Below are 60,153 nucleotides of genomic sequence, written 5' to 3' on the forward strand. Positions count from 1 at the left end.
GGGAATAGCCTGGCACAGCATTTTTCCACTATTACTGCGTGTGTGCAAGACGAGGATTATGTCCTTATTATTTTCTGATGCTCATTTCTAATGTTCTTTGACTAACCCATAACGCTGTTGCCAAGAAAAATAAAAAAGCACGAGTTTTGGAAACCTGTCTGTGCTTATATGATTTCTGTTGCAGCTGGAGTTAGTGAGCTCTCCCATGACCCAGACTCAACACGCTACAACGGCTTGTATCTAAACAGTAGCCTACCAAGTAAATCATTGTTCACTGTCTTCCTCCTTCCTTTCACAACTATTTCTCTCGGGAGTTTATCTTTTGTCATCGTCGTGCGTTTAAAAGAAAACTTTTTTTCTCCTGATGCCGTGCAGCTCAGAACACAGGTGAGGTGCGTTTTTTCGTTTCCGTTCGGAAAAATTTCATTGGTCTAATGTTATGGGGTTCAGGAAAAATTCATAAATAATAATAGTCCGAAAAATACGGTACAAATACTTTACTTTAGTAGATTTTTATGGTATTGGTACCTTTTTACTCATTAAATTTTTTACACAAACATCTGTACTTTATACTTCTTACATTTTTAAAACAGGCTCGTTACTTTGGTTTTAATCATTGATTTGGTGAAATATGGTCAATATTTTTATTAAATTCATTTTTCAATCCACTGGTGTATAATGTCCTGCCTTTCACTCACCACAGACTTAGACTAGTTTAGAAAGCTAAGAATGAGCAGGCAGAAAGCAACAAGAAGTCTGGGGTTAACGTGGATGAGACAGAGGGAGTCAGTGATGTAAACATCATGACTGAGAACAGAGACATTCCTGATCATCATCATCTTTTCTCTGCTTGTGTTCTTTATGTGGATGTTCAGCCTGGACACATTCATTAGGTAACAACATTTTTAATTAGTTTTGTATTTTATATTTATATATATATAAAAATTTAAATTTATAAGTTTATTTATAAATGTGTATATATATCTTATATTATCAATTCAGCGCACATTTCTGCTTGACCATTTTAAATAAAAAAATAAATATAAATAAATAAATAAATAAATATAAAAGAGGCAAAATTAAAACCTTCAGCACATTCATTTATTCACGGCATCCTTTCTTTACTTAGATATAAAAAAATAAATTAACTCCACAGAAAAGTCTCAAGTCTCAAATCAAACGCTAAACCCACCATGATTCACACGATTAACCCTCTGGGTGGCGTTATACTCATAATGGAAAAACAAACTTACATTACTGTCTGTTTTGATCGTACAGATAAGAACAATACATCATTTGAATCTGTAAAATGTCTACTTTTAATATGTATCCACTTATAATAACAACAAAAACGCTGTGCTTTTGTAAACTCAGACAGGGGGCGCTCTCTGCCAGGTCATCTCACTTCACAAATCTAACTAAAACAGCCTGAATGTTGAATATTTGTGTGAATATTTGCCTCGCAGACATAATAAATATATGTATAGAAAGTTCAAAATGTATTTTACATAAACCACATTCACATCAATTACAAACATTGTCTGATTATGTAATCGGTATGATGATAAATCAGTATTACTTATACCATAAATCCCATAAAACCATACCATAATTCGGTATGATTATGATAAAAGCTTCTTGATTAGACTTGAAGAGGTGCAGTTTCTCCGGTATCACCTCATTAACTGTCCGTGTGGAAACATAACAAAAAGTTCCGTTTGGTGTCCTGATGATTTTTGTCATTTAAACCACCATTAATACTTTAAAACATTTACAAGAATTTGTTGTCTTCATGCTCTATGTTGAATTTGGTTTCACTAATAATAAACATACATTTGCATAAAGCATCCATATTTCTCCATGTCCATGTTGATTAGAGTATTAAAAACATGAAGTATTAATATATGGTACATTTAGAACAGATAAAAATGTGCGATTAAGTTTAATTGATTACAGCCCTAATATTAATATGATGTGAGGTCCAGTTACCAGAGTGACACTAAAACAGGTAGAAGTAATAACTACTTTTTACTTAAGTACAGAGGAGTGGTAACTCAGTGGTGAAGGTACTGGGTTACTGATCGGAAGGTCGGGGGTTCAAGCCCCGGTATCGCCAAGCTGCCACTCTTGGGCCCTTGAGCAAGGCCCTTAACCCTTTTTGCTCCAGGGGCGCTGTATCATGGCCGACCCTGCACTCTGACCCCAGCTTCCAATCAAGCTAGGATATGCGAAGAACAAATTTCACTGTGCTGTAATGTTTATGTGAGAAATAAAGGCTATTCTTCTACATGTCAGAGCCCAAACTTCTCTTTCACTTTACACTTTTCACAAAAGTATAAATTGGTACTTCAACTTTTAGCCGAATATTTTAAAACATGAGTATATGTATTTCTACTTAAGAAAAGGGTGTGTGTACTTTTGCCACCTCTACCCTGGTAAACACAGAAGAATAAAAAAACTGAGAAACAGGCGAGAGACGAGGAGAAGATTCAGACCACAACAGAAAGTTTCCAAAGTTTGGGATCATTTCAAACCAAAATATTATAGAAAACACCATGCAGTGCAGTTACCTTTTATTTTTAAGGTAATTTTAAATAGATTTTAGTATTTTTATTTAAGATTTTATTTAATCGTATATTTGTATTGCCATTTTAAAGTAATATGGAAATTAAATGCATTAAATGGGTTTAGTTTTCACAGATATTCTCCAATGCAATTTATCGCAGTTTATCTTTATTTTATTTTAAATTTGGCACAGAACTATTTTGTTTCGTCGAATGGTCCTGATTTCAGTTCACCATAAGAAACAAGTAGCATAACAAGAAACCATAGGCTTCTGCTTATTCATCGAGTTGAAGACATGCGTCACCAGATATAGCTGATGAAAATAAAGAATGCAGTGACGTGCATCTTTAACTCGGTCCCTTTTTCGACGTCATAGAACACTTAAAAAACAAACAAGCAGAGAAACTACGGATAGGCTACGCTACCCTACTGTACCACAGTACTCGCTATAAATGTCACATTTCTACAAATTTGCACAAAATTCATCTCGCTATATTCTTGCAAATGTTTTGTGTGTGAGTTTAAAGAGTGTGGGAGGAGGATTTATGGCTTAAACAAGAAATATTAAAATGAAAAAAAAAAAAGCATTTTTGGGCGGTGTCCATTTATCGGCAGAAATTCTGTTTTGGCACGTAACAAAGATAAACATGGGACAACTGTAACGTGAGTTCTTAAAACTATATACACTAATTTAGATACTGATAATCAGAAGAATCATGCTAAAATCACAGAGAAAGCTACACCTCACCAGGTTAAACTGATCTAGTCTATAGAGGCATTTCATTGGGTTTGGTTGGGGTTCTGTCAAGATCAGAAACCTGCACTTTCTTCCCGATTTAACGTTCACACAGACATGGCGCGATCACTTTCCACAGCGGCTTCCCAACAGGATGTGATGTCGTACTCTGACAAACAGGGAGCAGCCGGTGTATGAGCGGAAGAAACCCCAGATTAACGCGATGTGTTACTGGATTTTAACGCCTTCCTGCCCTGCTCCAGTTGTGCAGTACGGTGCTCTGCTGCAGTAAGGGGAATGAAGTGGAAATGCGCAGAGGCGATCACACCCATCAAATGGCACAAAAGGAGCAGGGCCAATGGGACAATACATCATAGTGATCACCTGATATGTGGCTCAAAATTACTGTCATGTCTCAGAGAGTGGAAATACAGGGCAGTGCCCATCTGATCCTGAAAATCCCAACAGGATACCAATCAAGCAGTGCACCATCACTGGATGAGATCTACTATATAGGATTGCATTATCACATCTCATTTCACACTGGGGCTTAGTACATTATAAATACTCACTTAAATGGGTGTAAGAAATGGAGCTTTAAAGCAGAAAGGAAGGCTGAAGGCCCAAACCCACCTTGTATACTTGTCCATATGTGCCATTTCCCACCACCTCGACCAGCTCAAAAATCCCAGCGGGGTCCTGAAAAACACACAAGGCACCTATCCTTAAAAGCACACACAAATCATACACAAGTGTACACAATGCTGAGCATAAACAACAATAAGAAATGATGATGAACAGAAATTTTGGTATTTATAAGCGGCAAAATGCTTTTTTTCGCAAACAAAGGAGTGTTCGGTCCTGGGCGAGCCACATCAATATAACACACACACACACACACACACACACACACACACACACACACACACACACACAGATTTTAGAACCAACACAAAGATACAACAAATGCCAGTTGCATTGCTTTTATATTTCACAAGGCAGTGTTTCCGGTGGAAGCGGCGACCAGGCGGCGAGGAGAGGGAGCTAAAGCTAAGCGCTACATACCCGCAGAGAGGCGAGGTCTATATCCACCAGACTTTTAGCTGGAGAATCGTTCGCCATCTTCTCGCTTGGTTTAGCCGAGCTGCGATATCAGCTTACACTCCGACTGTGCTTTCACACCGAGGCTGCATCCGAGACGCCGTGGATCATCGTTTGTTAATGAAAAATGACCCTTTTGTTCGTTTTTATCTTTTTCGGACTCAGCGAGGATCCTCACTGCTTCTCTTTGCCCGGTTTGTGTAGGCGGAGCGGAGATGAGAGCTTTAGTCCATAACGGAATAACGGAGAACGCCGCGCATTGGAAAGCAGAGGAACGACCAGGTCCGAACGAATCGGTTCTTTACGTCATCCAATCAGTTAAGGCATTCTGATGAACCGATTCACCCTATTAAATATTATTATTATTATTATTATTATTATTATTATTATTTATTATGTTTTTGTGTTCTACGTATTAGTAGTAGTAGTAATAATGTTATTATTATTATTATTGTTGTTGTTGTTGTTGTCGTTATTATTATTATTATTATTATTATTATTATTAGCCCAGCTATTAGGATGCCACAAGCTAGTGCACTCTTATCATCAAATATGCAAATCACAAACCTGAATTTCATACCAGATCGGTTAAGGCCCGAGTTACCAACGACCACCTCAGCTATCGTTAGCCAACGGGGTATCGTAAGTGTAGGTGAGTGGACATTGAGGTGGGCACTTAAATGTTGGTACTATGACTGGTAAAGGGAGAGAGGTAGCTGATATGATGGAGAGGAGAAAGGTAGGTATGTTGTGTGTTCAGGAGACCAAGTAAAAGGGAGTAAAGTCTAATCAAGAAGCTTTTATCATAATCATACCGAATTATGGTATGGTTTTATGGGATTTATGGTATAAGTAATACTGTTTTATCATCATACCGATTACATAATCAGATAATGTTTGTAATTGATGTGAATGTGGTTTATGTAAAATACATTTTGAACTTTCTATACATATATTTATTATGTCTGCGAGGCAAATATTCACACAAATATTCAACATTCAGGCTGTTTTAGTTAGATTTGTGAAGTGAGATGACCTGGCAGAGAGCGCCCCCTGTCTGAGTTTACAAAAGCACAGCGTTTTTGTTGTTATTATAAGTGGATACATATTAAAAGTAGACATTTTACAGATTCAAATGATGTATTGTTCTTATCTGTACGATCAAAACAGACAGTAATGTAAGTTTGTTTTTCCATTATGAGTATAACGCCACCCAGAGGGTTAATCGTGTGAATCATGGTGGGTTTAGCGTTTGATTTGAGACTTGATGCTTTTCTGTGGAGTTAATTTATTTTTTATATCTAAGTAAAGAAAGGATGCCGTGAATAAATTATTGTGCTAAAGGTTTTAATTTTGCCTCTTTTATATTTATTTATTTATTTATATTAATTTTTTTATTAAAATGGTCAAACAGAAATGTGCGCTGAATTGATAAATATATCGTAAAACATGTGCCAAATCAAAACGTGCGGAGGATCCGCTGTGGCGACCCCTAACGGGAGAAACCGAAAGAAAGTTTAGTTTACATTTGTTAGACCCTATTTGGGTAAAACAGATGTATATTACTCCATCATGTGGCCTTGTTTCGGGAAGTGACTGGGTTTCCCACAATACCAGCACACCAGCCTAGGCCTTACATCTGTGGCGAAAAGACACAGGAAGGAAAACATAGGACATGTCCCACCTTATGAAGATTGTGGACCCTTAAAGAAGTTAATGCTGACCCCGCAAACATCCCAAACCATCTAGAGACGTTCCAGTGCCAATTGGAGTTTTGACATTGGACCTCTTTGAGTGTTTAAAGGCTCTGGCATGGAGAAGCTGGTGTTGGATCTGTGATGATCGCAAATGGTAAACTATTTTATGAGTTGCTCAGTAGCTCCTAGTTTTATAACCACAAATGACTATAAAAGATTGTAGAAAGATCATTACTCATAATCTTTCATTCCAGTGCTCATGTTAGTTCTCACTCTTCAGTGTTCTGTATTGTTTAAAGATTTATAATCACACTCTTGATGTCTCCCAAATGAGGATGGGTTCCCTTTTTGAGTCTGGTTTCTCTCAAGGTTTCTTCTTCATAACATGTTTTCCTTGCCATGGTCGCAATGGCTGCTCATCGGGGATAAATACACATCATTCAGCTTAACTGTTAAATTCTGTCAAGCTGCTTTGAGACAATGTTGTGAAAAGGGCTATAGAAATAAACTTTACTTGACTTGACTTGACTTCCCCTGTTTGGGAGGACAGTGTCGATGAAAATAAAGAGGGAGAAACAGGGAACTGTGCCCCATTTAAAAGGACTAGGGTTAGGAAAATGTTAAGGGAGAGGTGAAGAGGAACAGAAATTAGGGTGGAGAAACTATACTGTTATTTAATTTTCTGCCATTTGGACTGACTTTCACTTTTCCATGGCATTAGTACTTTTTTATGGAGTCAGTTTGTGATTAACTGAACCACATACTCGAAGAACTCTGTAGTTTTTCTCCCTTTTTTTTCTACATGGATTATTTTTAAATTTGCATGCAAACACTTTTTTCTAAGAGGTGTGATGATTCAGGTAGAACACCACTGAAGGCCTAGGTGTGAAATGCAAAGTCTGCAACTGGCACTGATTCTGATTTTATCTGACTCCACCGAATATGATCAGGCTATTGAATCTTAGAATTACCATTCCACTGCACTACACAACAGGGCAGAAATTAGAGCATAAATTGTGTCCAATTATATCACACATTTTTTCAAATAGCATGAAATTAGGGCTTCATGAGCTATAGCTTATCTCTTAGAAGTAAAAAAATATATACAGTGAGGAAAATAAGTATTTGAACACCCTGCTATTTTGCAAGTTCTCCCACTTAGAAATCATAGAAGGGTCTGAAATTGTCATCGTAGGTGCATGTCCACTGTGAGACATAATCTAAAAAAATCCAGAAATCACAATGTATGATTTTTAACTATTTATTTGTATGATACAGCTGCAAATAAGTATTTGAACACCTGAGAAAGTCAATGTTAATATTTGGTACAGTAGCCTTTGTTTGCAATTACAGAGGTCAAACGTTTCCTGTAGTTTTTCACCAGGTTTGCACACACTGCAGGGATTTTGGCCCACTCCTCCACACAGATCTTCTCTAGATCAGTCAGGTTTCTGGCCTGTTGCTGAGAAACACGGAGTTTGAGCTCCCTCCAAAGACTCTCTATTGGGTTTAGGTCTGAAGACTGGCTAGGCCACGCCAGAACCTTGATATGCTTCTTACAGAGCCACTCCTTGGTTATCCTGGCTGTGTGCTTCGGGTCATTGTCACGTTGGAAGACCCAGCCTCGACCCATCTTCAATGCTCTAACTGAGGGAAGGAGGTTGTTCCCCAAAATCTTGCAATACATGGCCCCGGTCATCCTCTCCTTAATACAGTGCAGTCGCCCTGTCCCATGTGCAGAAAAACACCCCCAAAGCATGATGCTACCACCCCCATGCTTCACAGTAGGGATGGTGTTCTTGGGATGGTACTCATCATTGTTCTTCCTTTAAACACGTTTAGTGGAATTATGACCCAAAAGTTCTATTTTGGTCTCATCTGACCACATGACTTTCTCCCATGACTCCTCTGGATCATCCAAATGGTCATTGGCAAACTTAAGACGTGCCTGGACATGTGCTGGTTTAAGCAGGGGAACCTTCCGTGCCATGCATGATTTCAAACCATGACGTCTTAGTGTATTACCAACAGTAACCTTGGAAACGGTGGTCCCAGCTCTTTTCAGGTCATTGACCAGCTCCTCCCATGTAGTTCTGGGCTGATTTCTCACCTTCCTTAGGATCATTGAGACCCCACGAGGTGAGATCTTGCATGGAGCCCCAGTCCGAGGGAGATTGACAGTCATGCTTAGTTTCTTCCATTTTCTAATGATTGCTCCAACAGTGGACCTTTTTTCACCAAGCTGCTTGGCAATTTCCCCGTAGCCCTTTCCAGCATTGTGGAGGTGTACAATTTTGTCTCTAGTGTCTTTGGACAGCTCTTTGGTCTTGGCCATGTTAGTAGTTGGATTCTTACTGATTGTATGGGGTGGACAGGTGTCTTTATGCAGCTAACGACCTCAAACAGGTGCATCTAATTTATTCTAGCTGATAGACAGGTGTTCAAATACTTATTTGCAGCTGTATCATACAAATAAATAGTTTAAAAATCATATATTGTGATTTCTGGATTTTTTTTTTTAGATTATGTCTCTCACAGTGGACATGCACCTACGATGACAATTTCAGACCCCTCCATGATTTCTAAGTGGGAGAACTTGCAAAATAGCAGGGTGTTCAAATACTTATTTTCCTCACTGTATAATCCTGATCATTTTAGCCAAAAAAAATCCAGACTGTTAAATTAAAACCAGGCAATTTGATAAATAACAATATAACTCCATCATATTAGCAATTCCAATGTTTTAGACTCCATTTAGAGAATACATTTGACTAATTTCCTTATTAACTTATTTATTAGAACCACTTCTTAAACTAATATATTTGTCCATTAGCACTGGTTATGTAACTGTAGCATTTAAGCAGTCATCAAAACTGTAATTAAAAAATCTTACTTTGACCCCTTTCAGCTGTCCAACTATAGGCCAATATCCAATCTCCCCTTTATATCCATGAACACAGAAAGTGTTGTAAAACAGTTAATCTTTATCAGACTTATATGCCTCCTTATATGACCACATCATCCCTGTTTTAGACCGGCTTCCAATCAAATCTCACATTAATTGATTGACAAATTGATAAAATATTACTACTGACATATAAAGCATTGAATGGACTTGCCACAGTACCTAATTTTGTTCAAAAGGTGCAGGCTATTTGTTATTGAATTTACTATTGAACAGTAAAGACTTCATTAAGAGACAAATGTGCCACAGTTATGGAACAGCCTTCCTAGTGTTCAAGATTAAGACACTATCTTAGTGTTTTATTTTTGAAAGCTTATTTGTTTAGTCGAACAGAGGTAAAGGATTACTTAGGTAAAGGATTTCTGAAGTGTTTACGGTTATATAGTGTTTTGGTGATTTGGGATGTTTGGATGCTGTTGACCCTCACTCACAAGCTCTCAAGCAATTTAATGGTTTCATTTGACCATGAAAATAACCTGCTGTTAAAACGAACAGTTCTGCTTAAATAGCGTAGGACTACAATTGAAACAGGCGAACAGTTTTGCACTCAAATATACACCAGTAAGCATAATTTAGTTCAGAATGCATCAGTCCTCACTAGATCTAAAAAATATGATCATATCACCCCTGTTTTAATCAGTCTACACTGGCTCCCAATTAAAACTCGCATTGATTATAAAATACTACTACTGACGTATAAATCACTTAACGGTCTCGCACCGCAGTATCTGAGTGAACTTCTGTACCAGTATGATCCTCCACACCTACTTAGATCAAAAGGTGCAGGCTATTTGTTAGTACCTCAAATAATGAAGACTACAGCAGGGGGCAGATCTTTCTCTTATAAAGCCCCACAGTTATGGAACAGCCTTCCAACCAGTGTTCGGGACTCAGACACAGTCTCAGTGTTCAAGTCAAGGCTGAAAACATATTTATTTAGTCAATAAAGACACATAATAATCCATATCCTTCTCTTCCTGTCACCCCTCCTCTTTCTCTCTCACTCTCTCTCTCTCTCTCTCTCTCTCTCTCTCTCTCTCTCTTTCTCTGTTGAGTTTCTGCCCCTCTTCCCTCCTTGGATCCTCCCACTTCATCCAGGCCTGCCTTTGGATGGTGTTCTCTTTGTTTGAAAGCCATTCTGTGCAGCTGGGGTTCCATGAAATTCCGGAATAAAAATGGGCGCTTTGAGGATGGATTGGACTGTAGTTAATGTCAACAGTCTGCTACATTGACTCAGGACTACGTTTCGCTTCTGATCACCATCACTGTACCCCACAACATCGTATATCTGCAATAAATGGACATTCGGTACAACCCAGATGAGGATGGTTCCCTCTTGAGTCTGGTTCCTCTCAAGGTTTGTTCCTTATGCCATCTCGGGGAGTTTTTCCTTGCCACAGTCGCCACCGGCTCGCTCATCAGGGACAAACTTACACTTATAAAGAACATATTAATTTTTTATCACCACATTATCTGTATAAAGTATAAAAATGAATTGAAATTGAATTGAATAATGCATGAATATCTGTTGTCACCAAGAGAAACGTGGGTTCCTTTTAGAGTCTTTTAGAGTCTTTTTCTACTGTATCTTTACTAGAAGGTTTTTCTTTTGACGATTGCCAGTGGCTGGCCCATTAGGGATAAAATTAGTGAGATTTATTTTATTTAATTTAATTTATTTTATTTTGGTAAAGCTGCTTTGTGAATGTCTATTGTTATAGGTGCTCTACAAATACTATAACATTTAATTGAAAATATTTGCACAAAAATATGTATAAAAAATATATTAATAAAAGATGATATTGTGAGTTTCTCTTTTTATCACATTTGTAATTTTTTTTACTGAATTTCTTATATGTAGATTATTGTGTCACTTTAAAAAGCTGTATGTATTATATTTCAGTTAAAAACATTACGCAATAAATAAATAATCACAAAATGTATGATGCATAATTCAATTATTTTATGGCTATGTGTGCATGTTGTGGCTTCAAATACATTTAGAAAACCTGCGATAGAATGAATCATTATCTCATTGACTCATCTCAATCATTCATGAACTTTTCCACTAATTTAAGCAAAATGAATAATGCATAAGATATTTGAGTCACTATTTGACTCATTGCTGTTTGGGAAATGGAAGACAAGCCTTCAGTTGCAGTAGAAGCTTGTCCTACACTTTTCTGCCAGTAGAGGTCGCTATGTTCTGATACATACACAGCAATGAGCGTCTACACTCACTGTGTTAAAATGGCAGGTTTTTGTGAGGTAAACAATTATAATGCATTTTAGATCTTTTTTTTCCAATTTTAATATGATAAAGCAAATAACTAAAAAACAAAAAGAAATAAAAAGTAACACCCCTTAAGTAACAATCTGCTACAGTCACTTGCTTGCAATACAGCACTTAACTGTTTTTTTGTTTGTCTTCCAATTTAGCATGAGTCTACCAACTTATTTTATTTCACCTATCTTTTAAAAATAGCCAGACTTTTTAGATCTGTGCTTTGGGCGTTATTTGTACTTAAAGGTGCATCTGTCAGCAGCTGTCTAACAGAGGCCTTCAGGTTTGGACTAAATTAGCTTGGTATCTAAAGCAATTTATCCCTCTAGCTTGACCAAAGCCAAAGTCCCAGCTGAAGTAAATCAGCCCCATAGCATGATGGTCCCAACCCCATGCATTGAAGGTGTGCTGTTTTTTGGGTGATAAGTTTTGCTTTGTTCCAAGGATACCATTTAAATTTTGCTAAAAAGATTTACCTTGGTCCTGTCAAACCGTAACCAAATCTGATGTGTTTTAGCAGGAAGTGTATCGTCTTTGTAAGAGATGGCTGATACTGGTTTAACTGTGATTGGATCATACTGAACAAAGTCACAGGCCCTGTTATAAAGGATGTATGTACACTTTTCCCCCCGAATGGCTTCTGTTTATCACATTAAAGGTGAAAAAGGTCAGACAAATTTATATTTGTTTGATTTTCACAGTGTCAGCATATAAAAAATGCTTCTTGTCAGCCACTGCACACCGTGCGTTCATGTCCCACGTATGTTTCTTCACTTAATTCACGTTCATGCTAAATAGCACTTTTGTACATAACTCCACTGTTCACAGCTCTGTCTCATGTTTATCTTTCCTGATTATTGTAATCGTTGGTTTAGCTTGTGTTTAGCTTATTGAATCATTGGTTTAGCTCAGGTTAATGTCTTTTCATTTATTTTGTGAAAACTTTGTGAAATGTTTTTTTTAGGTAGAATAAACGCTTCATATTATAAATCTGTAAAATAAACAGCAATATTTATTGACCAGAAACCTTCTCCTGTAATGAAAGACACGTCTCTCTCTCTCTCTCTCTCTCTCTTTCTCTCTCTCACGCACACACGAACACGCGCGCGCGCACGAGCCTTTCCCTCACCAGGGATATAAAAAAGCGAGATACCTCTCTCTCACCTTTACACACACACACGCGCGCACACACACACACACACACACTATGGCGGAAGATCCACTGGTTGGGGCAGTGGACCAGGGGACCAGTTCCACAAGGTTTTTGGTGAGAGAAAAGTGTGTGTGTGTGTGTGTGTGTGTGTGTGTGCGTGCGTGCGTGTTAATGTGTTCATTTACCATTTTCAAGGGTTGCATACTACCGTGCTTCCTATCTTGCTATAAGAATAATATTTATATTAAAAAAACTTAAAAATACAACAACAATAATATGACAACAACAATGATATAACAATTATTATTGTTTTTATCATTATTATTATTATTATTATTGTTATTATTATTATTATTATTATTATTATTATTATTATCATTATTATTATTATTATGGTGATGAGAATCCACACCCGCTGAGAACATTAAGATTTACATCAAGATTTTATGAAAAACCCCTTTAGAAACCACTTACAAACCCTTGAGGATTTTTGAAAAACACAGGCAATATTAAATAAGAAGTGTTTTTTTGTTTGTGGACTGGACAAAATTATCTGTAATAGTTTAAAGTATATATTTAAAAAAAATAACTGCTCTGTATATTTGTAATGAAGTTGAAATTTCCAGTGAGGTCTGTACTGAGAAAAAATAAAGTTTATTCTAAACAGTAAGGAAGTGCTGAAATAAACTCTATGGAAATATTGGAAATAGATTTGATGTGAAGATTTGGATTTTGTTCAGTGAAGTTCATGTAGACATTTAATTTACCATGGAATTCTACAACCAAGTAAACACAACAGACAGTTCAAAGTTTAACAGTACAGGTTCACAAGTTTAACCTTTTACCTCTTAACAATGAAGTTAATGAGTGTTACAGTGTTTCATCATACTGGTGTGTAGTAACTTGGACTTTTTTCTGATGTCCTAAAGTGAATAAATCCATTGTTCTGTCCCTGATTTATACTGAAAATCCTATGTTTTTAGAATTAAAAGAATTTAAAAAATCGTTATAAAGCAAGTATTCTTTAAATAGATTAAGATTTTCTCTTTCTTCATCACTGTGAGGTCCACAAAACATTTCTGCTGTGTGTTTTACATTAGGGTTTACATTTCTCTAATATACTGTGGTGGTGCCTGGTGTAACACATTTTTAAGAAAAAAACAAGCATTTGTATTAACTGCTTAGTAAAAATTTATTCTAATTTGTGTAAATCTTCAGTGAAGACATCCTGAAATTAATAACTCCATAAATAACAAGCATATGGCTGTTATTTCGGAAAAAGGAAAAATGCATTCACCCTCTATGTTTTTATGTAGGACATAATGAAAATCATCTGGTCCTTATCGGTTCTTAGAATTACAGTATGTAAATACAACCTCAGATGAACAACAAATGACATATTGCACTGTGTTATTATTTATATTTGCAAAAATTAAGCTGAAAAGAAGAAACCATGTTTGAAACATGAAATACACCTTATGTATCAATAGCTTGCAGGATCAGCTATAGCGGCAATAACTTGAAGCAATTAGGTTCTGCATGTCTTTATCTGTGTCTTACTTTAGCTCTTGAGATTTGCAGGTATTTGTTTATTAAAGTGACACTGTGCTGTGCCAGATCAGTGTTAAAGTGTCAGTTTTGTGCAAAACAATTGTGCAAAGGATGGAAAAGTCCAGTCAAAGAAAGTCCATGTACTAGGTGCTAGGTGTTTCCTGGTTTAAACTCCAAGTGGCCTGCAGGAACAAGCTGCTCTTCTGTGCCTTCAAGGAAGGGAAGCACTTCTTTGTCCATTGTTAGGATGGCTGAGGTCCTTCACTGAGGGAAATATTCCTGGCCCTGGTCCAGCACCATATGCTGTGGACAACAGGAGCATGCAGGACAGGTGAGCCCTCCAGAAGATCAGCGGTCAGCTGAGCATACCAAGCACACCAAGTTCCCTGGCCTGCAGAACATCTGAACCAGGAAGTGAAGTTACCTGTCAGGACGATTTCAATGGTGCAGGTGTAGAAGGTTTTTAGCACATGAGAGGGTAGTTTAAAGTCTCTTAAGCATCTCAGATAGTACAAACTCTGCTGGGCCTTCTTCACTAGGGTGTTGATGACAAGACAGGTCCTGTGTGATGTGAGCACCTAGGTACTCACAAACTGTCCACTCTCTACACTGGTGTCACATCTTTAGCGGTTAGTATGACAGTTCCTGCTTCGTGCTGAAGTCCACTATTAACTCGTCTTGCTGATGTTAAGGAGAAGATTGTTGGCACCATCTCTACTGGTTTTTAATCTCCTGTAGGTAGGCCGTCTCATCCGTGTTGGAGATCAGGCCCACCACAACAGGGTCATCAGCAAACTTAATGATGATGGGGAAGTTGGAAGTGGCTACACTGTCATATATGTACAGCAAGTACAGCAGGGGGCTCAACACACAACCCTGAGGAGCTCCAGTGCTGAGGGGGAGGGAGGATGAGGTGTGTTTGCCCACTCGTACTTGTGGTCTGTCTGTTATAAGGTTGGAGGACCATTGACACAGGGGTGGGCTGTGTCCCAGGACCTTCAACTTAGAGGTGAGTGTGAAGGGAATTAGGGTGTTAAATGCTGAACTGTAGTCCACAAACATTTCAAAGCATTTTCGCATAATTCCTCTTTCTGCAGTCCAAGTGGCTCATTTGTGTGGAGAGGATGTGTAATATTAAGTGAATGGACTGTAGTGGATCAACCCAACCATTATGGATGCACAAGCCAGTGCACTCTTAGTGCCGGTCCCAAGCCCGGGTAAATGGGTAGGGTTGCGTTAGGAAGGGCATCCAGCGTAAAAACATTTGCCAAATCAAATATGCAGGGTACCGGTGGAAATTGGGCTACTGTTGGCCGAAGGAGGAGAAGGAGAGGAGGAAGACGTCTGCAGAGACGGCAGGGAAAGAAGCAGTGTAGGAGAGTGGAGGTTCGGGTTGGTACTTTAAATGTTGGTACTATGACGGGTAAAGGAAGAGAGGTAGCTGATATGATGGAGAGGAGAAAGGTAGATAGTGTGTTCAGGAGACCAAGTGGAAAGGGAGTAAGGCCAGGAACATTGAAGGTGGATTTAAACTGTTTTATCATGGTGTGGATGGAAAGAGAAATGGTGTAGGGGTGATTCTGAAGGAAGAGTACAGTAAGAGTGTAGTGGAGGTGAAGAGAGTTTCTGATAGGGTGATGATCGTAAGGGTGGAAGTTGAAGGGATGATGATAAATGTCATCAGTGCCTATGCTCCACAAGTTGGCTGTGAGATGGAGGAGAAGGAAAAATTCTTCAGTGAATTAGATGAAGTGGTAGAAGGTGTACCTAGGAAAGAACGATTGGTGTTAATGGGCATGTAGGTGAAGGGAACAGAGGTGATGAGGAGGTGATGGGTAGGTATGGTTTTAAGGAGAGGAATGTGGAAGGGCAAATGGTGGTAGATTTTGCTAAAAGGATGGAAATGGCAGTGGTGAACACTTATTTTAAGAAGAAGGAGGATCATAGGGTGACGTATAAGAGTGGAGGAAGGTGCACACAGGTGAACTATGTGCTATGCAGGAGTTGCAACCTGAAGGAGATTGGAGACTGTAAGGTGTTGGCAGGGGACAGTTTAGCTAGACAGCATTGGATGGTGGTCTGTAGGATGGTTTTGGAGGCAAAGAAGAAGAGGAGGAGAGTGAGGACTGAAAGAAGAATAAGATGGTGGAAACTGAAGGAGGAAGAGTGTAGTGAGGTTCAGGGAAGAGGTCAGACAGAGGCTCGGTGGTGTTGAAGAGGTGTTGGATGATTGGGCAACTACTGCAGGAGTGATGAGGGAGGCAGCTAGAAAAGTACTTGGTGTGACATCTGGAAATAGAAAGCAAGACAAGGAGACATGGTGGTGGAATGAGGAAGTGCAGGAGAGCATAAGGAGAAAGAGGTTGGCAAAACAGAAGTGGGATAGACAGAGTGATGAGAAACGTAGACAGGAGTACAAGGAGATGCGGCAGCAGGTAAAGAGGGATGTAGCGAAAGCCAAGGAAAAGGCATATGAGGAGCTGTATGAGAGGTTGGACACTAAGGAAGGAGAAAAGGATTTATACCGATTGGCCAGGCAGAGGGACCAAGCTGGGAAGGATGTACTGCAAGTTAGAGCAGTAAAGGATGGAGAGGAAATGTGTTGACTAGTGAGGAGAGTGTGTTGAGAAGGTGGAGGGAGTATTTTGAGCAGCTGATGAATGAGGAAAATCAGAGAGAGAGAAGGTTGGACAATGTGGAGTTGGTGAAGCAGGATGTAGATAGGATTAGTAAGGAGGAAGTGAGAGCAGCGATTAAGAGGATGAAGAGTGGAAAGTCGGTTGGACCAGATGACATACCGGTAGAAGCGTGGAGATGTTTAGGAGAGATGGCAGTGGAGTTTTTGACCAGATTGTTTAACAGGATTTTGGAAGGTGAGAAGATGCCTGAGGAATGGAGAAGAAGTGTGCTGGTACCGATCTTTAAGCATAAAGGAGATGTGCAGTCTTGCAGTAACTACAGGGGAATTAAGTTGATCAGTCACACCATGAAGTTATGGGAAAGAGTAGTGGAAGCCAGGCTGAGAGAAGAGGTGACCATCTGTGAGCAACAGTATGGTTTCATGCTGAGGAAGAGCACCACAGATGCCTTATTTGCTTTGAGGATGTTGATGGAGAAGTATAGAGAAGGACAGAAGGAATTGCATTGTGTATTTGTGGATTTAGAGAAAGCGTATGACAGAGTGCCAAGAGAGAAGTTGTGGTATTGTATGAGAAAGTCAGGTGTGTCAGAGAAGTATGTGAGGGTGGTGCAGGACATGTATGAGGACAGTGTGACGGCAGTGAAGTGTGAAGTGTGAAGGGTGAAGGTTGGACTGCATCAAGGATCAGCCCTGAGCCCTTTCCTGTTTGCAGTGGTGATGGACAGGTTGACAGACAAGGTCAGACAGGAGTCTCCCTGGACTATGATGTTTGCGGATGATATTGTGATTTGAGGTGAGAGTAGGGAGCAGGTTGAGAAGAGCCTGGAGAGGTGGAGATATGCGTTGAAGAGAAGGGGAATGAGAGTCAGTAGGAGTAAGACAGAGTACATGTGTGTGAATGAGAGGGAGGGTAGTGGAGTGATGCGGTTGCAGGGAGAAGAGCTGGAAAAGGTGAAGGAGTTCAGGTACCTGGGGTCAACAGTGCAAAGTAATGGAGAGTGTGTTAGAGAAGTAAAAAAAAAGAGTGCAGGCAGGATGGAGTGGGTGGAGAAGAGTGACAGGAGTGATTTGTGATAGTAGGGTATTTGCAAGAATGAAAGGGAAAGTTTATAGGACTGTGGTGAGACCTGCGATGTTGTATGGATTAGAGACAGTGGCATTGAGTAAAAGACAGGAGATGGATCTGGAGGTAGCAGAGCTGAAGATGTTAAGGTTTTCGTTGGGAGTGACGAGGATGGACAAGATTAGAAAATTAGTTTATTAGAGGGAAAGCGCATGTAGGATGTTTTGGTGACAAGGTGAGGGAGGCGAGATTGAGATGGTTTGGACATGTGCAAAGGAGGGACATGAATTATATTGGTAGAAGAATGCTGAGGATGGAGCCACCAGGTAGGAGGAAAAGAGGAAGGCCAAGGAGGAGGTTCATGGATGTGGTGAGGGAAGACATGCAGGTAGTTGGTGTGAAAGAGGCAGATGTAGAGGACAGGGTGGTATGGAGACTTATGATCCGCTGTGGCGACCCCTAATAGGAGTAGCCGAAAGAAGAAGAAGACTGTAGTGGATCTGGAAGTAAAGCAGTGATGAAGTCTCTGACCAGTCTTTCAAAGCAAGTCAGGGCTACTGGGCAGTAGTTGTTGAGGCAGGTGGGCTGGGGTTTCTTTGGAACGGGAACAATGGTGGACTGTCTGAAGCATGAGGGAACTACAGACTGTTCCAGGGAGAGGTTGAATATCTTGGTGAACACCGGTGCTAGCTGCCTTCTGATGTCATGCTCCGAGATGGTGAACGTGTTTCCTGGAACTTAGGGGTTATATTCCAAGACCCCCCATGAGTTCCAAATCTTGGACGCAGCCCCGCAGCCCCCATGGTACCTTAGTAAATTCATCTAGACATTGTCACTTTAGTACAATAATGTGTTTAAATCTTTTTTATTGAAATTTGTTAGTGAAAAAATTAGTTTAAAATGTTATTCCTAATGTTCCTGAACATTCGACTTTATTTCTCACATTTCGGACTTTTTATTTAGCCAGTCGGCAGCGTCACCCCCTCTGTATTGTCAGAAAGTAAAAAAAATTTACAATCAATAGATTCGCATGGTATTAAACTGAGCCTCTGAACCCTGGAGAGAACTCTGTCTAACAATCAGCTCTGGAGGAGACGAAACAAGACAGATGAAGCAGAGGAGCCACACACCAACAGCTTCAAACTTCAGACCCACAACATGGTTAGTGGTGGAGGCACCAGAAATGTTGGATGTTTACAAGAAATAAAGTCAGAATTGAGAGTAAAAACATCTGAATTGCAAGAAAAAAGTCAGAATCATGAGAACATCTCAGAATGGTGATAATAGAATCGGAATTGCAAGGAAAAAAAGTATTTTTAATGTGGCAGAAACGGGCTTCAATATGATTCAGGCCGAGGAAAACAACAAAAGGTTTTCAAAGTTTTGGATTATTTTAAACTAAAACATAAAGAAAACACCGTGCAGTGCGTTTACTTTTTTTCTTTTGAAGAGTAATTTGACATTAATATAGATATTTTATTGATACATTTTTATTTATATAATTGGATTTGCATTTTCATGTCATATGGCAATTAAATGCGTTTCGTTTTCACAGATATTCTTCTATGCAATTTCAGCAATAAAAATTAAAAACATTTTGAAAAAGGTTCGAAAAAGTCTTTTTTCTCTTGTGTATTTAGTTTTGCTCTTCAATAAAGAAAGTACTTCTTATCCGATTACTCAATGTAACAACTCACTGGTTTCATGCCGGAAGAAAGAGAGACAGGCAAAAGTTCACCAAGCAGAGCTTTTTTTTATATACTTTCATTCACCCACAACCCCTTGGCTTTGCCGGACTGAAACAGAGCACACTGAGTAGTCTCATCAGATGCATGTGTTTCTTACCGCTTGTTCCGTCCGGCTCGGCCCTCCACTCGCTCACCGCTGGCACACTCGATTCATTGTTGGAATAATCAGAATACTCGATTACTAAAATAATCGATAGCTACAGCCCTAATCCTGAACAAACCATACTCCTGCAGTTTTCTAATTGTACTGTAAAGAACTTTCACATTTAACATGCTAACTGAGGCCTATAGGGTCCGAGAACTCTTGGGTAACTCTTGGGTTATTGTAATTTCTCTGAGCATTGCACGGTCTGATCTTGAACCTTTACGAGATTGAAGGGAAACAACAATAGATCATTTCTGATGTGTCTGCTCCTTGGTGTTATGTTTACACACCTGAATACACCAGACCAGCAAACTGCTAAACTTGAGTGGGGGGCATTTCATTAACAGCGCTTGGCTTCTACTTAGCCTCTTAAATCCTATTAAAACAGTAAATGTATGCTTAGGTTTTTATACATGGCTTTTCCATTTTGGCTTTATTTTGGTTAAATAAATAAGGACATGGTGTAATATGTAATGTGTTGTCATTCATCTGAGGTTGTATTTATTTAATTCTAAGACCTGCTAAGGACCAAATGTTTTTTATTATATCCTGATATGTAAAACCGTACAAATATAAATATATACAATATATGTTTGTTTAACAGCACAGATTATTAGTATTTAGTATTTATTAGTATTTTGTCCTATTATAATAAGTTCCACTTTTTTGAGAAGGCTTTTAGCAGGATTTAGTGAACATTCAGCTTCAAAGCATAAGTAAGATCAGGCAAGATCAAGCATGTTGTTGGATAAAAAGGTCTATGGGTAAGTTAGTGTTCCAAGTCATGCCAAAAATATATATACAGTATATATCATAGTCTGTCTAAATAGTTGATTCTGATTGGGTGGAAGGTATTTAAACCTTTAAATGCACAGACAGTTCTGGTCAGTGTAATCACTGTTGTAAATTAATGTGCTGCCTTATAAATAGCTATTTATAATTAACCAAGTAACCATAGCCACATACAGTTGCATACATACATGACTGAGAGACATGTATTCATATTTACTTTATATACCGTATTTTCCGGACTATAACCCGCTATTTTTTTTTCCCACGCTTTACATTTAAATTAGAGGTAGCCACTTAGGGGCTATAAGAAGGAAGGATGGGCACATTTTTTGTAATTTTGAATACAATTCATTCGTATAATTATATAAATCTGATATCTCATGGCTTCTTTGTCCCTGAGAACTGTTATTCCAATAAAACATCTGTGTGGTTTTTTTGGTCAACTCATAACTTGGTCTATTTTTTTACTAACTTGTCCCCCTCCTATCGACTCTCTACCATACTTATCCCCCTCCTATAGACTCAACCATTCACTGCCTTCTGATTTTAAGGCATCCTGAACAATTGTTCCAAGTTGTTTTGCTGCCTCAGCATTCTTGAGGAGAATAAATATCAGTCTCTAGTTCTTCTACCGAATTGTTCTGGAAAAAAACAGGATAAACATCAATCTTACTTCCAATAATCCTCCACAGTTCAGGTCACTTAAAGTGAGTGGTGTGTGTCTTCTGGTGAATTTAACAGGGATAGGTAGACATTTGATATGGTTGTGGGCTATTGATTCTATGAGATGTTGATTGTGCAGTTAGTAGTTTGTCTATACATGTTGTTATTCAACATGATATGTTTTATTATTTCTCCACAGGTGTTCAATGCTAAAACCTCTCAGCTTGTCAGTCAGCATCAGGTAGAAATTACACAGAGTTTTCCCAAAGAAGGGTAAGTTACAGTAAACTTTACTGCATACAATACTATGGAAAATATCAGGATGTTATTTTAAACTGTACTGTACCAGGACACAACATTTCTATCACTAGGGGTGCATAAATGCTCTTTTAGGGGTACAAACAAGAAGGTACAAAAATGTACCAATGTTCAGTGGTGCACTGCTGTACCCTGCTAGGCTACATCTGGCATGACAAAGCATTTGTACTCGTTCAGGTACATTTCTGTACCTTGATTTTTCTGTGTGAATTATTAGTTCATGTAATTCAATTAAATTCAATTCATTTTTATTTGTATAGCGCTTTTAACAATGAACATTGTCTCAAAGCAGCTTTACACAGATAATGTGGTGATTAAATGTAAATATGTTCTTTGTAAGTATGTTTGTCCCTGATGAGCAACTGTGGCAAGGAAAAACTCCCCGAGATGGCAAAGGAAGAAACCTTGAGAGGAACCAGACTCAAGAGGGAACCCATCCTCATCTGGGTTGCACCAAATGTCCATTTGAAGCATATATGCAAAGTTGCGGGTACAGTGATGATGATCAGAAGCAAACTGCACTCCAGAGTCAGTGCAGCAGACCGCTGACACCAACTACAGTCCAATCCGCCCTCAAAAGCACCCGTTCTACTCCGGAATTATATGGAACCACTCAAGGTGTTGATGAGAGACCGTCCCGAGCTGCACAGAAGTGTGAAGATCCATGGAGGGAGAGGGGCAGGAACAGTGGTCACTGGAGCCTCAGGAGCATGTTTAACTCGACCGAAAGAGAGAGAGAGAGAGAGAGAGAGAGAGAGAGAGAGAGAGAGAGGGTGACGGAAGAGAAGGATATGGATTATTAAGTGTAACTATTGGTGTATGAAAGTTAATGTCACTGTGCAGTTTGGACTCCGGCAAGACTCGCTATGGCAGCATAACTAAAAGAGAGAACCAGAAGGTAACACAGACATGAGGGATCTCTGGGATGAGGCGACCCACCACACCACCGTCAACAAACCTGAGTGAGCGTGTGAATGTGAGGGGCGACAGCATACAAATATACCAGTTCACCAAACACTCTATATCCATGCCCTCCAGATCTGTGCCTTTACCTAAGAAAATCTACTGATAAAAGGCTTGACTAAATAAATAAGTTTTCAACCTCGACTTGAACACTGAGACTGTGTCTGAGTCCCGAACACTGATTGGAAGGCTGTTCCATAACTGTGGGGCTTTATAAGAGAAAGATCTGCCCCCTGCTGTAGTCTTCATTATTTGAGGAACCAACAGATAGCCAGCACCTTTTGATCTAAGTAGGCGTGGAGGATCATACTGGTACAGAAGTTCACTCAGATACTGCGGTGCGAGACCGTTAAGTGCTTTATACGTCAGTAGTAATATTTTATAATCAACGCGAGATTTGATTGGGAGCCAGTGTAGACTAATTAAAACAGGGGTGTTGTGGTCATATTTCCTAGATCTAGTGAGGACCCTTGCTGCTGCATTCTGGACTAACTGAAGCTTATTTATGCACTTACTCGCACACCCAGACAGTAAAGCGTTACAGTAGTCTAATCTAGAAGTAACAAAAGCATGAACTAGTTTTTCTGCATCCTGTAACGACATCATATTTCTAATCTTAGCAATATTTCTAAGGTGAAAGAAGGCGATTCTGGTAAAATTATTCACGTGAGACTCAAAGGAATGTAGACTTGTATACATGACTATTATTAGTATAGTAAGGCAATATGAAAAAAAGATTTCCATTTCTTTGGTCTTTAAAATCTAGGTAACGCTGCATGATCTCAAATATTTTGCATAGTTTTGATTTTATACTTAAGTAAGTATAATCACACAAGCATACTCTATAGTGGACATAATAAAAATCAAGCCCAGAAAGCATGTAGTTCTTATTACACATACACACATCACAATCTTTCCTTATAAAATTGCATTAAACATTTACAAAAAGTTGCATAATTTAAGATTTGACCAAAAAAAAAAACCTTAAGCGCATGATTTCCTCACAGGATTTCCTGACAGTGGATTATTGCAAAATAAAAAAAATAAGGACTTCTCAACAAATGTAAGCATTTAAACTTAAGCAAATGTGTGATGTCAATATACAATTTACTCATTTTCCACGTCTGATCTCTTCTACTGAAGCATGTAATCAAAAAACACACTGATGGACCTGAAATGGAACATGTGAAGCCATGCAGCCCAAGTGCACACTGTCATTACAGAAAGGGAACAACCAAATTCTTTGTAATGAAAATGTTTGTGTTGAAACAAGGGACACAAAAGGGTCACAACAGATACTGAAAGCAAGGTTCACATACTTTTGCCACTCACAGATTTGTAATATACGATCATTTTTCTAGTACAATACATTTTTCCAAGTATAATACTTTTGTCTTATTTGTTTGATTCACTTTTTTCGTCTTTAAAGATTACACACAAAGAATAATTGGTATATCAATTGTTTACATTTTTTCACATAATTTGTCTATGAAATTATGAAAAATTATGTTTAAACCGCCTTCTAACACCTGATTGTGATCTGATCCATTCCTTTGATGAATTAATCTGAAATATTAAGAAATCTAGAGTATGCAACCAAAGTCTGAGAGAACTATTGAGAAATCAGCCTGTTTGGCCTGTTTGGCATTCGATTACAATTCACCACAAACATTTTCATTACAAATAAAAGAGTTTTTAAGTGTTTCTTAAATATTCTTTTTATTTCCAGTATTAACAAAAAAAAAGCACAGATTTTCAATGTGGTATTAGAGATTGAACCTTAGGGTGTGTGTGTGTGTGTGTGTGTGTGTGTGTGTGTGTGTGTGTGTGCGCGTGTACATATGTTTGTATGTATATAGTATAATTTTTATATTCACTTCCTGTACTGTTTTTCTTTATTTGCTTTGAGATGGGTGGAAGAAGATCCCAAGGAGATCCTTCAGTCTGTGTACAAGTGCATGGAGAGGACCAAGGAGAAACTCACTCAGCTCAACATTGATGTTACCAACATTAAAGGTGTGCGTGTGTGTGTGTTTGTTTGTGGGTGTATTTTATCTATCTTTAGCCTTATTAGATTTCAATTATCAATCATCTAATTTCTATTTAATTATAAGGTCTTATTTTCTAAGAATTAAATGTTTTACACAGCCATTGGAGTGACCAATCAGAGAGAGACAACATTGGTGTGGGACAAAGAGACTGGAGAACCTCTCTACAATGCCATTGGTGAGTCAGCCAACCCACAGGGCAATCACACTGTATCATAAATTGTAGTCCATCATAACAGGCAAGAAAATACTTGCATTCAGATCACTACAGAATGTTGCATTCCAGTCCAGTGTTACATTCATGGGAGAAATGGAAACAAACTACATTCCTTCTACACGATTTTATCCACACAATAGCATACCAATAATTTGATGATATAAATAATTTACAACATATTAGTTATTACACGAAGTCCAAATAACCCATAGTCCTATGTAGCAAGCTGATCGGCATTTGTCCTCCTGCTGAGCATACTAGATAATGCTGCAACTGACCATGGCCATGTGTATTATTTAAGGTGTAAATTTCTTTTAAGAATATTAAAAATAGTACAGATTTTTGTAATTGTAAAGATTTTACAATATATATAATATATAATAATGAAATATTGGCAGAATTTTTGGACAAGAAGCTATAAGCAGTTATGAACACAATTAACAAGTAAAATGGAACATTATTGAAATTAACTGTCACAGTGGGTTCATAATTCCATATTAATATGATTCGAACTTTTGCACTAACAGTGCAAAATTAAATGTAGTGGCAACACAAATATGTCTTTGCAAATGCAACATTAAATTAGTCCTATTTTAGGACTGAAACAGGCAACATATAATTATATTAAGTCACACTACCTTTTTGGGCTACTGTGGGTTTTTATGTGGGTTTTTATTTTAAGCCAGATTATAAATTAAGGACTTCTCAAATTAAAACAGAGAGCACAATCAAATATTTTTTTATGTATATCTCATTTGTCTTTAAGGCTGATTTATAGCTTGTATATTTTAAGTGATTGTTAGTATAAAATCCAATCATCATAATGCACATTCTATAAAAGCAATCTTATTCCTTCATTACATTGAGGGTAAACAGCATCACCATCTAAATTCCAAATGCATAGTTTTTTAATTATATAACATTATTAGTCATTAACACGTTCAAAAGCATGCTCATATAGACTGAACACATTAATGATAATAACATGTCATTTTAGTTATTTTAATGATCATGTGTTAATTATGGAGATATCTACCACTTTAAAAAGAAATGTACCAACCTATTCGTTTATGGAAGACAGCAGAGGGCAGAATATCATCATTTACACCAATGATCATACTAAAGGACTTTATATGAATTTTACATGTAAAAAAAAAAAATAATTTATTTGACCCTGTGGTGAAGTGGTGAGGTAGTGGATCAGTGGTTAAGGCTCTAGGTTACTGATTGAAAGGGTGAGGGTTTAAACACTGGTATTGCCAAGCTACCACTGATTCCCTGAGCCAGGCCCTTAACCCTCAGTGCTCCAGGGGTGCTGTAACATGGCAGACCCTGCACTCTGACCCCAGCTGGCATATGTGAAGAAAGAATGTCAATGTGCTGTGACAACTACATGTGACAAGTATAAAGCACCATTTTTTCAGTGTCTGTTCCCTGAACAGTGTTTCTGTTCCCTGAATAATGTTAATTGAATGTGTATTGTCACTGTCCTATTCCATCTCTACTGACTTTATAGCAATACAGATGCTCTAAAACTAAACGAGGAATATTGTTTATTTTTGTTTACTCATTTTAAGGTCAGGTTTGGTTTGTGTGTGTGTGTGTGTGTGTGTGTGTGTGTGTGTGTTTCAAAATACTGCTTGCCAGGGATTTGCTTGTTTATGACATACTATATATGTGTATAAAATAAATACAAAAAAAGGCCTTGGGAAATGTTTTAATATGCTTTTTCACATCTTTAGTCTGGCTGGACTTAAGGACTCAGTCTACTGTTGAGCATCTTATTGAGAAAACACCTGGAAAGAACAAGAACCATTTTAAGGTGATGATGAGGTGTCTTGCACATTTGTATACACACACACACACACACACACACACACACACACACACACACACACACACACACTTTTTTATTTGTTTGCATCTAATTACATATGTGTGTTTACATTTCAGTTAAAATTCTTCCCAGTTGTTTATTTGATTTAATTTATTTGAGTTTTTGGCACAGCATAAGACCGGTCTGCCCATCAGTACATACTTCAGTGCAGTGAAGTTGCGCTGGTTGATGGACAACGTGGTAGAGGTGAACGAAGCTGTGCGTGCTCATCGTGCCATGTTCGGAACTATTGACTCCTGGCTTATATGGGTGAGTGACCACACACACACACACACACACACACACACACACACACACACACGTGTTCTAATACATACATTTTCATCTTGTGCCCAAGAGGTTCAGCTTGATTTTTCTTTCCCTTTCTTCTTATTTCTTCTCTCAGAGTTTAACTGGAGGTAAAAATGGTGGCATTCACTGTACAGATGTCACCAATGCCAGTCGCACAATGCTGTTCAACATACACACCATGGAGTGGGACCTGGATTTGTGCAGGTACAGGATATACAAAAGAAAAGGAAAAATGACAAGAAGCCTAGGTAATCATTTACAGTTTTTATCAATTGCTTACACACGTTTTCAAAACCAAGTCTCCTTTTTTCAAAACTCTACACACAATTCTCAAAACTGCACACACAAAATGCAAAATAGCTCACATCCCCTTCAAAATGCAACACTGCATTCAAAATGCCATAAACACATGTCAGAATGAAGCAATCGCTTCAAATGGCAAACACTTCTTTCATAATAATACATTTCTGGATATGTAAATATAAACATGTAAACACTGCTGTTCTAAATCTAAAGCTCTTTGGTCATTTATAGGCTTATATCCACATTTCAATACAATGTTCTACAGTGAAAGTAATCTGCTGAGAGGGGTAACAAGTAGACCGGAAACGGCAATGCAATGTAGAAACAGAAAATATGTTTTAGGCCAAAAATGACTGTTGTATAAATTAGCATACAACAAATCAACAAACATGTGAACCAAAAGTATATTCTTTACAGTAGAATACAGTGAATTAAGTGTGGGGTCCTGGTTCAGGAATTGGTAGGGGAAAGAGGGGTGCAGTCCCCAGTGCTAAGCTTCATCTCTTCTCCAAGCTGGGTCTGGCCACAATACTTTGTCCACATCACAAGCTATGTTTTCTCTTGCTAAACATCGAGGGAAGTATCTCCTAGCATGGTGTATCCAACCTTGAACAGAGGCAACCTCTATGTCCCCACATCATCCTCCATTGCCTGGAGAAGTGGCATGCGGGCCAAGGGTTGGCTTCCAGCGCCAGGCTGAGAAGAATTCCTCTATGGGATTTAGAAAAGGTGAATATGGGTAGGTACAAAACTACAAATTGTGGATGGGTGGCAACCCAGTTTTGGACCAGAACAGCCCGGTGAAAACTAACATTGTCCCATATAACCACAAACCTAGCAGGCGCCTGATCTGGATCTGGACGCCACTGTAAATCGACTCTCAGTCTAGCCTCTCTCACGGTCAGACCATGGTTGTTTACATGATCAACAAGTGTTGCCCTAATCTCATCAGAAATGGCTCCCCTTCCTTCTCTTATTTGCCCTCGTCCTCTTCTTCCTCTTCCTCTTCCCCTTCCCCCTCCTCCTCCTCCTCCTCTTGCTCTCTGTTCATTGTTAGCATCCATTGTTTAAAACAAGTAATCTGATCTTTGACCTATTTATAGGCCTATCTATACTACTGTAAAGTAAAGCAGCTGAGAAATAACTTATGGTTTTTAAGATTTGGCATGTAGTTTTGCACTTTGAGTGAGAGGTTTCAAAAATCGTGTGACATGAAAAGATTTTGTGTGTAAGCAATTGGTAAAAACTGTAAAATGCATTTAGAATTACATTCAGTTCAGTTAAATTGCACTTTAATGGTGGTCTCTGGTACCTAATGAGGAGCATGTTTAACTCGACAGAGAGAGAGAGAGAGAGAGAGAGAGAGAGAGAGAGAGGGGTTATAGGAAGAGAAAGATATGGATTATTAAGTATCTTTTATTGTTGTATGAAATTTAAGGACACTGTGCAGTTGAAGATTTGCTATGGCAGCATAACTAAAAGGGAGAGACAGGTAACAAGTACATGAGGGATCTCTGGGATAAGAGATGGCACTCCACACCAGAGTGAACATGTTAGAGTAAGGGCACAAGAGCATACAAATATCCCAGATCACTGAACACTCTAGATCCATGATCCCTCCACATCTGCTCCTTTACCTAAGAAAAATCTCAGATAAAAGGCTTAACTAAATAAATACGCTTTCACGTTTCCGAGTCCCGAACACTGATTGGAAGGCTGTTCCATAACTGTGTGGCTTTATAAGAGAAAGATCTGCCCCCCTGCTGCAGTCTTCATTATTTGAGGTACCTAGTATACTAGAATAACTATTTTTTCTGCATCTTGTAACATAATCATATTTCGAATTTTAGCAATATTTCTAAGGTGAAAGAAGGCAATCCTGGTAATATAATTCACGTGAGCCTCAAAGAAAAGACTAAAGTCAATAATCACACCAAGGTCTTTGACTGCTGAACACACTGAGACTGAAAGAGATGCATTTAGAGATGCTACGTGAAAGTAATCGGAAAGTTAAATAGCTGCATGTGGTCCTAGTAAAAGAAATTCCATCTTATCCGAGTTGAGCAAAAGAAAGTTATCACGTCATGTACTTTACACACTCCTCAACATTGTTAAGCTGATCTCTCTCATCTGATTTGATGTACAACTGTATATCATCAGCATAGCAATGGAGCGAATACCAGGTTTTTATATAATTTTACCCAGAGGCAGCATATGTAAAGAGAAAAGCAGTGGGCCTAAGACAGATCCTTGTGGAACACCAACCTTTTCCTCAGAGAGGGTGGAGAATTTAAATCAACCATTTACATCAACAAACTGATAGCGATCAGTCACATAAGATATAAACCAGGAGACAGCTGTTCCCTTTATTACAACAACATTCTTTAGTCTAGCAATTAGGATAGTATGATCACTGGTGTCAAAAGCTGCACTAAGGTCAAGCAAAACAAGTAAGAAGACAAAACCCTGATCAGAGGCATTTAAAAACCTGAACAGGTCATTTAAAACTTTAACTAGTGCTGTGTCTGTGCTATAATGAAGCCTAAATCCTAAAGGATACATTTGAAAAATGTTATTCCTCAGTAGATGTGAGCAGAACTGCTGAGCTACAACCTTTTTTAAAATCTTGGATATAAAGGGGAGATTTGATATTGACCTATAATTGAACAGCTGACATGGTCAGGTTTCTTAATTAGGGGGTTGATAACTGCCAGTTTGAAGGATTTAGGTACATAACCAGTGCTAATGGAAGAGTTTATTGTTTTGGAACAGGTCCAATTACTTCCGGAATTATCTGTTTCAAGAAACTTGTAGGAAATGAATCAAAATACAAGTTGATGATTTTGATTAGGAAATAAATTAAATTAATGCATTGTCTTAAATAGGAGTGAAATTTTGTAATTAATTGTCTGTTATAATTATAGTACTATAAAAATAATAAAATATGGTAAAGCTGTTGATATCTTTGGTTTTGAAACTTTAAAAATCTTTATTGAAATTATAGGCACTTTGATGTTCCTGTTGAAATCCTCCCAGAGGTCAGAAGCTCTTCAGAAATATATGGCTTCATTGTAAGTTTGTGTCTGTGTTTTTTATTCGCATGTGTGTGTGTGTGTGTGTGTGTGTGTGTGCGTGCGTGCGTGCTGTGCAATCAGTGGGTAGGTGTGTAATAAATGTTAATGTGTGTGTGTGTGTGTGTGTGTGTGTGTGTGTGTGTGTGTGTGTGCGTGTGTTCTTATCAGTTCTTATTGCCAATAAAGATAAAATTCTACTAAATGTAAATAAAATAGTCAATTTTACTGTCAAAAAACTGGCAGCCGTAGTTGCCAGAAATCTAGCAGAATTTTAAAAATGTTAACAGTGTTTTTACATTGTAAAACAATTTTTACATTGTAAAAGAATGTCCTGTAAATTAACTCATTGTATTTGCAAAAACTGTTTGTTTATAAACAAATATTTTTAATATTTAAATAATGTCAGCATATTACTACTCTGAATGTACTTTAATTAAAGTACATGACAACTTACCGTATTATGCAAAATCACTAAAAGTATCAATTCAAGTCAAATCTCTTGTAGATAACAGCAGCACACATTTAGATGGAATTAAAATTAGTGGAGAGATTCTCACTGCAATGAGTCACTCCTACATATTTACTACCTTTACATAGAGCATCATAAAGCATAACATCAATATTTCTCCGTCCATCCTTGATTTAAACACACAACAGTAACCCACAAAACACACAGCCAGAATTTGACTCATGGATTGTACAGTATTTTGATTTTATGGTAAACTACTGGCAGCAGGGTTGCCAGTATTCCACTGTTGTTTTTTTACAGTTTGCTGTCTTAAATTAAACTTACAGTATATTACTGTTAAAATAAATTTCCTAGTGTGTATTTTTCATTTCACACATTTAAACCCTTTAATCCCACAGCAAAATCCTCAGTTGTCCACACAACAGAGTGTGGAAGTAACACTGAAGCAGTGATGAAGTTAATGAGATAATGAAGTGACTAATTAAATGAGGATTGAACTTTGATGAACACCTGTGAACAAGCAGGATCACTGATGGAAAGAGAATCAAGATAAGAGAAACACAACTTACAGCCAAAGCCAAAGATAAAGGCAAAACTAAAACATAAATCTCTCAAGAATTTAGCAGATGATGATGATTAAACAACCCCTAAAACTTCATTACCAGCTTCACTTATTTAAAGCTCTAATTAAGATTTTAGGCTTTAGGTGTACTTTCATTTGAAGTCACCATAATGGAGATCAGTGTTTGCTTTAGTGCTGCTCTTGAACCTTGACCTTTTATATTAGATTAAAAAACCAAAAAAAAACCCCAGCTCAGATAAGATCAGATGACCATGAAACAGTCTAGCAAAAGTCATAAGAAATCAAATAACATTAAAATAAAACCAAATTCAATTGGCTGAATAATTTATGCTGCAATGCATGTTGGCAGAATTGTACTTTTCTGGCAACCAGCATACATTGTAGCATGAAAGTTTGTTTATAATCACCATTCTTGAGTTTCATGTGCTGATCCTTGATGCCTGTGTGTCTAAATGGTGCTGTATCTCTAAAGGTTTTGTGCATAAAATGTATTAAAATCCTTAATTGTCAAGTAGAAGAAAAGTTTTACATTTATTAGAAATCACCCATAAAATCTAAGATAAGTTAATTAGGTAAAGAATATATCAGCATCAATAGTAAATCAAAACCACCAAATTAAAATATTGATTTTTCATGTCATGATAAAGGTGTTTTACAAACACATTCAGAACAGTCAGAGAAAAAGTAATGTTATAGAGTTGAGGGTCAAAACTCCAACTAAAGCAACCACTGATCTACAAAATTGTGAGGTTCAACAAAACATTTTCAAAAAAATATAAACCTCTGTTAAGTTTTAAATGATGTTTTGTAGAAATTTGACAGAAATAAAGTTAAACTATAATAAGTGAAACTGGTAATTCTGTTTTTGGAGTTGTTAAATAATCAAGTTTTAATTCAATTGATTTCATGAAATGCTGTAACTGTATGTAGTTTTGTTTCTTGTTCTTTCCTTCAGTGATTCTGCTTGTTAAGCGTTAAGCGCAGTGTTCATCAGTGTCTCAATTTACTCATTTGTTTTCATTCCCTCTGTCAAGTGGACTAAATTAGTAAACTAATATAGGGAATAGTTTTACAAAGCAATAATGCAAAAAGTATTATGTTTACTGGTATTTACATTAACAGTATTTAACTGTTAAATAAACAGTAATTTTATGTTTTATAATTTACAGAATTTTTACGGTCGGTATTTGACATTCTTTTCCTGTTAAAACTACAAAATTTTTTACAGTGTATGTCCCAGAGGAATTTCTATAGAATTCTGATCAATCTGATTTCATGTATACTAACATTCATTATTTGTTACTGATAATAATGAATAATGATATGCATATTTATTTATTTGCAATATAATACAGAAATAAGTGGCATAAATGTATACATTATATGATCAGAATGTTTATTAATATTCTATATTTTATATATTATATACCATACAGCTGTTACAGTTTCTGGCTTCATAATAAAAAATAAAATAATAAAATAATAATAATAATAATAATAATAATTTCATCCTTAATTCTATTTAATTTACTTTTATTTGTATAGCACATTTAACAATGAACATTGTCTCAAAGCAGCTTAATACAAATAATGTGGTAATAAAGAATGAATAAGATTTTTCTTATATTACACTTTTTATTTGCACTGTAGCTACTAAAACATTACTAAATAGTCATCCCTTTATAAGTTTGTTTTCTTTTTCTTTTTCTCCTGAAGGTGATAAATAAATTGTCATGTTACCTAGAAATAATAAGTAGAAATCACCAGCTCGCTCATCAGTGACAAATTACCCTTATAAAGAACATCTTATTAACTTTTATCACCACATTATTTGTGTAAAGCTGCTTTGAGACAATGTTAATTGGTAAAAGCGCAATACAAATAAAAATCATTTGAATTGAATTGAAATAATAAGGAGAAAGTAATTTGTCTTCTCTCACAGCATACTTATTTTAAACTGATTTTAAATGTCTTCCTTATATAAATAGTTTTCAAAAAAACATTTGCTGGAAAAATTGACATCTTAATACTCTTTTCTTTGTTAAACAGTTGCACTTTTTAGAATCAGGTTGCTGTTTAAATATAAGCATCAAAGAGATTTGTTTATTATAACAGAAAATATAAGGAAATCTGGCATAGGATGTTCAAGAAGCACACAACTGTAATTAGTCAGGTGTTCACATACTTTTGGCCTCACATTGTACAGTTACACACAGCACAACTGTGTGCACATCAAAGCATAGCTGGTTCCTATTTTTGAAGGGATATTATGAACATTATACGTACATACTTTTGGAGTCCCCAAGTGCTAAACTCAACAATAGCAGTGTTCATATTATGTTGTGCTATTTTTCCACTACACATATTACTGTCATCAGGAACTCTGATAAGATTAAGTAATTTACTTTCTGCTTTTGTTTGTAGAGCTCAGGTTCACTGGTGGGCGTGCCAATCTCTGGAGTAAGCTTTCTTTTATTTTTATAAATAGGCATCAGATATTATCTGTGTATTATATTATTTATTAAAATTATTATTAAAAGTTAAGAATGACATCATCTTTCTGTGCACAGACAGCTAGATGACAAAGTTCTTTTTGTCTTTCTCAGTGTTTGGGTGATCAGTCAGCTGCTCTTGTGGGACAGATGTGCTTTAAAGATGGCCAGGCCAAAAATACGTAAGTAATATGTAATTCAATTATGCGTGTGATTTATTGCATATCATTGTGAAGCATGATGGAGGCAGGACATCTTTCAGGAAGGTCTTACAAATGTTTGATTTCTGTAGATCAAAAGTGCTTAAAATGTGCATTTTCAGGATTCCCCCTGCCACGCCCCCTTCGGCGGCTGTCAACCTCGGTGCTTCGGAGAATGCCCTGCTCCTTCTCACGTGCGTGCCCCGCCCACAAGGAGCTTCTCTCCTTCGCACTGACGACACACACCTGACTCCTATCTACACGCTAATCATGCCGCCTATATGAACACTCACGGCGCACACTCTCGCGGTCCTTTATTGTATGTTGCTCATGGTCCGACGTGGATGTATGCCAGTGGTGTTCCTGTTTACTCTTTTGGGCCGTGTGTGCGCTTTGCGCTGACCGTGTGTTCACTCAGGTTCATTCTTACTTACCGTCTCTCTCTCGCTCTCTTCGCGCAGCCCGCGCCTGGGATTTACGCTTCCTTTGTTTCACGGATCCGGTTATGTTGGATTTACTCACAGACACGGAGCTGTTGTATTCCGCGCAGTGAGCGCGCCGCAAGACATTTCCTGCCCGCAGCAGGCGTTCACGTTGGCTCCGCCTTTTTTGGTCTGTGTTGGTTTTTTTTTCGATAAAGTTTTCTTTGTTTGCTGCAACTTCGGCTTCCACCTCTGTGTCCGCATGACAGAATAAAGGACCCCCGGAAGGGACACAAAAGAAAAGGAGGAGGACTTTCCCAAAAAAAAAAAAATAAATAAAAAAAATAAAGGTCTGGAAAAGGACTGTTCCAATAAAAAAAAAAAAAAGAAAAAAAGGAGAAGAAAGAGGGAAAGGAAAAAAAAAAAGGAAAAATAAATAAATAAATAAATAAATAAAAGGAAAAAGGAGGATGATCGGATTACTGCCATGGTCCCGGCACGAACCGTACCTCGGAGGTCAGGTTCGCTCGGCAGTGCCCTAGCGCCGGCCAAGCTCCGCCTCCGGGAAAACCCGGAGATTCGCAGCAGTTTTTCGGCCCCTTGATTACGTCACGGAGTTCCTGGCTCACTTCTACGGCAACAGGGCTGAGTGGGGCATGTTCTTACGGAGTGTGGAGGGTTATATGGAGTCGTACCCGTCTCTCTACCCTTCGGAAAGAGCAAAGATCGCGTTCCATATCTCCCTACTGTCTGGAGAATCCCTCTCTCTGGCCAGTGGGTTGTGGGACGTGACTGGAGGCGAGATCTGCTCATGGGCCCGTTTCATCCGGCTTCCGGGAATTAGGGATGGTGACGGCAGATCTCCATCATCTCTCCCCCACTTCCGAGAGCACGGCTTTGCTCCCGAGCTTCCCGGAGAGGTCTGTTCTGCACCAGGGTTTCCCGGAGACCTTCACCCAAATCTCCAACCTGCTCCAGGCCCTCTAGGACGGCTCCGCTCCGCCCCAGATTCTCCAGGGGATCTCTAACATGGTCCAGGCCCTCCAGGATGGCTCCATTCTGCCCCAGGACCTCCAGGAGGTCTTCACCCTGCTCCAGAACCTCCAGGAGGGTTCCGCTGCATTCCAGAGCAGCCCAGAGAGCACAGCTCCGCTCCAGAGCCTCCAGGAGAGCTCCTCTTCACCCAATGGGTTCCCGGAACTTGCAACTCAGCTCAGAGACTGTGAAAGGGAAGTTGAACCACTGCCCCGGGCTCCACCGAAGGCGACGGCTCACCCCACAGTCTCCCTGAAGGCGAAGGCGCGCCCCACAGGCTCTCAGAAGGCGAGGCTACGTCACAGAACTCCTCTCCAGTCAGAGTCATGTCACAGAGCTCCACTCCGGGCGACGTCTCACTTCTGAGCCCCTTCGACAGCGACGTCTCGTCCCAGGGTCACGCTGGAAGTGACATCAAGCCTCCAGGGGCATGCAAGGATGGCCAGGCAGTCTCAAGGCCCTCAGAGAGGGAAGACACCAGCCCAGGTCTGAAGGGAAACACCCTCGCACAGCTGGACCTCTCCGAGGAGAAGGCAGTGGATAAAGGCCCTGTGGAAAGCTCCATTGCCGTCCTAGGACCAGCGGACAGCCACAGGCCCTTCCCAGAGTCACCTGATCGGGATGTCGCAGGCCCAGAGACCTCCAAGGGCAACCCCACAGACCCAGGTTTTGCTGAAGGCGACGTCTCGCTCCGGAGCTCCTCCGAAGGCGGCGTCTCGCTCCCGAGCTCCTCTGAGGGCGACGTCTCGCTCATGAGCTCCACTCTGTCCCAGAGCGACCCCGTGAGCTCCTCTCTGTCCCAGAGCTACCCCGTGAGCTCCTCTCTGTCCCAGAGCAACCCGTGAGCTCCTCTTTGTCCCAGAGGGTCCCCGAGAGCTCCCGAGAGCTCGGTCCCGCTCCAGAGAGTACCCGAGAGCTCCCAGCGTCCCAAGGAGTGCTCAGCTCAGCGTCAGCGCATCCCCGATTCTCCGTCAGGTGTATCGCTCCGTCTCCAGTCTCCATCCAGGGGGTCTTCCAGCCAGTAAGCCCCGTTGAGAGCTCTACCTTGCCTCTGGTGGCCGCCAAGGGTGTCATCCCATTCCAGGTCCCCGTGGATGAAGCGGCACCTTCCCGGTCCTTCCTGGTTAACGGCGATCCGTTCCAGGTCGCCGGGGTGGTTGTCTCTCAGCTCCAGACATCCGCCATGGTCATCACTTCATTCCAGGTCTCCGCGGTGGCCGCCTCCAAGCTCCAGACCTCCGCCAAAAACTTCGCCCAGCCTCGGGCCGCCGAAGGAATCCCCCTCCCTTCGGCGGCTGTCAACCTCGGTGCTTCGGAGAATGCCCTGCTCCTTCTCGCGTGCGCGCCTTGCCCACAAGGAGCTTCTCTCCTTCGCACTGACGACACACACCTGACTCCTATATACAGGCTAATCATGCCGCCTATATGAACACTCACGGCGCACACTCTCGTGGTCCTTTATTGTATGTTGCTCATGGTCCGACGTGGATGTATGCCGGTGGTGTTCCTGTTTACTCTTTTGGGCCGTGTGTGCGCTTTGCGCTGACCGTGTGTTCACTCAGGTTCATCCTTACTTACCGTCTCTCTCTCGCTCTCTTCGCGCAGCCCGCGCCTGGGATTTACGCTTCCTTTGTTTCACGGATCCGGGTATGTTGGATTTACTCGCAGACACGGAGCTGTTGTATTCCGCGCAGTGAGCGCGCCGCAAGACATTTCCTGCCCACAGCAGGCGTTCACGTTGGCTCCGCCTTTTTTGGTCTGTGTTGGGTTTTTTTTGTTCAATAAAGTTTTCTTTGTTTGCTGCAACTTCGGCTTCCACCTCTGTGTCCGCATGACAGAATAAAGGACCCCCGGAAGGGACACAAAAGAAAAGGAGGAGGACTTTCCCAGAAAAAAAAAAAAAAGAGGGGGAATTCTGGAAAAGGACTGTTCCAATAAAAAAGAAAAAAAGAAAAAAAGGAGAAGAAAGAGGGAAAGGAAAAAAAAAAAGGAAAAATAAATAAATAAATAAATAAAAGGAAAAAGGAGGATGATCGGATTACTGCCATGGTCCCGGCACGAACCAAACCTCGGAGGTCAGGTTCGCTCGGCAGTGCCCAAGCGCCGGCCAAGCTCCGCCTCCGGGAAAACCCGGAGATTCGCAGCAGTTTTTTGGCCCCTTGATTACGTCACGGAGTTCCTGGCTCACTTCTCCGGCAACAGGGCTGAGTGGGGCATGTTCTTACGGAGTGTGGAGGGTTATATGGAGTCGTACCCGTCTCTCTACCCTTCGGAAAGAGCAAAGATTGCGTTCCATATCTCCCTACTGTCTGGAGAATCCCTCTCTCTGGCCAGTGGGTTGTGGGACGTGACTGGAGGCGAGATCTGCTCATGGGCCCGTTTCATCCGGCTTCCGGGAATTAGGGATGGTGACGGCAGATCTCCATCATCTCTCCCCCACTTCCGAGAGCACGGCTTGCTCCCGAGCTTACCGGAGAGGTCTGTTCTGCACCAGGGTTTCCCGGAGACCTCCACCCAAATCTCCAACCTGCTCCAGGCCCTCTAGGACGGCTCCGCTCCGCCCCAGATCCTCCAGGGGATCTCTAACGTGCTCCAGGCCCTCCAGGATGGCTCCATTCTGCCCCAGGACCTCCAGGAGGTCTTCACCCTGCTCCAGAACCTTCAGGAGGGTTCCGCTGCGTTCCAGAGCAGCCCAGAGAGCACAGCTCCGCTCCAGAGCCTCCAGGAGAGCTCCTCTTCACCCAATGGGTTCCCGGAACTTGCAACTCAGCTCAGAGACTGCGAAAGGGAAGTCGAACCACTGCCCCCGGGCTCCACCGAAGGCGACGGCTCACCCCACAGTCTCCCTAAAGGCGAAGGCGTGCCCCACAGGCTCTCAGAAGGCGAGGCTACATCACAGAACTCCTCTCCAGTCGGAGTCATGTCACAGAGCTCCACTCCGGGCGACGTCTCACTTCTGAGCCCCTTCGACAGCGACGTCTCGTCCCAGGGTCATGCTGGAAGTGACATCAAGCCTCCAGGGGCATGCAAGGATGGCCAGGCAGTCTCAAGGCCCTCAGAGAGGGAAGACACCAGCCCAGGTCTGAAGGGAAACACCCTCGCACAGCTGGACCTCTCCGAGGAGAAGGCAGTGGATAAAGGCCCTGTGGAAAGCTCCATTGCCGTCCTAGGACCAGCGGACAGCTACAGGCCCTTCCCAGAGTCACCTGATCGGGATGTCGCAGGCCCAGAGACCTCCAAGGGCAACCCCACAGACCCAGGTTTTGCTGAAGGCGACGTCTCGCTCCGGAGCTCCTCCGAAGGCGGCGTCTCGCTCCCGAGCTCCTCTGTCCCAGAGCGACCCCGTGAGCTCCTCTCTGTCCCAGAGCTACCCCGTGAGCTCCTCTCTGTCCCAGAGCGACCCCGTGAGCTCCTCTCTGTCCCAGAGGGTCCCGAGAGCTCCGAGGCTCGGTCCCGCTCAGAGAGTACCCGAGAGCTCCCAGCGTCCCAAGGAGTGCTCAGCTCAGCGCCAGCGCATCCCCGATTCTCCGTCAGGTGTATCGCTCCGTCTCCAGTCTCCATCCAGGGGGTCTTCCAGCCAGTAAGCCCCGTTGAGAGCTCTACCTTGCCTCTGGTGGCCGCCAAGGGTGTCATCCCATTCCAGGTCCCCGTGGGTGAAGGGGCACCTTCCCGGTCCTTCCTGGATAACGGCGATCCGTTCCAGGTCGCCGGGGTGGTTGTCTCTCAGCTCCAGACATCCGCCGTGGTCATCACTTCATTCCAGGTCTCCGCGGTGGCCGCCTCCAAGTTCCAGACCTCCGCCAAAAACTTCGCCCAGCCTCGGGCCGCCGAAGGAATCCCCCTGCCACGCCCCCTTCGGCGGCTGTCAACCTCGGTGCTTCGGAGAATGCCCTGCTCCTTCTCGCGTGCGCGCCCCGCCCACAAGGAGCTTCTCTCCTTCGCACTGACGACACACACCTGACTCCTATATACAGGCTTATCATGCCGCCTATATGAACACTCACGGCGCACACTCTCGCGGTCCTTTATTGTATGTTGCTCATGGTCCGACGTGGATGTATGCCGGTGGTGTTCCTGTTTACTCTTTTGGGACATGTGTGCGCTTTGCGCTGACCGTGTTTTCGCTCAGGTTCATCCCCGCTACTTACCATCTCTCTCTCGCTCTCTTCGCGTAGCCCGCGCCTCTTTCTGGACGCACCTGGGATTTACGCTTCCTTTGTTTCACGGATCCGGGTATGTTGGATTTACTCACAGACACGGAGCTGTTGTATTCCACGCAGTGAGCGCGCCGCAAGACATTTCCTGCCCGCAGCAGGCGTTCGCGTTGGCTCCGCCTTTTTTGGTCTGTGTTGGTTTTTTTTGTTGAATAAAGTTTTCTTTGTTTGCTGCAACTTCGGCTTCCGCCTCTGTGTCCGCATGACAGCATTATTTAAATGAAACAATTATAAATTTTTTTGTTTGGTTTGTTTGCTTGTCATTTATTTGTTTATTTAATATACAACAAAAGAGTGTTTAATTGAATTTAATGTGATAATGATGTTAGCATTATGACCTTTTTTCTGATCTTACTACTTAACATGGAGCATATCAGCATACAACATTTTAGTACCCGGACCTTAAATTAAATGAATGTATAAATTGCAGTGGCTGGCGGTTTAGTTGTGTTGCTTTAATTGAGCAATCTTTTGTGTACTTCTTTAAAATTTTAGTTTTTAAATCTGTAATTTTACTTTTATTTAAGTATGTTTTGTTTAAAGTATTGTACTCAACTACATTTTAAATCATATCCATCGCTGAGTAAAAAAAAAAAGGAAAATAATGCAAAGGGGAACAAATTGCACACTGGAAACTACTGTACAGATTGATTGATGGGTGAAGAATAAACATGCTACACTCACAGGAAAGAAAGTTGGAGATGGACAAGACAGATGCTGTCGAATTCCTATGAAAGAAACCTCTGCCCATATTTAAGCGTCCACTTTGACTTCAAATGCAAGAAAAACAACAGTTCATTTTTATTTGTATAGTGCGTTTAACAATGAACATTGTCTTAAAGCAGCTTCACACAGACAATGCAGTAAAAAAATAAATAAGATGATCTTTATAAGTGTAAGTTTGTATCTGATGAGCAAGCTGGTGGCGAGTATGGCAAGGAAAAACTCCCCGAGATGGCATAAGGAAGAAACCTTGAGAGGAACCAGACTCAAAAGGGAACCCATCCTCATCTGGGTGGCACCGAATGTCTATTTATTACAGATAAAGGAGCAGAAGGAACAGCCCAAGTGTCGAGGATCATTACCGGTGATGAAACTTGGGTGTACGGGTGTGACCCTGAGACAAAGCAACAGTTTTCACATTGGAAGAGCCCATCATCTCCACAAAAAATGGCAAGGCAGGTCCAGAGCTCGACCAATGCACGTAATCGTCTTTTTCGACATTTGCGGCATTGTGCAAACTATCAATAGCGAATTCTACTGCCAGGTTTTAAGGTGTCAGTGGGAGAACATTTGGCGAAAGTGACCAGATGTGGGGTGCACAAGTTGCAAAATCTTTTGATACCACCTTGTACCTCAGAGGAGGAGGAGGAGCCAGAGGAGCCAAAGTAGAAGACATATGAGGGTGATCATGATAAAGAGCTTTCTCTTTGCTATCGTCCTCTCTGAGTCAAAATCAGCATGGAGGTTTTAAGTAACTAAAAATCAGATCTTCTCTGAAACCAGATCAGGGTTAAACGTGTTAGTCCTTCAAACATATCATAACATTTAAATAAATTTTATTTGTTTGAAGAAAATCTTGGTGATGTGTTTGTTACCACCCTAACACTTAATTTATTTAGGAAAAATAAGAATTTTAGAACTTTTCCCCCTGGGTCTCAGGAGGATATTTCCTTGTTCTTTTTTAACTACTTTAGACTGTATCTATCAGCTAAGTGCTCATTCAGTGCATATTCAGCTCATTCATTACTTTGTCTTTTTAAACAATGGATCTTTTAAAGTTCAACAAACAAGGGTAATAGTTTTTCATTCAGAACCGTACACCTGATGTTCCTGATAGGCTTTGACTACACTTCAAACATGACAGATAAAGAGGTTATTGAAAGTGAGCAAGTGATGGAGTAACTGGAGTATGGAGTAACAAATTCCAGCATAGGGGCCAGCCACAAGTGATAATAAAATTTTTAATTTGCATTTCATTTTTAAATTCAACACCTGAATTAAGGCTGCTGAGTTCTGAGGACCCTGATCATTCAGTTTGTTCAGGACACTGCAAATAACATTTTCAATGAAGACTTTACATATCATTACATTTTTATGAACTAGTACATTTGAGAGTGTCTGCTGGTGTCTAGATCACCTATGTCTATGGTGATAGTTGTGGTTTGGCTGTATCAAGTCTGTCTCAAGGCTTTCAAACATGTTGAAAAGCTCTTCAAAATATGATGTAAATGAATAAAAGTGTGTAGGTTTTGGAATTCATTGTAATTATAAAGTATATATGAATGAAAATGCATGATAACATATTTGCAGATGTTTTTATGTACAAAAGTCATTGGTAAATCAAGGCTTGAAGTGCGGGAACGATTTTTGTCTTTATCTAGTATTGAGCTGTTTAGTTTGTCTTAGCAGTTTGATTGTCTGTAGCCCGAAATTGCAGGCAGGATTTTAGCCTGATATGTGTTTCTGTATTACATCACCACTTTGACCCTCATGTTTATGACTTAGTGACAAATGAAATATAACTCAGAGTAAGAAATTATTAATGCATTATTTATCTAAATACACATTAAGCAGCATTTCATACATTATATATTATATAAGAGCTGCTTATATATAAATATTCTACACACCAGTTTTTTCTACTGTTGCAGATATGGAACCGGTTGCTTCATGTTGAAAAATACTGGAGTCAAGGTATTTTATACTTTACACATAAAATTATTTAATTTGTTCTCATTTACCAGATGACATTTGGTAACTATTAACTATTCCCCAGCCTGTGATGTCAGAGCATGGTCTTCTTACAACAATTGCATACAAACTGGGAAAAGACAAACCTGCTCACTATGCATTAGAGGTGAGTATTTCTTTAGTTTTTTTTATTATGTCCTAAAATATGTCTTGAATACAAAATCAAAAAGAAAAGAAAAGTAGGTAAAAAACAAATGTGCCCCAGATTAAACAAGATATCAAGAAGTGCCTTTGCACTTGTTTGAGTTTTATTTGTCTATATAAATAAATCATATACACAAATAATGTACAGTTCAGTTTTACAAATGCACTCTATAGTGTTAAATATTATTCATTGTTTTACATACATTTTCTAACAATCAGTGGTTAAGACATTGGACTTTGTAACGTAACCATCAAGAAGCACCAGTTGGGTCCTTGAGCAAGGCCCTTAACCCTGAACTGCTCAATTGTATTCGCTTTTGTTAAGGGTGTCTGCCAAATGCTGTAAATGTAAATTAAGATATTATATGCTTAAAATTTATATTCTGTTATAAAGAGGATGTCTTTTACTGCCTTCAGCGAATTCTTTTTGCAGCCACACTTTTTGTGACACACTCTATACATTAGTCATCTTATTCTATCTTCTTTTAATAAAAAGGCATAGTAAGTGAGTTTTTCATACTGTAACCTATTTGATCATTTCAATGATCGAACCTTTGCATTCTTCACTTTTTTCAAAATGCACTTTGTATGTCTTCTAAAATCTTTGGGTTTTTCGACGTCCTGAAACATACAGTATCTGAAAGGCTCAGCACCACAATAGATAGAGCTATAAGAGAGCTTCTGTTTCTTTTTGTCTGCTCATTTTGTCATATTTATTCCCCCTTTAGTAGTGAATGTGCAGCTTATATAGCAGTACAGATTTACTGTCCTCTGAAAATAACTCAACAGCCATTATTGTCAAAATTACTGGCAACAAAAGTGCACACTACAAATTGCATTTACAGAGTGAGTAGCCACAGTGCTAACTCTAGTTTCTTTTTTATACCCCTGGCTTTGTTGTGTATGTTTTCAGTGTAATAATAATAATAAAAGAAAAACACTGACACTACACAACAGTGTGAGATGGAAAATAAGCAAACTCTCATTCCACCACTTAATACGTACTTTCCTGAGGGTGGGGGTGTGATTTTAACTGTGTTCCACATGTAAAAAGGATTTAATTTGGTCCACATGTGCACCCAACCGAAAGCCTGAAACGAAAAAGTTTGGTAATAATACATGTACCGTTACACCCCTAGCAGAAACCCACAAAACTCCAGCCCGTGTTCTTGAAATTCATTTTCTGATTATTTGAATAATTATCAGATGATTTGAATTGAAAAAAGTAGTACAGGCCAAGAATTGTAAAAAAAAAAAAAAAAGTTTAGACTAGAGGATTAGACTAGTACTTAGCAGTCATGACTTTTCTTACAAACTAAATCTAAATACTTTACTCTTGTACGTTAAACAGTTCATAAGTTTTGAACCTACTAGAGTTAAATAACTTATGTCTGGCTTTTGTTTTGTCTTCAAAAGTTGCATTTCTTATGGTTCCTGTGATTGATACATGATTTAGGGATCTGTTGCAATTGCTGGAGCAGTAGTCAGGTGGCTAAAAGACAATCTGGGAATCCTCACATCCTCATCTGAAATTGGTGAGCCATTACACTGTTGTTTCATTGCATAACAAATATTGTCACTACATTTTTGTATTTAAATGTTTAAACAGTGCACTTTTTACACCACTTGAAATGTCTGAGATTCCACTATGCGGATATACAAGTCTATATAAGATCTAGTCATATGATGTTTCCAAGAACTTTTGCCAATAAATGTCCAAAATCTTTCAATAGAGAAGTTGGCTGCTGCAGCTGGGACATCTTATGGCTGTTATTTTGTTCCAGCATTTTCTGGGCTTTATGCTCCCTACTGGGAACCCAGTGCTCGAGGGTAAGTATAATTAAAGCATAAATTAAGAAAATACATTACAAAATGAATCAAGCAGATCTGACCTTCAAATCTGAACTTAGGCCCTGTTTAATGCCAGTATGTACTCATACGTACAGTAGAATTATCCATATCTTAAACTCCTGTATATAAAAGGGCACCTAGAAATGCACTTTTATTTTTTCTATGAAATTTTCACTTTCTTTTTTTCTTTTCTTTTTTTTTTTTTTTTAATAAGTAGCAGGCCACTGGATATAAATGAAGGTTATACAATTCAGTTCAATTTGCCTTTAGGACATGGCACATGATAAATTATTTTAGTTTTGTTTTTAAGCTGTTATTGCATAAATAAAATATAGTTCACCTGCAAATGCAACTCTCTGCCATTGCACTCTTAAGGGTGTGTGTGATCAGTGTGTGATTTGGCGGTTCCACAGTTAACCGAGGTCAAGATAAGTGGGTTCGACTGTAGTATAGTATATTATGCTATGTATATATATATATATATATATATATATATATATATATATATATATATATATATATATATATATATATATATATACAGTGAGGAAAATAAGTATTTGAACACCCTGCTATTTTGCAAGTTCTCCCACTTAGAAATCATGGAGGGGTCTGAAATTGTCATCGTAGGTGTCCACTGCATGTCCACTGTGAGAGACATAATCTAAAAAAAAAATCCAGAAATCACAATATATGATTTTTTAACTTTTTATTTGTATGATACAGCTGCAAATAAGTATTTGAACACCTAAGAAAGTCAATGTTAATATTTGGTACAGTAGCCTTTGTTTGCAATTACAGAGGTCGAACGTTTCCTGTTTTCACCAGGTTTGCACACACTGCAGGAGGGATTTTGGCCCACTCCTCCACACAGATCTTCTCTAGATCAGTCAGGTTTTTGGCCTGTTGCTGAGAAACACAGAGTTTGAGCTCCCTCCAAAGATTCTCTATTGGGTTTAGGTCTTAAGACTGGCTAGGCCATGCCAGAACCTTGATATGCTTCTTACAGAGCCACTCCTTGGTTATCCTGGCTGTGTGCTTCGGGTCATTGTCATGTTAGAAGATCCAGCCTCGACCCATCTTCAATGCTCTAACTGAGGGAAGGAGGTTGTTCCCCAAAATCTCGCAATACATGGCCCCGGTCATCCGCTCCTTAATACGGTGCAGTCCCCCTGTCCCATGTGCAGAAAAACACCCCCAAAGCATGATGCTACCACCCCACACAGTAGGGATGGTGTTCTTGGGATGGTACTCATCATTCTTCTTCCTCCAAACACGTTTAGTGGAATTATGACCCAAAAGTTCTATTTTGGTCTCATCTGACCACATGACTTTCTCCCATGACTCCTCTGGATCATCCAAATGGTCATTGGCAAACTTAAGACGTGCCTGGACATGTGCTGGTTTAAGCAGGGGAACCTTCCGTGCCATGCATGATTTCAAACCATGACGTCTTAGTGTTTTACGAACAGTAACCTTGGAAACGGTGGTCCCAGCTCTTTTCAGGTCATTGACCAGCTCCTCCCGTGTAGTTCTGGGCTGATTTCTCACCTTCCTTAGGATCATTGAGACCCCACGAGGTGAGATCTTGCATGGAGCCCCAGTCCGAGGAGATTGACAGTCATGTTTAGCTTCTTCCATTTTCTAATGATTGCTCCAACAGTGGACCTTTTTCACCAAGCTGCTTGGCAATTTCCCGGTAGCCCTTTCCAGCCTTGTGGAGGTGTACAATTTTGTCTCTAGTGTCTTTGGACAGCTCTTTGGTCTTGGCCATGTTAGTAGTTGGATTCTTACTGATTGTATGGGGTGGACAGGTGTCTTTATGCAGCTAACGACCTCAAACAGGTGCATCTAATTTAGGATAATAAATGTAGTGGAGGTGGACATTTTAAAGGCAGACTAACAGGTCTTTGAGGGTCAGAATTCTAGCTGATAGACAGGTGTTCAAATACTTATTTGCAGCTGTATCATACAAATAAATAGTTTAAAAATCATATATTGTGATTTCTGGCCCCTCCATGATTTCTAAGTGGGAGAACTTGCAAAATAGCAGGGTGTTCAAATACTTATTTTCCTCAATCTCACTCGCTCTCTCTCTCTCTCTCTCTCTCTCTCTCTCGCTCTCTCTCTCTCTCTCTAGTGTATATATGTATACACTGGTGATCAAAATTTGAGAACTACTTATAAACAATTGAACAATTCTGAAATAATGTCATCTTCACTGCTCAACAGTTAAAGGAGTTTTTGTCCTGTCTATACCATGCTACCAGAACACCTTTTCCACAAAATAACTAAGGCATTTAAAAAAAAAAACATTATTTTGCAGAAAACACACTGATCAAAATTAGAGAATGATATATATATATATATATATATATATATATATATATATATATATATATATATATATATATATATATATATATATATATACTTCATAAAATTATAAATAAAATTATAAATATAAAATTTAGGCAAATCATGTGAAGGATTAGTTTAATAATGAGGGTCAAGTGCTAGTCACAATGAGACAGCAATCAATACAATGTGTAGGAAGCACTGTGACAGTAACTTCAGGTACTGTTTAAATAAAATATGTGAATTAATATAGAGCAAATGTATTTGTTATAATGATGCCACCATAAGTAATTAAATTTTCTTGATTAAATCTTTAAAACAAGCTCTTTTTTCAAATTAATGATATTTATTTCTTTATAAAAGATTGTTTATCAGTTATATTCATGTCATGCTTTATAACAGTAATGAACATTACAACAATAAACAAAGTTAACATTAAATGTTATTCCATTCTTTTAAGGATTATCTGTGGTCTGACACAGTTCACAAACAGGAGTCACTTGGCTTTTGCAGCACTGGAAGCAGTGTGCTTTCAAACACGAGAGGTAATGCAAAGAAACACAATATTATATTACAGCTTTTCTCAGTTGCTTTGGAGTGTATTTAAGATCAGAAATAAAAAACATAAAACTTTTTGTTCAACATGTAGTCACATATGCATCTCATAAAAACATTTATCATTACTTGGATCACATTGCAAATGATTTGGTACATTTATTAAATTGATTGTATACAATTGTCTGCTGTTTCCTACATTATCATTTTTTTATGTCACCTGAATAGTTTTAACCCACAAAACATTTCGGCATCAGTTCATTGCATAAATCAGTAAATGCAAAATGCTTACAGTTTTTTTTTCAGTTGCTTTGAAGCGTTTCTCAGATCAGAAATGAAATTCTCAAAACTACTTGTTTAACCTCCACATCATTTAATCACTTGTGCACATCATTTTTATTGCTGTGATTGTGGATTGTTGCAAAATTGTGAATGCTTTGATACATTAATTTAATTGATTGTGTACAGTTGTCTGCTGTTTCCTACATTATCAGTTGTTTATGTCACTTGAATAGTTTTAACCCACAAAATATCTCAGGATCAGTTCATGGCATATGTAATTGAATGCAAAAAGGTTGCACTGTTGTCTTAATCTGTCAACCTTAAAATTCTATTAAACTCTTTTTTTAAATGTGTTTTGAATTGATGAATTGTGCAGATGAATCTTGAATGTCACTAATGAAGGAGAGTGTATGGCATCAGATCAACCAATAATTAACTAGTTCTCTAAAATAGGTCAAAGGTGAATCTTGTGAACAACAGGTTGCTCTGACAGACAGAGCAAAACACAGAATTACAATTTCTAAAAAATGTATAAACAACCAAGAAACGATTGAACACGAATGAACACAGAACAGTAAATGTGTGAATTCTGCCCAGTTTTATGTAATCAGTATTATTCAAATATGCAATCAAATAAATACATTTATCAAGCTGAAATTCATAAATGCCATAAAGAAGAAATTCAGTCTTGTGCAATTTCAATTATTGACTGAACATTTTGACAATCTTGTTTGTACACAATGACAAAAGGACTTGGTGATGAGATGTTCATTGACACAAATACTTACTTTTGTAAGTGTTAGGAAGTTTTTCCTATCCGGCTCGAAGGACTGAATGTTAGGAAGTTTTCCTCTCTAGCTCGAAGGACCATATTAGGATTTTCACTATCTGGTGTGCGCTGATCAGGGGATTGTACTCGCCCCAGCGCGTCAGTAAAAACACGGTACAGGATTCAGAACACTCAACTTTACTGGGTATAGGATAGATCATATATGAGGTGATTCTTGCTGTCTTCTGTTAGTTGCTGTTCGGTAGGTTGCGTGATGCAGCCACTGCTGAATGGTCAGTGCTGAGTGACAGGTTACACGATGTCGAATGGCCACGGTTCAATGACGACTGCTGCCACTGGTCAATGACAACTGCTGCTCAGTGTTCTGGCCTTTTATACTCTTGATGGAGGACAGTGCACTATGATGTAATTTTAAGAAAAGTACTGGCTTTTGCAAGAAATGTAAAGTGTTGTACTGTTTGTACTAATTGTTTTGAGAAATGCACTTACCGGATTGCAAAAATGCTGCAAAGCAATTTAGAAAAACTGTAAGCATCTAGTCTTTATTAACACTATGCATAGGAACATGCATGAAGCGGCAGCATAAAATCATGCACATTTAGGATTTTCAGTTAATTTTTACATGAAATGTCAGAAGAATAAGGAAATTGTAATCTCTTTAGCTTTGACCATGAAATGGTTAGTGGGGTCAAATTTCTATAAGTGCTGATGGTCTGGGATTGCAAAAATAAACAGGCTAAATTAGCTGACAGAAAGACAAACTTACCACTTTTCGCAACTATGTTAAGCAGAAAAGCATCTCAGAATGAACAGCTTGAGACTAACAGGTTACACCATGGTCATGACAATGTTCTTCAGTGACCTTTCCAGTCACCAGATTCGCATCAAACAAATAATTTTTGATATTTTGTAGAACGGGAAATTTTCAGCATGAAAATACGTTTGTCAAATCTGCATCTGTTGCAAGACACAATCATGTGAACATAACCCAGAATTTAATTTTTTGCTGTTAAATGGCTTTACTTTACTCCTACCTTTAATAAAGCCAGTTGTTGCTGGTGTTCAAAAGTGTTTGACTTGTAGTGTCTATAATTAAGTATTGATATAAAGAAGATAAAAATGAAAACAGTGTTAGACAGTAATTTGCAAATTACGCATAAACTGAGACCATTGAATGTGGCCATTAATAAATAGCCAGGTTAAAAATATTAGAATATAATCTGCATGTTTTTTTAATTGAAAGTAACAGCACTTGAGGAAGTAACAGTTTTTCATTGTCAGCTTTGTTTTTGCTGCAGGTTTTGGAAGCGATGAATCAAGACAGTGGTGCCTCACTTACTCAGTTACAGGTAGATGGAGGAATGACAGCTAACAAACTGCTAATGCAACTCCAGGCCGATATCCTCTGTATTCCAGTTGGTAAGTTTGTTAAATATCCTATCTGACACAGTGTTATCATCAAATGTTCAAAGATTTCTTACATTTACATTATTTTAATGATCCATACTCCAAAATACTCTCTTCTAGAGCCACTTATTCAAAGGTGTGTCTGTTGTGATGAGTGGGTTCTGCTACATGAATCTGAGTGACTCCTAATGAATCTAAAATAAACATTAGGATAGACAGCACCTTGCATAGCTTGTTACCAATGTGTTTATCTTTTCGAAACTGCCTTTAATATAAAAAATTGCTTGGTCTTTTAAGTGGACAGGGGAGACTGAGCCATCATATGAAGTCTTGCAATGCAGGTTCAGATTAAAACCACAAAGAGCCTGAGTATTAAATATGTAAAAAAAAGGAAGTCTATGTAGATTTTTGATTGTTGTTCAATATGCACAATTTTTAGTAAAGTAACATACAGTGGAACCCACTTATCTCGACCTCGGTTAACTATTACTACAACCCTATTAAGTCGACGTTTTTGAAGTGGAACCGCCAAATTCTCGCTTTGTCTTAGCATTTTTTAATCGGTTATGTCGATTTTTTTTTTATGTCGCCGAACCCCCATTTATCTCAAGCACAAGGGGGGGCAAATTTGCCACTAAACGTCGGTTATGTCAGGAATCCCCCTGCCACGCCCCCTTCGGCGGCGGCATTCCCCAAAGCACCCTGCTTCTTCTCCCGTGCGCTCCTTGCAGTCATGCTGATCACACACACCTGACTCTCATTCACTCGCACATCCCATCTCCTATTTAAGCCCCTCACCTCCACACACTCGCGGTCTGTTATTGTTTGTGCATGATCGTATGTGTTGGTTCATGATGGTTTGTGTAATCACGTATACGTATCCCGCTACGTACTCCACATTCTCTCAACGGCTGCACCCCGGATTACCCCGATCCTGCTGTTTTCCATGTTCACGCTGTCTGCACCACGTTTATCCGTTGCTGCCCAGCGCTGCGCTTTCCATAGCGCGGATCCGTGGATTCTCTACACAAACTGTCTCTGCTTTCACAGAACTTCGTGGACCGCGTTCCTGGAGCGCACCACTGGATATTACTGCTTCGCTACAAGTATTGGTGGATTATCTCCTGAGTATTCTCAATAAACTTTGTTTGTGTTGACTTTGGCTTCCGCCTCCTTATCCGCATTACAGGTTATCTCAATCCGCATGACCAATCAATCAAATCACGGCAACGCTGTTGTGTAAAAAACCCTCCAAAAACACATGCATGCACATTCTCATTTAATAACGCACATCATGTACATTAAGAAATTTCAAGCACGTTAATATATTGCCGCCATATTGGTTTTCGTTTGTCTCGATCATCGGTTATCTCGACGCTTTTTGGCATCCCCCTAGGCCGGCGACATAACCGGGTTCCACTGTAATAGATTTAAATGACAGCTAATCAAGGGCTAAATTAAATCTTTAGTCCTTGTTATAACCTGTGTTATAATGAAAGTCTGCATGAATGTATAATAGTTGGAGATATAAACTTTCAATATGTTGCCAGACTATTGTAATCATGAAATATCAAAATAGTTTTGTGTAACTACTGTACTCTACTAATACTCAGAATCAGAATCATGCTAATATGTACAAGCACAGCTTTAAGGTTTCTGACCATGCTAACTGCCATATCACTTCAGCTAATGTGTGCCTATGGAGAATCTCCTGCATTCAAAAAGTTGTGGATCAATTCTTTAACGTAACAAAGAGTCTATTTTAGAGCAGGTGTATTAAGGGAGGGAAGGGAAAACTATTAGTCTTTTTCTGAGAGGTTTATTGATAAAGAAGGTCATGATATCTGTTTGACCTTTCTCTAGATTCAAAATGATGCATTTGTTTATTTTAAATGATTTGAAACTATGAAATCTGAGGAAGAATCATTTTTATACTACAGGTCCATTTAACTATACATTATATCATAATGTTAAGAATGTTGTTATTAAACTTTTTTAAGAGCAAAAAAAAAAATCCATTTTTATTTTTGAGAGCAAAAGTCTGTTTTAAGTGAACAAAAGTAAGATTATCAATTCAATTCAATTGATTTTAATTTTTATAGTGCTTTTAACAATGAACATTGTCTCAAAGCAGCTTTACACAGATAATTATCAGGTATTAACTGAGAGTTTTGGCACTTGTGGGAATGAATTTTGTACTGGTTGCTGAAAATCCACATTCAGCAGGTAGAGAATTGTGCAACCAATTACATTAAATGGGCATTAAATAAACACACAACACAGATACACATAATGGCTTACATCATTTATTCCAAAAATGTTTTTCTATCATTTTTATCTTTACCTTTTTAAAGTTCTCCGCAAGTCTATATTTTATTATAAATATTTTGTCAGGCTTTAAAAGTTTTAAAACTGTTACTATTTCTCCTGTGTAGTGAGACCATCAATGTCTGAGACCACTGCACTGGGGGCAGCAATGGCTGCTGGAGCAGCTGAAGGGGTTGAGGTGTGGAGCATTAATCTTGAGGACACGGCCTTTGTGTCCTCTGAGAAATACAACCCGCAGATCAATCCAGAAGGTGAGAGCTGAGACGATCAGCCATTTTTCATCTAGTCATGACCATTTTAGAGTTAGCTCTGATTTAATTTTGAATAATTAAATTAAAAATAAATTTATTCTGAGTGAATAGAAAAACAATCTGAATGAATACAAATTATGGGCACTGATATAATAATCAAAGTGTATATGTAATCTGTATATGCTAATGTAGTCCTGCTATTGACATCTAAATGACTGAATGTCCTGACCAACAGAATGATTTATCCTTCTTTTACTGAAGTCACTGTATGAAGTGCAATCATCCACCCCATACATAAATCTGCTCTGATGGAGAAAATGACCAGTGTACAATTTGATTGGAGCTTAACAATGCAACAATTGGTTACAATTTCAAATCTCCCAGTGCATTTCGTAGGTGAATTAATCATACTACGCAAGAGATGTTTCTTATGGTTCTACAGAAAGTTTGTCATTTTAATAAATGCTGATTAGGAGGAATTAATAAATTATGTAATTTTTGAGCAGAGAGTGAATTCAGATATGCAAGATGGAAGAAAGCCGTCCAGAAAGCCATGAACTGGGAGACTATGGATCCACTTTCTAATGTAAAAGGTAACACCTTTTTATACACACACACACACACACACACACACACACACACACACACACACACACACACATTAATCAAACACTGAATTGGGAACAGCACAAAAACATGTGAACACATGAACAAATGATGGCACAGGAGTAAAAACAGACCCTGGTTCTGGAGGCAGGCATTGTCTGTCTTTGTAAAATCCATTATACACAGTTAGAGAAAGAAAGTAAGAAAGTTCACTGAGGGAATCTGATAGAGTCAAGCTTGGGCATGCGGATAACTCGGTTCTAAATCACAGATTGATGATGTCAGCAAATTATTCTTTCACATTATGTGCTGAAAACACGAAAGCTGAAGCAGATGCAGAAGTAAATGTTTCCAACTAGCTGTTACATAAACAAAATCAATATAATCAATTATAGTTAAAGCAATATAAATAACAAATAACTGATATAATTTTTTATATAAACACAATTTTTTTATATATGCAAATATATAAAAGAATAGACGAATAAGACATACTATAATATTACAAGTATATACACAACACAATATATAAATACAGATGAGGGAAAGTACGTATTGCAGGTTGTATTGCACACAGGTGGTATTGCACGTATTGCAGTTAATATTGCACGTATTTCAGGTTATATTGCACATATTGCAGGTAATATTGCACGTATTGCAGGTAATATTGCACACAGTAGTATTATTAAATAGTAAAACAGTAAAAACAGTAACTATTACACCATTGAACAGTAATAGCAGTGTGTATTTTGGTTAATGGTTCACTGGGAGCAGCTTTTATTGTACAGTCTAATAGCAGCAGGGAGAAAAGACCTTTTGTATCGCTCCTTCAGACACTTAGGATGTAACAGTCTGTCACTGAAGGAGCTGCTCAATGAGGTAACAGTTTCATACAGGGGGTGGGAGGCGTTCTGCAGTAAGGATGATAGTTTTGCTACCATCCTCCTTTCTACCACCTCCTGTACAGTGTCCAGGGGAGTTTAATGTCAGTGTGTGACATGTAAAAGAGTGAATCATAGGCATGGATCTCTATCAGCTCATTAGTGGTGTAATAGAGTAATAAGTGTGAGGTCACTACGGTTGCATCAGAATCAAAATCAGAATCAGTTCAAGTTCACAGGTGCAGGGTTGCAATCTAGTAGTCCTTGTTGATTGAGTTCATGTAACACATATGAGATGACAGTGTAAGTTCTACATTAATTTTAGAGTTTGCGGAGACAGATCAGATATGATATTGGGTCATTAGTATTGTTGATGAGGTCAATTGGAGATGGGAAGAAGCATGGCTTGTGTACAGGATAAGAGAGGTCAGCTGCTATCATATCTGCCTGTTTCAGGGTCCTGGAAGAGTACAGGCCCTGTAGTCTAGGCAGAGTGGCTGTCATGCTGCAGTCTGCCTTGGAGGAGGTGAGAATGGACTCAGTGATGGAAGTGTAAAAGTGCCCAGGAAGCAGAAGGAGTAAACACTGTTAAATGCTGTTCTGGGTGTATTAGGCCACCAGATAGTTAATTTCTCCCCTGTAGGTAGACTCATCTCCTTTAGTGATAAGCCCAAGGATGGTGCTGTCATCTGCAAACTTGAGTAAACACAGCCTTGTGGGGAGCTAGTGATGGTGGTCTGGGAGTCAGAGACATGTCTTCCCATTTTTACTTGTTTTTTCCTGTCAGACAGAAAGTCTGTGTTCCACCTGCACCTGTATTGTTTAGAGACAGTGGCATTGAGTAAAAGACAGGAGGTGGAGCTGGAGGTAGCAGAGCTGAAGATGAAGTTGAGGTTTTTGTTGGGAGTGACGACGATGGACAGGATTAGAAATGAGTTTATTAGAGGGACAGTGTATGTAGGACGTTTTGGGGATAAGGTGAGGGAGGTGAGATTGAGATGGTTTGGACATGTGCAGAGGAGGGACATGGGGTATATCGGTAGAAGAATGCTGAGGATGGAGCCACCAGGAGGGAGGAAAAGTGGAAGACAAAGGAGTCGGTTTATGGATGTGGTGAAGGAAGACATGCAAGTTTGAAAGAGGCAGATGTAGAGGACGGGGGTATGGAGACGGATGATCCGCTGTGGCGACCCCTAATGGGAGCAGCTGAAAGAAGAAGAAGTAGTTTAAAGGTTTTTGTTTTTTTAGAGAATGTTGTGAATATCTATTAAACCACTACTTCTGTTTTTAACTTTCAAACTGTCAGTTCTCCTTTCCACTGTCCATTCTTTATTAAAATGTAATAAATATTTTGTTTAATTTCGAAACATAATTTTTATGTATAATTATATAAAGACAATCATTGTTCCCAAATTCTAGTTAGTAAAACAGCTATTGAAATGTGATTAAAATTTACATATTATTTGAAAACAAAAACATATATATTAAAAAACATTTTACAGACCTCAAAACAAAAGAGCCAAAGAGTAAAAGTCAGAAACAATTATTTTCTGTTTTTCAGGTTAACAGACTGAGCCATATGGAGCACTGCTGCTCACTAAAGTCAGGCTGAAGAGATCGGTGCAGTCCATTTTTTTTTACTTTGGTACTTGATTAAAATAAGTGTGTAGCTGTGAACGTGCACAAGTCTGATTGCACTCTGTTTTTTCTGAGCAAAAGGAACCCCAGCTCTCAATGAATTTACTGTCGCATATAAAATGGGTTTCATTAAATGGTGAAATTCAGTGGTTGGCTGCTAAAGTACCCTGAGTTAAGGTTATAGTTTCCACCAGTAGTGGACGAAGTATACAAAGCATGTACTTGAGTAAAAGTAAAGATACAGTAGGTAAAATATGACTCCAGTAAAATTTAATGTGCCCCTTTAAACTTTCACTTGAGTATAAGTACAAAAGAATTTGCCTTCACATATACTTGTGTCCATGTACTATGATTTATTATGACTTTAATGTCTTATTATCATTTTTTATCACATGACTCTTTGCTTAATCGATTCAGTTTATGTGAAAAGATTATAATGTTACTCTTAGCACACCAGTCTATTAATAAAATGATATTAATGAGTCAAACACATTGATCTAATAAATTATCATGAGCTCACAACCTTCTTTTCTATCACTTATCAAAATCGTGCAAATAAAGCAACGGATACTGTTAGTCAGAAGTTTCTTCCATCATTTATGCTTCTCAAAATGTTCTGCTTCATGTTGAACTGACACTGAACTGTTTGTTCGTGCTAAGTAGATACCACCAACCGGCACTGATGTCCTGGATTAACCACGCCATGACCCAACGTCTCCCCCATTAATTATTTTCTTTTAATAATTATTAATTATTAAAAGCGCCTCTCTTTTTCAGCTTCCATCACTGGATGAGTAAAACATATTCTCAGAGCAGTCCACAAATTTAGATACATTTTTGAGAGCTCCATTTCTTGTAGCAACATCAACCTAAATTCATTTATCAAATCCACGTGTTATTGTGCACAATTTATCAACCTCTCAGAACCAAGAACCAAACAAACCCTAAATTGAGGGTAACCAAATCAATAAGTGCTGTTAAACTACAATCTAACGAGTAGTGTGGTTCTAATTGTTTTGTTGCTACACACATTATGATAAACTACATGCTATCAATTATAATGTTATGCAATGTAAAATAAATATTGCTGATCTTTGCGTAAAAATACAGCAAGCAACACAGCATAGCCTGTATAAGTAATATACAGTTTTAGCCTATTTCATTAAATGCATTAGTGATAGTGTGAAGGAGATGAGTATTAGATCTGCATACACAATCTTTTGCACGTTTCCAAACATACCTTTTTCTGAATTGGGTTACTGATGATTTAGATTTTATTTTGACATCCATAATATTCATTTGGATTCAACTCTCCTTACTGACGTGACTTCACCCAAACCCTGCCGTTCCTTTCTGAGTGTATGTGTAAGGGAACTTCTCCAGGTGGTGAGTGCACCCTCCGAATCCCAAAAAGGTTAATTCAACATGACATAAAAACAAAAAACAAAAAGAAACAACAACAAAAAAACGATAGATTTTTGTTTTTTTGCAAGATGCCGCCCCCCCCGGCCAGATGCCGCCCTAGGTGTCTCCCCATGTTGCCTATGTCTAAATCCGCCATCAAAACAGTTTAAAACAGACTGATAAATCACATAAACAATATTACAGTCCACACAAATCCATGTAACACAAAAAGGACTAAGGGTCTTGTTGAAGGTAAAATGTAAAAATTTTACAATGTCACTACAATTAAATGAGAAATGTGTCATAACGGCTATGTCCTAATACAACCCAGTCACACGGCATTTCGTGATTTAGTCACAAAATTAAATCTGTTGATTCGTGTTCATGGACATGATTTTTCCTCTTTTATTTGTGTCACTCAGCACAACTTTTCATCTAACGTATTTCAATACGAAGTATCTTTCCTGCCTCCGCCACATTTTTCCTTTCTGCCACTGGTCACCACAGACGCTGTTATCGGTCTTTTGTTATTCATATTTTAATCTTCAAGCACTATTACTCAACATTTAATTAGGAGATTTTATTCTGTTTTTATTGCTTTTTATTATGTAAGCTACATGTTATTATAAACCATCATCAGTGGTTCCTTCCAATCAAAATATTGTCAATATATTATCTCGGTTAATTAACGAGACTGCAGATTTGTGCTACGGCTATTGCATCTAAATGTTGCCATTTTTATTCAGAGAAATACTGTTTCCATCTGTTTGTTGTGTCAAATCTACCATGAGACTTATCAACCATTAGAAGACACCCTAACTAAAAAAACTCCTAAAACTCCTTGAGGACCCGATTCTCTTTTATATATATATATATATATATATATATATATATATATATATATATATATATATATATATATATATATATATATATATATATATATATATAGATAGATAGATAGATAGATAGATAGATAGATAGATAGATAGATAGATAGATAGATAGATAGATAGATAGAGCTGCATCCACACACTTTGTGACGGTGCGGGGTGAGAAAGCAAGACCAAATGGTAGGACCCGATATTGATATGCTTCAGCCCTGAGAGCGAACCTCTGGAACTTCCTGTGAGAAGGAAGGATGGATACATGAAAATATGCATCCTTTAGATCTGTCATGACAAGCCAGTCCTCAGATCTGATTTGATACACGACTTGCTTGGAGACGCAACCCTAAATCCTTTTTAGGAACTATGAAGTACCAGCTGTAGAACCTGGACTCTGTGTCTGATGGAGGGACCACCTCAATGGCCTTCTTACTCAGGAGATTGTTTACTTCTTGTTCCATGACCAGAACCTGCTCAGGTCCCACCAAGGTAAGACACACCACGTCAAACCACAGTCGTGAAGCCTCTGTCTACAGTACGCAGGACCCACTGAGACATGTCTGGCAGAGCTTCCCAGGCTGCCAGATAGGCTCTTAAGGGTATTAGACTCTCGAGACTGACCTCTGGTATGCCTAGAGTGGGGCTACGCCCTGGTGCAGCTCTAAGAGCTAGAGTGGGGCTGCCCCCACAGAGCACTTTATGAACAAACAGAAGCTAGCACCGGCTTGACTCCATGTGCTTTTATAGCTTCCTGGTCGTCACGTCACCCCGCTGGTGATGCTGCACTTTCCATTGGTCAGATTACACGTCATTCAGAGCATGGACAATGCAGAAGGCCGAGTTCCTAAAAGAAAATTGTACAATATAAAGTTCTGTAGTAGCCTATGCGCAGTTTCTCTGCTTGTTTATTGGTTGAAGTGTCCTATAAGGTTAGAAAAGAGGCTTAGTTAAAGATACACGTCACACAGCATTCTTTACTTTCTGTACTGCCCTGTATTAAAATTTTACTTCATTTCATTATTAATAATTATATTTTTATTAATACATTCCTTATTTTAACATAAAACTCCATAAAAACAATTCCCTATATTTTTCACAATCAAAACAGAAACAATTAAAACTGCTGGTTATAACATTGTATTGTTGAAATATAAAGCACAATTTCGTGTCTATGTGTTGAGAAGAGATGATGATATCATTAAAAGAGAATCGGCGGCGGGTCCTCAAGGAGATTTAGCTGGTGTCAATAAGGCTCATTGTGGGTACTGTAGTATTTACTGCTAGATTTGACACATAATAGCGAGTATCTTACAGAATAAAAAGCTATAAAAACAAAAATTAAATCTCCTGATTACATGTTGAGTAATAGTCCTTTTAAGATTAAAATATGAATAACAAATAATAATAATAAAAAAAATACAGCGTCTGTGGTGCCCAGTGGCAGAAAGAAAAAAAATGTGGCAGAGGCACGTAAGATAATCCAATTGAAATACTTTAGATGGAAAGTCGTGCTGAGTGACACAATAAATGAAAGGAAATGTGACTGCATCACGAAATTACATGAAACTGGGTTGGCTCATAAGCACGCAGAGATTTACAAAATATCTGGATCATCTGCAGTTCAATGTTACACAGAGAATGTTAAAAATTTAAAGGAATGATAAATGCTGTCAAATCCTTCCCAGAAATTCTAATCAAATTTTATAATAAACCAAATACAAAATGATTAAAGCTATTTTAGACATTGTTTTATAGCAGGGGTCACCAACATGGTGCCTGCAGGCCACCCGCAAAGACCACATGAGTCGCCCGTGGGCCTTTTCTAAAAATAGCTCACCATAGGGCCACTTACCAGTGAGGTGCATCTAATCATTTTTGTTGATATTCTTTTTTAAATCATACTTGCATTGGTATGTGATGACAATATTAACAAAAAAACTTAAAAAAAATGTTTCATATTAGATTAGAGTTAGCTGGTCTCCAAGTAGATTTTTGTATGTTATTAATTTATAATCTGTACAATCATGATGCAATGTAGTGCATGATTTGTAAAAAATGTTTAGTGGCTAGTGAAAATGTAGAAGTGATCATTTAAAAACGTAAATATTTGCAGAGATTTATAGAAGATTTATAGAAGTTTTGCATATTGATATTGATCTGTTTTCCACCTTGTTAAATCATTGTGAGAAGTCATTAACATGACCAGTGTCTTCACATAGATGAATATCATTCATTATTAATAATAACATACAGTTGTGTTCAAAATTATTCAACCCCCACTGAAATTGATTGTTTTGGTCGGTTTGACATTGATTATGATCATTCAGTCATCCTGCTTACAATTAAATCAAAGAGGCACGTGTAGGTCAGACAAATATAACATAACA

At 38.9% G+C, this 60,153-nt stretch overlaps 2 protein-coding genes across 8 annotated transcripts in view; one reads left to right on the top strand and one right to left on the bottom strand.

Annotated features, from left to right (window-relative positions):
- map4k4 (mitogen-activated protein kinase kinase kinase kinase 4) overlaps positions 1-4,693 on the bottom strand; it is a 59,714-nt gene extending 55,021 nt beyond the window's left edge. For 3 of the 7 annotated variants that reach the window (XM_046845846.1, XM_046845845.1, XM_046845844.1), the window contains exons 1-2: positions 4,367-4,688; positions 3,935-4,000 (exon numbers count right to left, since the gene is read on the bottom strand). In XM_046845846.1, the coding sequence (XP_046701802.1) occupies positions 3,935-4,000; positions 4,367-4,423 (123 nt within the window). In that variant the 5' untranslated portion in view covers positions 4,424-4,688. Of the gene's footprint in view, positions 1-3,934; positions 4,001-4,366 lie in introns of all 7 variants that reach the window. The other 4 variants (XM_046845848.1, XM_046845850.1, XR_006925257.1 and 1 more) reach the window with 3 other exon arrangements.
- A 7,811-nt stretch (positions 4,694-12,504) lies between these two features.
- LOC124382826 (glycerol kinase-like) lies at positions 12,505-56,056 on the top strand. Its single transcript, XM_046845099.1, has 19 exons — positions 12,505-12,615; positions 21,304-21,377; positions 24,295-24,401; positions 24,534-24,611; positions 26,393-26,472; positions 26,659-26,796; positions 26,933-27,042; positions 30,146-30,212; positions 33,692-33,727; positions 33,874-33,941; positions 42,285-42,327; positions 42,410-42,490; positions 43,985-44,063; positions 44,262-44,358; positions 47,198-47,282; positions 49,663-49,783; positions 52,207-52,350; positions 52,857-52,943; positions 55,399-56,056. The coding sequence occupies exons 1-19, from the start codon at positions 12,556-12,558 to the stop codon at positions 55,401-55,403; spliced, it is 1,560 nt and encodes a 519-aa protein (XP_046701055.1). The 5' UTR covers positions 12,505-12,555; the 3' UTR covers positions 55,404-56,056.
- Positions 56,057-60,153: the final 4,097 nt, after the last annotated feature.

The sequence above is a fragment of the Silurus meridionalis genome, chromosome 3 (genome assembly GCF_014805685.1).
Source record: "Silurus meridionalis isolate SWU-2019-XX chromosome 3, ASM1480568v1, whole genome shotgun sequence".
NCBI classification, from domain to species: domain Eukaryota; kingdom Metazoa; phylum Chordata; class Actinopteri; order Siluriformes; family Siluridae; genus Silurus; species Silurus meridionalis.

Bases quoted from the DNA above. Each gene is read 5' to 3' on its own strand.
- LOC124382826 (XM_046845099.1), top strand. From the start codon at position 12,556: ATGGCGGAAGATCCACTGGTTGGGGCAGTGGACCAGGGGACCAGTTCC. The intron at 27,043-30,145 runs GTACAGGATATA...TTGAAATTATAG, and splicing joins TGGGACCTGGATTTGTGCAG to GCACTTTGATGTTCCTGTTG. The intron at 49,784-52,206 runs GTAAGTTTGTTA...TCTCCTGTGTAG, and splicing joins TATCCTCTGTATTCCAGTTG to TGAGACCATCAATGTCTGAG.